This window comes from Panthera uncia, chromosome D1 (genome assembly GCF_023721935.1).
Source record: "Panthera uncia isolate 11264 chromosome D1, Puncia_PCG_1.0, whole genome shotgun sequence".
Taxonomy (NCBI): domain Eukaryota; kingdom Metazoa; phylum Chordata; class Mammalia; order Carnivora; family Felidae; genus Panthera; species Panthera uncia.
Window position 1 is genome coordinate 12,453,257 of NC_064808.1, and position 61,015 is coordinate 12,514,271.

At 40.0% G+C, this 61,015-nt stretch overlaps 1 protein-coding gene across 1 annotated transcript; it reads left to right on the forward strand.

Moving 5' to 3' along the window:
* Positions 1–27,507: 27,507 nt before the first annotated feature.
* LOC125933695 (fatty acid desaturase 2-like protein FADS2B) lies at positions 27,508–57,413 on the forward strand. The gene is made up of 12 exons (XM_049646790.1): positions 27,508–27,898; positions 36,459–36,569; positions 38,278–38,475; positions 39,968–40,069; positions 44,482–44,607; positions 47,406–47,466; positions 50,154–50,230; positions 50,425–50,522; positions 51,509–51,605; positions 53,897–53,976; positions 55,281–55,406; positions 56,838–57,413. The coding sequence occupies exons 1-12, from the start codon at positions 27,572–27,574 to the stop codon at positions 56,887–56,889; spliced, it is 1,455 nt and encodes a 484-aa protein (XP_049502747.1). The 5' UTR covers positions 27,508–27,571; the 3' UTR covers positions 56,890–57,413.
* Positions 57,414–61,015: the final 3,602 nt, after the last annotated feature.

Genomic DNA, 61,015 nt, shown 5'->3' on the forward strand with positions numbered 1-61,015 from the left:
TATATATATATATATATATATATCAAAAGTAACGAGATTAGAAAAGGCCAGAGAACACCACCAGAAACTCCAACCCTACAACTATCATAATGGCAATAAATTCATATGTTTCAGTACTCACTGTAAATGTCAATGGGCTCAGTGCTCCAGTCAAAAGACATAGGATAACAGAATGGATAAGAAAACAATATCCTTCGATATACTGTTTACAAGAGAACCACTTTAGACCTTAAGACACCTTCAGATTGAAAATAAGGGGATGGAGAACCATCTATCATGCTAATGGTCAACAAAAGAAAGCCAAAGTAGCCACACTTATATCAGACAATCTAGACTTTAAAATAAGGACTGTATCAAGGGATGCAGAAGGGCATTATATCATAATCAAGGGGTCTATCCACCAAGAAGACCTAACAATTGTAAACATTTATGTGCCAAATGTGAGAGCACCCAAATATATAAATCAATTAATCACAAACATAAAGAAACTCATTGATAGTAATACCTTAATAGTAGGAGACTTCAACATCCCACTCACAGCAATGGACAGATCATCTAATCAAAAAATCCACAAGGAAACAATGGCTTTGAATGACACACTGGACCAGATGGACTTAACAGATATATTCAGAACATTTCATCCTAAAGCAGCAGAATATACATTCTTCTCCAGTGCACATGGAACGTTCTCCAGAATAGACCATATACTGGGACACAAACCAGCCCTAAGTAAGTACAAAAAGATCGAGATCATACTGTGCATATTTTCAGACCACAACGCTATAAAACTCGAATCAACCACAAGAAAAAATTTGGAAAGGTAACAAATACTTAGAGACTGAAGAATATTGTACCAAAAATGAATGGGCTAACAAAGCAGTTAAAGAGGAAATTAAGAAGTATATGGAATTCAATGAAAATGATAAGACCACAACCCAAAACCCTTGGGACATAGCAAAGGTGGTCATAAGAGGAAAGTATATAGCAATCCAGGCCTTCCTAAAGAAGGAAGAAAGATCTCAGATACACAACCTAACCTCACACCTTAAGGAGCTGGGAAAAAGAACAGCAAATAAAGCCAGCAGAAGACAGGAAATAACAAAGATGAGAGCAAAAATTAATGCTATCAAAACCAAAAAAACAGTAGAACTGATCAGTGAAACCAGAAGCTTGTTCTTTGAAAGAATTAACAAAATTGATAAACCACTAGCCAGTTTGATAAAAAAGAAAAAGGAAAGGACTCAAATAAATAAAATCAAGAATGAAAGAGGAGAGATCACAACCAACACAACAGAAATAAAAACAATAATAAGAGAATATTATGAGAAATAATTAGCCAATAAAATGGGCAATCTGGAAGAAATGGACAAATTCCTAGAAACATATACACTACCAAAACTGAAACAGAAAGAAATAGAAAATTTGAACAGACACATAACCAGCAAGGAAATCGAATTAGTAATCAAAAATCTGCCAAAAAACAAGAGTCCAGGGCCAGATGGCTTTCTAGGGGAATTCTACCAAACATTTAAGGAAGAGTTAACACCTATTCTCTTGAAACTGTTCCAAAAAATAGAAATGGAAGGAAAACTTCCAAACTCTTTCTATGAAGCCAGCATTACCTTGATTCCAAAACCAGACAGAGACCCCACAATAAAAGAGAACTATAGACCAATTTCCCTGATGAACATGGATGCAAAAATCCCCAACAAGATATTAGCCAATCGGCTCCAACAATACATTAAAAAAATTATTCACCACGACCAAGTGGGATTTATACCTGGGATGCAGGGCTGGTCCAATGTCCGCAAAAACAATTAACATGATTCATCACATCGATAAAAGAAAGGACACGAATCATGTGATCCTCTCAATAGATGCAGAGAAAGCATTTGACAAAATACAGCATCCTTTCTTGATAATAACCCTCAAGAAAGTAGGGATATAAGGAACATAACTCGAGATCATAAAAGCCGTATGTGAATGACCCAATGCTAATATCATCCTCAATGGGGAAAAACTGAGAGCTTTTCCCCTGAGGTCAGGAAAGAGACAGGGATGTCCACTCTTGCCACTGTTATTCAACATAGTATTGTTGAATAGCTTCTGCAATCAGACAACAAAAAGAAATAAAAGGCATCCAAATTGGCCAGGAGGAGGTCAAACTTTCACTCTTCACAGATGACATGATACTCTATCTAAAACCCAAAAGATTCCACCAAAAAACTGCTAAAATTGATTCATGAATTCAGCAAGGTTTCAGGATATAAAATCAACACACAGAAATTGGTTGCATTCCTATACACCAACAATGAAGTGACAGAAGGAGAAATCAAGGAATTGATCCCATTTACAGTTGCACCAAAAACCATAAAATACCTAGGTATAAATAATAAACAAACAAACAAATGAACAAACAAACAAACAAACCAAAGAGATGAAAAATCTATACACTGAAAACTTTAGAAAGCTTATGAAAGAAGTTGAAGAAGACACAAAAAAATGGAAAAAGTTTCCATGCTCCTGGATAGGAAGAACAAATATCGTTAAAATGTTGATACTACCCAAAGCAATCTACATATTCAATGCAACCCCTATCAACGTAACACCAGCATTATTCACAGAGCTAGAACAAATAATCCTAAAATGTCAATGGAACCAGAAAAGACCCTGAATAGCCAAAGCGATTTTGAAAAAGTAAACCAAAGCAGGAGGCATCATAATCCCAGACTTCAAGCTATACCACAAAGCTATAATCATCAAGACAGTATGGTACTGGCACAAGAACAGACACTCACATCAATGGAACAGAATGGAGAACCCAGAAATGGACCCACAAATGTATGGGCAACTAATCTTTGACAAAGCTGGAAAGAATATCCAATGGAATAAAGACAGTCTCTTCAGCAAGTGGTGCTGGGAATACTGGACAGCGACATGCAGAAGAATGAACCTGGACCACTTTCTTACACCATCCACAAAAATAAACTCAAAATGGATGAAAGACCTCAATGTAAGACAGGAAGCCATTAAAATCCTCGAGGAGAAAGCAGGCAAAAACCTCTTTGATCTTGCCTGCAGCAACTTCTTACTCAACACGTCTCTGGAGGCAAGGGAAACAAAAGCAAAAATGAACTATTGGGACCTCATCAAAATAAAAAGCTTCTGCACAGCAAAGGAAACAATCAGCAAAACTAAAGGGAAACTGACAGAATGGGAGAAGATATTTGCAAACGACATATCAGATAAAGGGTTAGTATCCAAAAATCTATAAAGAACTTATCAATCTCAACACCCAAAAAACAAAGAATCTAGTGAAGAAATGGGCAAAAGACGTGAATAGACACTTCTCCGAGGAAGACATCCAGATGGCCAACTGACACATGAAAAAATGATCCACATCACTCATCATCAGGGAAATACAAATCAAAACCACAATGAGATACCACCTTATACCTGTCAGAATGGCTAACATTAACAACTCAGTCAACAACATATGTTGGCGAGGATGCAGAGAAAGAGGATTTCTTTTGCATTGTTGGTGGCAATACAAGAGAATAAGCCACTCTGGAAAACAGTATGGAGGTTCCTCAAAAAACTAAAAATAGAACTACTCTATGAACTAGCAATTGCACTACTAGGCATTTATCCACGGGATATAGGTGTGCTGTTTCAAAGGGACACCTGCACCCCATGTTTATAGCAGCACTATCCACAATAGCCAAAGTATGGAAAGAGCCCAAATGTCCATCGGTGGATGAATGGATAAAGAAAATATGGTATATATGTGTGTGTGTGTGTGTGTGTGTGTGTATACATATATATATATATATATATATAGGAGTATTACTCAGCAATCAAAAAGAATGAAATCTTGCCATTTGCAACTACGTGGATGGAACTGGAAGGTATTATGCTAAGTGAAATTAGTCAGAGAAAGACAAAAATCATAGGACTTCACTCATATGAGGACTTTAAGAGACAAAATAGATGAACATAAGGGAAAGGAAACAAAAATAATATAAAAACAGGAAGGCGGACAAAACAGAAGAGATTCATAAATATGCAGAACAAACTGAGGGTTCCTGGAGGGGTTGTGGGAGGGGGGATGTGCTAAATGGGTAAGGGGCACTAAGGAATCTACTCCTGAAATCATTGTTTCACTATATACTAACTAATTTGGATGTAAATTTAAAAAAATAGAAAAGAAAATTTAAAAAATGTAAAAATAAAAATAAGTGTCTTTTACATCTTTATTCTCTAAAAAAAATAACCTAGGAGTAAACATTTTAAAAATATAGAAATTATGTTTAGCGTAATGAAAACATGAAATATCAAAGTAATAGGATAAGATAAAGCTGCACTTACAGGAAATTTCTAGCACTCACCACCAACAGAGAACAAGATAAAATGTCTTCAATCAATGATTTGAGCTTTTACCTGAGTAAGTAGCTCAGGAAGCACAATGTGATAATTAGAATAATGCCTCCTCCTCAAAGCTTTCAGGTCCTGATCCCTGGAACCTGTAAATGTTTCTTGATTTGGTTAAGGAGGTTTCATGATATAATTAAAGTGAAGATCTGAGATAAAGTAGGACCTAAATGCAAGAAAGTGCTTTTATAAGAGAGATGTCGAAGAGGTCAGAAAGAGAAATAGAAGGAAGGCAATGAGAAGACAGAGGCAGAGATTAGAGAGGTGTGTTCCCTGGGCCAAGAAATTCTGGCAAAGCTGAAAGAAGCAAAAAATGAATTCTCACCTAGAGCCTCTGGGGAAAGTATGGCCCCGCTGCCATCTTGATTTGTGCCCACTGGTGGTAATGTGTTAGTGTAACCACAGTAAACTAGTACACAAAAGAAAAGAAACAGTAAAAATCAGAGTGGAAATCAATTAAGCAAAAGCAAAAAAAAACACTTTTGTAAAAGCAATGGAATCAAAACCAGGTTCCTTGAGAGACAAATAAAATTTATAACCTTGTCAAATTGATCAGAAAAAAAAAGAAACAAGTTGGGGCACCGGGTGGCTCAGTGGGTTAAGCGTCTGACTGTGGATTTAGATTCAGGTCACGATCTCACAGTCATGAGTTCAAGCCCTGAGTCTGGCTCTGCACTGGCAGTGCATTTAGGCTCAGGTTGTGATCTCACAGTTGTGAGTTCCAGCCCTGAGTCAGGGCTGTGAGCACAGAGCCTGCTTGAGATTATTTCTTTCTCTCTCTCTGCCTCTTTCCCACTCACCTGTGCATGTACACACACTCTCTCCCCTGCTCTCAAAATAAATAAATAAATATTAAAAAAAGAAAAGAAGCAAATTACCAGCAACAATAATTACAGAGGTGACAGCACCATAGTTTCTACCACAGGTGAAAGTGGCCTGCATTAAAAGTACACTCAGACTCCTGAGATGTTGCAAATGGCCTGGCTGTTGTTAAGGAACCCAGAAGATGCAAGACTGGAAGAACAGAGACAAAGAGCTCTGGGGGCGAAGCACACGGATAGAGCTATAAGTGTGTGTCCAGTGGATGCAGATCTTTGTGTCTTATATCAATGCCACAATATCACCTGTTGGAGATATCACTGACCAGGTAGACAGGATGTCAGCCAGTCTGTGTCCTCAGTCACCTCACTGCCAGCACAATGGACCCATGAACAGAGCAGCCGTGGTGGAGTGAAGGAGGCTATGCACAAACCCAGCAGCATGAGCCCTCCCTCAGCATGGCTGATGGAATAGCCTTGCTGGTACTGAGGCAGCTACTGCTGAATGTTCATCGTCACCGAAAGACTGATTCTGGGCCATTGATATGGTCCCATCCCTTGAGGAAACTAACCAGCCACCTGGAACTAAATTGATTATATCAGACCCCTTCTACATTGTAATAAGCAATAAATGTTTTGATCTTATTGGGATTAACACAAATTTGAAATAAAAATTTGCTCTCCAAGGATGCTTTCGCTATTATTAGCTGACAGGTCACAGAATGTCTACCTTATTGTCATGGGATGCTGGTAATGGCATCCCAGTGTAAGGGACACATTTATGATGATTGGGGAGAAAAAGCAAATGACCATGAAGCCAACGTGACCTCCCTTATGTCACATCATCCAGAAGTTACTGACTGACAGAACATTGGGATGTCCTCAGGAGTAATGCTCAGAAAACAGCTTAGAAATGATAACCTAGCATGGTTAGGACACTTTTTCCCAATGGTCTGTATACTCCAAACCAACAGTCATTACATGGTGTGCAGTGTCCCTGAGAGCTAGAATACCAACATTGATAGTGGAATCCAAAAGACGAAAGAAGTAGCCCCTATCTTAAACACAAAGACCCACTTGGGGAGTTTATGTTTCCTACTACTTCGAATTTAAGACTGATGGACCTTGCATTTCTTTGCTTGAGGCCATTCACTGCTACCTGCCTGGCAGGTCCAAAGCAATGGGGGAATTAACAACCCCAAGAGCTGCCTCCAGCCTGTGGCTGATAGGAGTTGGTATAGAAGTATCCCAGCCCCTGGTCACTCCGAGGGACCACCTCTGAGGTTTGTGTTCTGAACAGGCTTCCAGTGTGTCTTCAACTACTGCAAGCTCCAGATGCCCACCGTAGTAGCCTCTTTTTGGACAACCTCCTTTTTCTGTCTCAGTTCCTCACTCCTATACTGGTGCTTCCTTCACCTCCCAGATAAATTACTCAAACTCAAATCCCTGTTTCAGGTTCTGCTTCTAAGAAGCACACACTGGGAAACCAACCTGGCCTGAGACACAAGAAGATAAAAATAATAAAATATAGATGGTTACGAAGAAACAAAACATCTGTATTTTTTTCTTTGCTAGGGTATTTCTTACGTCTCTTTTCACAACCAAGAGGCAGGCGAACATCTTTTCCTTGACATTTAGGCTACAACTAAGCTTTGGTCTGTACATGTGCTTGCATGTGTACGTGTCTGTGTGATTTTAAGCTTTTTATAGCTGCCTTTTAAGTTGACATTATATTTTGGGTCGTTTTGCTTGTTTTAAATGAATACTTGGCATACAATATCCTATTAGTTTCAGGCGTATGTTATTGTGATTCTGTATTTGTATACATTACACAATAATTCTCACAATGAATCTAGCTGCAATGTGTCACCGTACGATATTACAATATTGGTATTACAATAGTATTGGCTATATTCCCTACATTGTACATTAATACCCATGGCTTATTTATTTTATTTCTGGAAGTTTGTACCTCTTAATCCTCTTGACCTATTTTACCCACCCTTCTTCTCTCTCTGGAGATCAACAATTTGTTTTCCGTGCCCATGAGTCTGTTTTTACTTTGCTTCGTTCGTTTTAGATTCCACATATAAGTGAAACCATATGGTATTTGGCTTCCCGTGTCTTCCTTATTCCATTTAGCATAATTCCCTCAAGGTCCATTCACGTTATTGTAAATGGCCAGACTTTATTGTTTTTTTTTTTTTTTTTATGGCTGAGTAATATTCCATGGTGTATATATGCCACATTTTATGTATCCATTCGTCTATTCTTAGACACTTTAGTTTGCCTCCATAGCACTGCTATTATAAATAGTGCTGTAATAGACACAGGAGTATAGATATCTTTTCAAGTTGGTATTTTCATTCTTTTTGGATGAATACCCAGAAATGCAATTGCTCTCTCTGCCCCTCTCTCTCTGCCCCTCCTCCACTTGCACTCTGTCTCTCTCTCTCTCTCAAAAATAAATAAATATTTAAAAACTCATTTTTAAAGTGACTAGATACTTGTGGGGAATTGATGTGCCTCTGGTGGCTTACAAAAGTTTCGATGGGACTTATGTCCAAGCTGCACAAAGCTGGGCTCGTAGTTATTCAGAGTGCCAATCCTTAGAAGGTCAGTTTACTGTCATCTCTGCCACGGAGTTTCCCCTGTGTCCAGATTGCTGTCATCTCCTGGGTACTTGACTCTTTGATATTCTAGCTTGACCCTTCTTACTGCAGACATCACAATGATACGTAATAAACCATATGACAAGTTACCATTCTGTACTAGATAGAAGTCCCCTTCAGGGCTGGGTCTATATTGGAATAGGCTCTGTATTCCTCTTCCTTATGCTGCCTAGTATAATTTTTTGTACAAAAAAACCCTCATTCATATATATATTCTCAGGTGCTACCTTAAATGCCTTATGGCATATTCGTGTCTGCAGAACCAGGAAGAAAAACGAAGGGTGGGCCATTGTAAACACTTCAGGAAGTCGGAAATCAAGTAATGTAAACATTAGTGTCCTAGCCTATGAAATGGTAATAATAACAGTATCTTCTCTATAGGATTACAACAATGGTATAATGAGGGAACTCATAAAAACTCACCACATTTCTGTCAAGTAGCAAGTTGTCAATAAACGTTAGCTATCATTATAACTAATTCATTAAGAAAAGAAGATGTAGAAAAACCAGAACTGGAAGCAATCTTTTAAAAAATATTTAGCATCATGTTCAAGGATATGTGTTCTTAAATCAGAACTTCCTAAGATCAACTCCCATCTCCATCACTTATCAAAAAGTTTGGTTGTTGGCTCTTTGTCAGTTTCTTCATTTGTAAGTGTATATAATTATTTGGCCTCAGTAACATAATACATATAAAGTATTTAATAAATATCATTTTATAAGCTCACTACACATTTGGGTTATTATGATCAATTGTTTGGTTGTTTTGCAAATGAGAAAACCACCATCCAAAGCAGTTGGGACTTGTTAAGGTCACAGAGCAAGTTAGTGTCATTGTTGGCACTAGAATCCAATTTTCCTGAATCCCACCCCAGTGGGAAACACACACACACACACACACACACACACACACACACACACTAAAAAGTCTGTTAAGATCTCAAAATAGGAAGTCATAAGTAGAATGAGTGTATATCCTCCGACCATATTAAGAATTCATGGGAGCAACCTTCTAATCCTGACCAATAACAAGAAAAGACCAAAAGGTGGCAGTATATTCATGTACAAAGAGGTTGGTTGTATTGATTATCAATCTCTTCCAATGCTTTTCCTCTCAATGCTCAAAATCACAGGAGAAAATCTAGACTTGACTATTAATGTCCTGTGCCCACCCACAATGTTTCCTTTGCTTGTGTAAGCTTCAGATATCTCTAATTATGAACTCAGCTTACCGATTCAGAACAGAATTTCCCACAGCAGTTTGCTCCTGAAATCCTTATTGTTAATCAATTGATTTGTTGAGTCAATAACAGGCTTTTTAAGAACTTAAGGAGCATCACTGCATCTAAGGTTTACTCATTAAATCATTCTAGTGTTTGCCAAGTAGAAAACATCACCTTACGTTTTACAGGCATTTCAAGGAGGTAACATAAAGATGCCTCACTGCTACCTCCACAGCCCCTCCCCTCTAAAAAATACAATATTTGAAATATTAGGTTTGCCCATTCTGAGAGTAAAACTATAAGTGAGTGGAAAATAATTGAGAATAAAAATGTACAAAGTTACTTTTGAAAGATCTGTCCTGAGACTGGGCAGAAATAAGATTCAATTACTTCCTTATCTAAAGATGGAGTGCATCCATTAGGAGAGAAGTTTGCCAGTAATGCAACCACAAGAAAAATAGAAAGCATAAAAGAAAGCATGAAGACAAGAAAGCATGAAAGGAAGGAAGGAAGGAAGGAAGGAAGGAAGGAAGGAAGGAAGGAATGCGGGCAGGCAAGCTCTAAAAACATAAGCTAAATGGGGAAGTTCCTATTCAAATGTATTACATGGAGTGTAAGGAACTCTAGAGTATCATTCTTACGGTAGCTTAGCCAGATGCCACTGAATATTTCAATTTTAGTCACAAATTCTTTACGCATTTCCATATCCATCAAGTTAGTTTCAAACTAGTATGTGGCACCCCACACACCCATATGTAGATATTCTCTGGGGAGCCTGAATAAATGAGGACCATGTGAGTTTCACTGTTTATGGAAACCAAATAGTTAATGGTGAAATCATAAACTTATATTCTACTTTTATCTGTCATTCTCTTGTGAGCTTTGGGGGCTTTTAGGTATCACTCGCCTGTGATGTTCTTTGGCACAAGTCAGAACTCAACCCAATACCCTTGAGACCAAGATTCTGTACTTGAAAACCTAACTAATCCTGGACTCGAAGACGTGTTTGAAGTCTATGGGCAACCTTTTAACTTCCTGTCATGACATTTCAAGTCCATGGATTTAACTTTCAAACATCAACAAATCGTCTTCAGTGAATATTCAGCTTACTTACATATATAGTCCTGTTTTTGTTCTCTGGGGAGATGGAAATAAGTGGTCACCTCGCTCCTTTATAGACTTAGTGATGGCTCTTGCTGTGCCATGTAGCCTATGCCCCAGCCGTGTGGGCAGCTGGACAGTTGGATGATATCAGAAAACATGCTAAAGTCCACTGGTGAAGTATATTTCAAAAAGGAGCGAATTTGCTGTAATGTTGTTTTAAGCGAAATAAATTGACAAATGGAAATCTGTAGCAATCGCACATCTGTTTTCTAATTCAAAGGTGACTTCTGAATCCTCCAGGCCATAGCTCATCTCTTCCATTTGCCACAGCGGTGAAAGGTGATTGATCTCCCTAATTTCACACAAAGTTCTGCCCTTCCTGGTCAAGGAATCTTGGGTGATTTGTTTATTCATGCTTATTTAGCTGACAGGCACTCTAGAGATCATAGACTCTAACTTCTTATTTTACAAAGAAGGAAATGAAGGTCTTGCACATGCAACATGACTCATGGTCACGCAACTATTCGGTGAGAGTTCCAGGCTCACTATAGAGGACACTGGTGCCATGCTAGAAATTCTCTCAATAAAAATAATATTGAGGTTTAATCCAGGGTAAGATTGATCCCAACTCAAACAAGTGAGTGTTCACTGACCTTTTCAGGTTCCAGAGTGCACTAATGGTCGCAGTAATCTACATGATACCATTTTAAGTTTCCATGAAGTCTTTGGGGCCCTATTTAAGAACATTTGCAAATACCTGATCGCTTGACCCCTACAGTCTGGCAATGTCTGACATGCCATGATTAGAATTGCATTACTGTAGCTTAAGCTTTTATCCAGCTATTACATTTGCATTTGCACCTATTGCATTGGCAATGCAAATGTACCTGGGAGAAACATCACCACTCACTCAGCCCTCAGTAACTCTTCAAAGTGAAATTACTCCTTTATCTCTATATTTGTTAATTCATTGGTGTCTTTGATCATGCATTTAATGAGTATCTACTGTTATAAGACACTGTGGTAGGAGCTCGTGGATTTCATGGAAATGAATAGACAGCATTGTTGTCTTCACAGATTTTTCAGTCCATCAGGGAAAAAGGGATCTAATAGGATGTGACATGTCACAGCAGTTTTGTGAAAACATACTCCTGCTACCGCAGAGGACAGAGAAATAATTTTATTTAAAGGGGATCAGGTAGGGGAGAATTAGGAAGGTTTCTTAGAGCAATCCACAGAAGGTCTTGATGGGGAATGTTAGAGAAAAATATGAGTGCATTCAGGGTCAAAGGGGATGGGGAAAAACAGTGTGAAGGGAAGAGGAGAGGAGAAAATCAAGTCTGTGGGTTACTCAAAAGCTGACTTTATCAATTGCCCATGTGCCTTTGTCCAGCTTAACCTAGCATTTGCTCTAGACATGAGCTGAAAATATATATATAGACTTTTTACTGATTCACATTCCCGAGTGAATACAAAACTAACACAAAGCATTAATTATGCAGGGTTGAATGGTTGGAATGACTCATGAGGCTCCAATATAGCAGGAAAAAGAAAGCACAGGCAAATATCAGAGAGGTCCAGACTTCCAGACACGGATCACAGGGTGCTTCCTCAAACAATCACATAGGATGCACTTTTATATCTGAATCATGAACTACTAAGATATGTGCAGGATACCTTGGGCTCAGGAGAGCCATGGTCTTCTCCAATGAGTGGGTTTCAACTCCTCTGGTTATGTAGCCAAAGTTGGGCTTCATGACCAAGAACAATAGAAGAAACCAAAGAATATAATAGATTCTAATTGCTAACCACCTACTTGATTTTTTTTAACGAACAAAGCCGACAAACCAGTACAGATTGCTTACTGTGTCTCTCTTAGATGTTAGCACGCGAATATTTAATTGCTTTCATTCTGATTTGGCCAAGAATCTGCACCTCAGCTCCAGTCATCCCTGGAAGTAAGTGTAAGATTCAATAGGTCAGCTGTTGTATGTATTTACACATATAATCTACACTTCCTCAAACCAGAAGGGGACAATTAAGGGTAAAGTGCTAATACAATGATAGGAAAAACATCTTTTGGCTGCATTTCTACCCCTCATCCCTCCATTCTCCCTATCCAAATATTTCCCTTCAGCACTTGTTGGGGCCCAGATGATGCCTGAAGTCTTCTTGGCCACTGGCTGCAATTGAGACTGGCACCTGCTCTCCCTCCTGGGGCCAGAATTAGTTTCCACTAAGTACATCCAATTAGTACATCCAACTTATGGCTGACCACTCCTGGATCTGTTGCTGAGGTGGTGGGTCCTCTCTCCAACCTCAGAAAGTATGCTGCTCTCAAGTACAAGAGAGAGAATCACTGCTTTCTCCCTGCCATACATAAACCATTTGATATTCTGCGATGAAAGTTAATCAAGTTAAGGCTGGATATTCTGGGCCCTGGCTGCTGATATACGGTTGGCCACATACAAACTCTAGAGCCACTGGTATAAATTGCCTTCCACTCAGATCGCAGGCATTCACATGGTGAACATGCCAGTGGTTGAAATGGAAAGGACTTTGAGTCAAGGTTAGAACTTCAGCAGATAGTGAAAACATTCACGATTCCATAGATGTCTCTGTCTGTGAAGTTTTGTTTGTGAGGGACTCTCCAAAGGGCTGTTGATGGACTCAAATCCACTAAAATTGATGCTTCTCCGAAAGACTGAGTCACTGTCCTAGAAATGGTGTTTATTAAGGTGGACAGCAACTAAGATTCAGATGATAAATTAACAATTCAAGTCCTAACTAAAAAACCACTATAACATGCCATTGTCCAACCACAAATAGAATAAATGCTTGGAAACTCATAAGTAAGCAGCTGAGTTTCTGACCGAGCAGTATGTCAGGACTTATTAAACAATGCTGGGAATTGTCCCTATGCCAAAAGCCAACTCATTTTTTTTCTGTTTTATTGAGAAATAGTTGACAGACATTGGTATACAAGTTTAAGGTGTGCAGTATAATGGTTTCATTTATGTATATTGTAAAATGATTAGCACAATAAGTTCAGCTAACATCCACCTTCTCACTTAGATAAATATAGAGAAAAGAAGGAAGATAGAAAGAAGAAAAGACCTTTTCTCCTTGTGATGAGACGCTTAGAATTTACTCTCTTAATGACTGTTCTATACATTGTATAGCAATGTTAGCTACAGGCACCATGCTGTTCAGAACCAACTGTTAATCGAATCTCAACTTAACTGGGGAACACAGGGAAGGAAATCTCATGCACAATAGGATGTAGAACTGAGGAATGAAATTCAAGGAGGTCCCTGGAAGGTGGAGATGAATAAATATCATTTGCACCCCACAGAAGCCTGAGTGCAGGCTAGAGACTTATGTCCCTGGTTCCCTTCCAGTGCAACATAGGCAGCCATAAAAGGGATGGTCAGACCACCTAGTGATTTACACCCACCCTCTGACTAACTGGGAACACCAGAGGTCATGGACCAAATCCCAATACTGCTGGGTTAGAGATGGATATCTCCTGGTTGCTTTGTTCAACCTTGTTACCTTTCCTATTCATGGCAAAGAGCCTGGTCGTGGACAGGAAGACTAAATTCTAATTCTAATGAATTTGCTCCTGAACAAGACTATTCCCCAGCCTGAAGATTTATGCGGGAAGGACTGAGATGCCTTTGGAGAGGTTCCACTCAACAGTAATTCCAGAATCAAGGATACATTTATATTTCAGGAAACATCTAGAAGAGCAAGCTAGATATTTGATACCACTCCACAGGGATGCACAGAGATTGATCATAGTGAGAACATCCTCTTATTTAGATTTAGAACCTTCTTTCCTCAGCTTCTCAACCCACCCACAGCATTTAGCCACAGCCTACTTAGTGCTGTGCCCTTTATTCTAACTCACTAAGAGGAAAGAAAGGTCAGAAGTGGTTTGAACAGACACTTGCAAGAAGAGGAGGCAGAGCGGAGAACCAACTCCCCTTTCCAAGGAGCTGGGACCAGGGAATCTAGATGTTAAGTGAACAGTTCATCACACAGAAGGCAATACTTGGACAGGAGACTACAGAAGGAGAGGAGAGATCAGACTTGGGATGGCAGAAATGAGAAGGAAAATTCTAAAGTAAAAACGAAATGGCTCCTGAAAGCTGTAAGTGCTGGAAAATGACAGGGCAGGACAGGGGAAGAATATTCACTTTAAATTTGAACTTGATAGGCTTTCAGTAAATGTTAAAAGCACCGTTCTTACCTTTGAAGAGCTGAAAAATAAAAATAGAAAAAAAGGAAAGAAGAAGAAAAGTGAGATCGTTCAGAAAAGCTGAATGAATGCCTATTAACACACAAAAAGGGTGTTAAAACAAAATTTTGTTAAAACAAATAGAAATGTTCTAACAGGGAGGCTGGCTCCTGGTGCCAGTACAGACCCTAAAGGACTGACATGAAACTCATCTTTACATCAGTATGAGAATAATGGACACTTCTAGAAATAAAAAAAACCCATTGTCATTTGGGGGTCTGAGACTATAAAGACCTATCATAAGTTTTATGGCCTGTGGAACACATATTCTCCAACAGGGATTGAGATCATCAGGCAGTCTAGCCCACCTTAGGATACACAACCCCTTTAATTTTCTTATATCATGAATTTTTATCAGACTCTTTCTGCCTAAGCAGAATCACTTAGCTAGTGAGGAAGACTAGACATCTGCTCGTATTTATGAAGCTTTGTTTTATCTTCATTGGGAACATGGTAACTCACTTACGGGGATGAACCTCTTTTAGGATGGAGATGGGTGTGACTTTTTAAAATGGTTCTGTCACGAAAGCCTGCTTTGGGGTGCCTGGGTGGCTCAGTCGGTTGAGCATCTGACTTCAGCTCAGGTCTTGATCTCACGGCTTGTGAGTTCGAGCCCTGCGTCGGGCTCTGTACTGACAGCTCAGAGCCTGGAGCCTGTTTCAGATTCTGTGTCTCCCCCTCTCTCTCTCCCACTCCCCTGCTCACCCTCTGTCTCTGTCTCTCAAAAATAAAACAAAACATTAAAAAAAAAAGAAAGCCTGCCTGCTTCTACTTTTGGAGATGGGAATGGAGAGGCTGAGAAAGTAATGGTTCTCAAGTAATAGGTCTGCTTGAGTGTAAAAGTGGAATATCAAATTTAGTGATAGCTTACATCTTCATATACCTTCTACACAACAGCAGGAGAACTTAACTGTCTCAGTGAAAAAAAATTACTCACCAAGTGAGAGACAAATTTGTGAAAGCTGAAAATGTGGTTTACTTGTCACACAAGGATAAACACAGGAAATAAATGCCTCTGGGTAGAAAAGTACTTCAGGTAAAAAAGTCAGGAACTCGCAAGTACACGTCCTTAAATTGTAAATGGTGAGGCTACTGTGAACATTCCCAATGTTTATCACTAAGCAATGGCTCCTGGGAACATTTTAAGAACCGGTTTTGCTTGTTTAATGTAAATTGAATAGAAGAAAGAGTATCAACTGACTTCCTTACCTATCAATTGTTTTTAAGTTTATTTTTTTTTGTCCTAGATTAAAAAGCCAAAGAGTCTCATTATGGAGGTTATGAACCAGGATAAATGTTCAACACAGAGCAAATATCTATATGAGATGAAAATGCTTTGGCACACAAAGATACCCAAGGAAAAATGAGCTTCTGGGTTTAAAGTGGGTTTAAAGACCAACTAACTCATCTTCTCTGGGACAATTATGGAGGTTTGGTTGTTCAGCTGGAATTGTTGTGCTCTGCTATGTTATTAAGTTTTTGTTTCTGGCTCACTCACTCCTTTGATGGACTCATTAATATATACCTATAACTCCCAAATTTATATGTCCAGTTGAGACCTCTCCCCAAACACAGACTCCAAACATCTACTCAACAAATACTCTTGGATTTTTTTGGCATTTCAAAATTGATACATTCAAAAATAAACTTCAGATTTTCCTCCCTTAACCTGATACACCCACAGCCTTCCACATCTTTTAAAAAAATTTTAGACTGTATTTAAAAATACATTATTTTTGAGACAGAGAGAGACAGAGTGCGAGTGGGGAAGGGGCAGAGAGAGAGGGAGACGCAGAATCCGAAGAAGGCTCCAGGCTCTGAGTTGTCAGCACAGAGCCCGATGCAGAACTGCCTTCCACATCCTAATGGTATTTCCATTTTTCTAGTTACTCAAGCCAAAAAATGTGGAAGTTATCTTGATTTTCCTCCTCCTCTTCTGCCCCACATCCAATCCATTCATCAATGCTATTTGCTCTACTACAAAATATATCCATATCCATTTTTTCATACTCTCTTCCTTGCTAACACTCTGGTCTAAATTATTAATAACTCTTTCACTGGAATGATTGGTACAGTCTCCTAACTGTTTTTTCTGCTTTCACCTTTCCCCCTCAGTAATGGAGTCAAATCTCAGCACAGCAACCAAATGATTCTTTAAGAAAAGAAGTCAGACCAGGTCACTCCTCTGCTCAAGACCTCAGAGGCTCCCATATCATCTAGAATAAAACCAAAAGCCCTTTCACTGATTATGGTCCTTTATTTTTCTTACCTGTTTACAATTCCTTTTCTCCTGACTCATGACTTTCCCGCCCACTCACCTCTTTCCTGTTCCTTCAACATATACCAGATACAGCATTACCTTCCACCTGGAACTCTATTTCCAGATATTCACATGGCTCACTTCACCTCCTTCAATTTTTCGTTCAAATTTCATTCATTCATGAGATGTTTCTTGACCAGATCAACTTCAACTCCACTCCCCACACTCCCTCTCTCCTCCTTCATTGCTTGGTCTGCAACAATCATCACCAGTTAAGGCACCATATATTTTACTTAGTTATTTTACTTATTGTCTGACACTCATTCTTGAATATAAGCTACGTGAAGGTGTGCATTTTTTCTGTCTTTTTTCTTCTCCTAACCTCCAACTCCCACTCCCTTGCTTTTTCTCTAGTACCTAGAATAGTGTCTGGCATACTGTAGATACTCAATAAATACTCATTCGTATTTTAATTGTCTTAAGTTCTCATACTACATTCACCCCATCTCTGAATTTGCAATAAGTTTCCCTGGGGTAGGTCAAGAGACTCTGAGGTTCATAAGTCTGGGTCAAAACTAGACGTTCCTTACTAGCCAATATCCAGGCATTATCCATCCAGGATCCAAAGGCCCTCATGGCTGACTAACTCAACTATATACAGAAACCACCTCACGCATATAGGCACATGCCGGGAAGTTGGGTGATGGGCACTAAGGTTTCAAGAGAGATATGAAATGGTAGGACGGTGGGTAGTGGGTGCTCTCATAGGCAGGAGTAGTTGGAGATCTAGTTTGCTTTGACACTGAGGGATATTGGCCCCATAAATGGACTCAATCAATAGGTATACCAGAACCTTCCCAGACTTTCTGCACCTCTTCTTATAACTGACACCATCATCGCCAAAAAGACGAGAGTGAGACCATGAAGACAAGTCCACAGTACCCTTCCCATGCAAGAGATAAGACAACTGGTGATCACCAGCTAATGAAGAAGCCAGCAGCCACTAGATGATGAGAAACAAGTAGGTTGGCAGGAAAGGTACTGTCGCCACCAGGATGCCAAGAGGACAAGTTCCCATAGGCGACTCCAAGAGACCCCTCCTATTTCAATCACCTTACAGTCTGCTGAGACCCCTTCCCTATACCTCTAGAGGTCAACTTGGAAAGAAGCAGGGAGATGAGGCGTCTGGAAGACAGGACCTTAAAAGATCGGTTCAGTTGTGTTTAACGGATTGATCTCAAGTGTAGTGGTCACTGCCACTCAGAGGCATGTTGAGTGCTACTTAAGATGGAGTCGGCTACAGAAAAAAATGTCAAAATACAGATTATTTGTACAACCGAGTACACTATAAATTGTTTCTTCCTTGCTACATTTGCCATTTACTTCCAACACCACAGTCTACATTTCTCAAAGGGATCCTGATGGGTCTTCTGTCTGGGTCCTCTCTCCCAGGCTAGTCTCTCCAATCCTGAGGCGGGCCTACCTAGGCCATCATGCACGCATGCATTCATTCATTCGTTTGTTCATTTTCTTTAAATCACTCCAATAAATGAAGGCATCTGAGACATAAGAAGAGTCAATTTAGAGAGAAAAGAGCTGGTGCCAGGCCTCAGAGCCATTAAGCGTTACCTGCTCTGTGACTTGGGCAGTACCTTAACTTCTCTGAGTCTGTTTCCTCATCTGTAAAATAAAGATAATATACCCAGCTTTTAACTACTGGCATTTGAATTAAATTCCAAAGTAAATATGAAAGAGATTGGCGCATTTCAAATATGAAAGAGATTGGCCCATTTCAAATATGAAAGAGATTGGCACATTTCAAATATGAAAGAGATTGGCGCATTTCAAATATGAAAGAGATTGGCGCATTTCAAATATGAAAGAGATTGGCGCATTTCAAATGCAGGACATTATTAGGAATACTAAAAGTACCATCACTTGGTTGCCCACTTATACTACTGCATGGTGCAAAGTTGAACAAGACACATGCCTTAGGTTCATCTGGCTTACCTTCTGTGTCTTGCTCTGGCTTGTTAGAAATCCATTGATTCATGCTGAGAAAGGCAGTTTAGACTGCAGCTTGGTTCCAATTTCTTACCCTGGAATGAGTTACTTGACTGCATACAATTCCCTGATCCCTGGGATATGACACAGATACGCACACACAAGCACAGAGGGACCAAAATGGCTCTGTCTCTCCAAATTCTCACCTTGGACATCTCTACAATTGTCTCAAGTGCAAAGGGAAATCTTTAGAGAGTCCCTTGCATAATGTTGGTAATATTGCATACACATCTTCCAGAGGGTTTTTTTTTTACCTAATTAATTCAGTCTGTATCCATGTAGTGAGAAATTGAAGTAACCGACCAAATAATGCACACCTGAAAATTTGCCATTGTGGGGCTCAGAATTATCCAGAGAAGCTGGTGACAGTGGGCAAAGTGGCTGGAAAATAACTTTTTCCATCTTACTTTGCTGAAACCACACACACATACACACACACACACACACACACACACACACACACACGCTTATATAATGGTATATTAACATATGCTGAGCAAGAAGAGGCTGTAAAACAACCAAAAGTGTTTATTTGGAGTTTAGGGCTTGCAATCTGGGAGATGCAGAGAGGCCAGAAATTGAAAGTGTGCTCTGAATTGCAAGCGGTGAGTGCAGGCTTAGAAAGGCAGAAACCACGAGGTTACATAAGTTGGTTTGAAGGAACTAAGATTGGTGCTGACAGGGTTAAAATGACTCTCTAAGACACGATTGGCCATTTAGTGTACAGATGTTGTATTATCTCTGTTTCAGTCCAAATTGGAAGGATGTGTTCCAGGAGGTGGTCGAGGTGCAGTTGACAAGCAGCAAATGACAAAATTCACAAACCCGTGGTTTTTCTAAAATGGAAGCAGGGGAAGTGGATCCGTCCTGCTTCCTCAATATCCTCCCCACCCTATTCTGAATGATGCTCCTAGTGATGCTTACTCCACTTTTGAAGCTTTTGTCACACATGATGTAATTATTGTATTTTAATTTCATATTAATTTTGTATTAATTTATTTTAATGATATTTAATTAATATTAATTTTTAATTATTATATTCACTGTAAATGAAGCATGAGGATAAGCCTCCCATAAGCCCCACCATGCTTGGGTGTGGGGTAGGTGAGTCCAAAGGAAAAAATATGTGAATTAGAATTCAACTTATACCACTGCACACATTTAATGTTTAAAGGTATAACTCCCTGTCACTCTAAATACCTATCTACAAAACCAGAAAACCATTTTTTTTAATATTTGCGCGCACACACACACACACACAACTCAGATTTTATTTATATATATATATATATATATATATATATATATATATATATGGGATTTTTCCCTCTCCTGCTTCCATCCCAAGGTTATATCAAGTTCAAAGATAGTACTTTTCTTAAGGAGGAAAAAATAAGAAAAACATACACTGAATTTTCTCTCTAGAGATATTGCAGAGGGAGATAATTAAGCTCCTTCTCTCTGAAAGTTACAACTCTAGGAGAAGGAGTTTCAGCCATTTGTGCTTTGATACTCTTAGTACAATCATCTCCATTTGCCCACAGGGGTACATTCCAAGACCCCCAGAGGATGCCTGAAACCAAGATAGTGCCAAATGCTGTATATACTCTGTTTTTTCCTATACTTAAGTACCAGTAATAAAGCTTAATCCATAAATTAGGTACAGTAAGAGGTTAGCAATAACTAAAAATAAGAACAATGATAGCAATAGACTGTAACAGAAGTTATGTGCTGTGGTGTCTCGCTTTCTGTCTCTCTCTTAACATATCTTATTGTACTCTACTTACCTTCTTCTTGTGATGATGTGAGATTATAAAATGTATACCTGATAAGATGAAGGGAGGTGAATGATGTAGGCATTGTGATGTGATGTTAAGCTACTACTGACCCTCTGAAAACATCAGAAAGGGGATCGTCTGATTCCTGACTATATTGACTGGGTAACTGGAAGTACAGAACATGAAGTTTCAGATAAGGGGGCGGGGGGACTTTAGTATTAGTAAGTTACTTACAGTCTACGGTGGCCTGGCCTGAACTTGAGCCCAGCAGGATGTCTACTGTTGTGTTGATTTCTCGGGATGGTGACAACAATAAAATAATGAGCATTTATTGCATACCAGTCGCTAACTGTTCTAAGCACTCCTCATGTATGAGCATGCGTAATCTTTACAACCACACTGGGAGTTAGACACTGTTATTATTCTCATTTTGTGGAGAAGGAAATTGAGGCATGATGTTTCAAAAGATATCCACAAGGAAAAGTGTGACAGTGGGAAAAATGAGAGAAGGAGGACACAGTCATTATAATCAAGTAACTTTTGCAAACATATCATTGTGTGAGCACATTCCTGGGGTCCCTTGCAGGTCCCTTGCAGGAAGAGCTTCCTGGCAAATTGGCCTCTACTGGAAGGACTCCTTGGGAACCTATTTAGGTAGAGGTTTAAATGATGAGAAAGAAGCAAATCATGTGAAAATATGGAGAAACTTGGGAAAAGATTGCCCTGGCTCAACTAAAGCAAAATCTCAAAGCACGAAGAAATTTGAGATGTCTAAGACATTGAGAGAAAGCCACCATGTATAGAATGTAACTTTATCTTTCTGGAAAACTCAGGATCATGAAAGCAAAAAGTAACTCAATGTGGAACTTCTGCCTGGAAACTCACGAGTCACTATGATGAGCTTAAAGAAATATGTGAGAAGATCTAATAATCTGCAATGTCACTAGAATTCTGATATGCCTCGTAGAGCCCCAGAGACTGGAGGCAGGGAAGCTTATACAGAGGCCAAGCAAGATTCAAGCTTCTCACCCCAGTCTTACCACTGCATGTTTCATATATCTGTTTAAAAAAAACTTTAATGTTTATTTATTTTTGAGAGAGGGTGTGGGGAATAGAGAGAGGGAGACACAGAATTCGAAGCAGGCTCCAGGGTCTGAGTTGTCAGCACAGAGCCCAACGTGGGGCATGAACCCATGAACTGTGAGATCATGACCTGAGCCAAAGTCAGATGCTTAACTGACTGAGCCACTGGGGCACCCCTCATATATCTGTTTTATGTCTTGGATTCCTCACAAGGACTTACTTGAACCAAGGGCTCTATCACTGGGAAGAGTTGAAAGCCTATAGAGCCCCAGCCTCACCCTTTGATCGGAAGGACACTGAAGCTCAGAAAGAGTATATGGCTGTCCCCAAGCCACAGTTAGATAGGGACAGACCATTGCAAGAATTCCAACCTCCTGGTTCCCATTCTGGGGCTCATTCCAGTAGTCCATAAGTCACCCATCTCTAATCTTCAGTAAGTTTATTTTTTTTCTTCAGATATTTGATGTTCTTTTTAAATGCAGTGTCGCCGGGTTTTCACCAACTAATATTTTGTACCCAGCTAATGAGACAAAGCAGAAATCTGGACTACCTGCTCAGGGTAATACATGCTGCATTTGACACAGTGTTAAGTTAAGAAAGGAAAAAGTGAATCTTTGCAGCTGTCAATTCTACCAACTGGAGCTGCTACAAGCAATATTATTTCTTGATATCTCTACAAGAGTCAAGGCATGGTGCATGTGGTTGTGACGAAAATGCTAGGAGATGCCAACCTCCTTCCCCCTCTACTCTCACCACTCTTAGTCGTTTTCAAATCCTTATTACATTTCACCTTAATCCATGGTGCAAACCATCAGTGTTTTCTCGGCCTCTGGTCTTTCCCCATTCCAGTCTGCTTTCTTCAGTCTTTCCCAATTCGTCATCTTTCAAATAAAGCTCTTACAAAAACATGCCTCTTCACACACAATCTGAGGTTCTCCTACAAATAAAATTGTAGAAATCCCAGGATCTCCAAGAATGTGTGGATTCAATTACTCAAGCTCAGTATTCAAAGCCTTTTGTGATCCAAACCTTTGCAATAATTCCTATTTTTTCTCCAAACCTGCTTTTTTTTCATGCTGTGACCCAGAAAGTTTGAGTGTTCTTCATTCCCACACTCTGCTCTTTATTTTTGCAAACGTAGATATTTGCTTATCACCTGTGCCCATGTGTTCTCCCTGAGAACTGCCATTGGAGAGCTTCTCAGTCTTTCATGGTTTAATTCTATGATATCTCCATTATGAAGGTTTCCTTTTTCATGGCAAACAAATAAGAATTCTTCCAACTTTGACTCCCCACAGTGGGTTTTATACCACTTTCATGGCAGTTGTAAGATGCTGTGTTATCGTTATTTGCAAAATTATTTTGTTCCCCTTATATATTGTAAGGGAAGAACTAATCTATTGATCTTGGCATCTCCTGTAGGGCCTCACACAATGCCAGGGGCACAGTGAGTGTTTGGCACCTGATTTGGTGAAAGGACAGGACTGGGAGATCCTCAGTATTCCATTCCTCCAGTTTGGGATTGACGCACAGACACTAGGTCAGAAATTGAAGAGAAATTCCTTTATGACATATTCAAAGGCTCTGCCCAAACAGAGGGTGAAACACAGAGGGTTACCAGGATGCAGCCTGACAACAAACAGACATCCAATAAAGTTAGTTATAGACAGATGACACTGTGAGAACATAGAAAGAGCTTCAGCTGGAGCCATTTGGAGCCATGTCCAAATCCTGGTCAAGTCACTTTCTAGCTCTGTGACTTTGAGCAGGTTCCTAACTATTCTGAATCTTTCCTGCAAAACCAGGCTAAGGGTCAGCTGTGCAGACTGCCTGAGAAATGGTAATTAACACTTTGGAACCTAATACTTCTGCCATAAAAAGTAACAAAACTACAAGAATCAGAAAATCAACTGCAGAGCTGAGTATTTATTACTGAAATCATTCCCCGCAGGCATGAAATAGCCATTTGCAGCAGCCAACACCTGTTAGAAACCCAAAGTTTGGGTCTTTGTCTTGTCATCTGAAGGGTTTTTTAAGCCTTCAGAAATCACCTTTCCTCCTTTTTTGCAGGCTTCCCATTTATCATCAGATCTAAAGATGATGCAGATGACACAAGACTGTGAACAGCACATCCAAAAAAAAAAAAAAAACACAACAGAAACAAAAACAAACAAAACAAAACAAAACAAAATGAACACACCTGGAATGAAAGACCTAAGGACACTTCTAATGAGAGTGGGAGAGAACAATCAGGGACAGCACTGAAATGAGTCCCAAGGCCTGGCACTGCCAATATGGGAAGGGAGCCAGGCGTTAACTGAGACTTGCCCCGTCCATCACAGAGAATATATGACAGAGGAGAATGTGAACATTTCTGAGTCTTTGTTATCCATCGAGCCACTCATTCACTCTGTCCTCAAGTACTGAGGACTAGGCTGTGCCAGGTTTGAAAAATGCAGGAATGAAAGTGGCTTGTCCCTCAAATAACTCACAAACTCATGGCGGAAATAGACAACAGTTCAGTCAAGACGCAACAAGAGCTACAATCACACTGTGCTGGAGGGACGGGGAGAGCACAGAGGGGATCCAGCTCTAGCAAGGTGGATCAGGAAAAACTAAAAGTGCTGCTTAACCCGAGTTTTGAAGCATTAACAGGAGTCTCCGGGTAGGCAGGGTGGCACGCGCCAGCATGCACAGTGTCCCCTTTGTGAGTCCACATATAGTCTAATGTAGGAGCACAGAAAATACAAAAGGGTAGCAGATGGTAAACCAGCGGTGGGCAGAGGTCACACGTTCACCCTTTCTTGTGGATCCTCCAAAAATGCCTAGTTAAATGTTTGCCACATATGTTCTCAGGAGAGGAGTGTCTATTATGAAATCTCATGTTATCTGTAGGCTTAATCTCCACATATGATAGAGCAGAATCGGAAGTGTGCTTCAACTATCATCACAGAAGAGCATTGAAGAAATTATCACACCAGGGAAATCAGATATGGTTTCTTTTTTTAAAAAATATTTTATAGTTTTATTAAAAACTAATTGACATACATCACTATATAGGTTTAAGGCAAATAGCATGATGATGTGATTTACATATATTGTGAAATGGTTACCACAATAGTTTCAACATCCGTCGGTAAGGCTTTTAAATACAGAGGACAAACTGAGGGTTGCTGGAGGGGAGATTCATCAGGGGATGGGCTAGATCAGTGATGGGTATTAAGGAGGGCACTTATTGGGGTGAGCGCTGGATGTTATGTATAAATGATGAATCACTACGTTCTACTACCGAAAAAGAAAAAAGAAGTTTTTCAGACATAGTTTCTTTTTATCTGAGAGCTGGAAGGAACCTCAGATACTATCCAATATAGTATTTCTTGGCATCCTCAAGTACTCTGTGAAGGATTCTGGTTTCATTTGGGTTATAAAAAATAATATGTGTATTAGGATAACCAACTTCTAGCAAATTCTGCTATGCAATTTTGGTGTTCAAGTGTTTTGTGTTTGTGGTCCTGAATATTTTGATACCAAATGATCAGCCAAAGTGATAGTTTTTGGCTTCTTATTCTTTGGGATCTCCAAATTCTCAAGTTTGAGAACAACTTTATCTGATAATGATCGGCCAAAGTGATAGTTTTGGGCTTCTTATTCTTTGGGATCTCCAAGTTCTCAAGTTTGAGAACAACTTTATCTGATGCAATCTCTCAATGTGAGGTGAGGAATTGGAGACCCAGAAAGGGAAAATGGCTTTGAAATGCATCCAGTTAATCAGTAATGGGGACTAGAAGCCCAGATGACTGGTTCAGCATTTGTTTTAACACAGGGCGGCCACCACCCCTCTGAACAGGCAGCCACAAGTCCCATGACCTTCAGGATCTCTAAATACACATCCAACTTCATAATTCACAGCAATGCAATTTACCTTTATGGCCAGAGAATCATCTTCTAGTTTATCTCAGACGAGGTCTGTGCCCCACCTCTCTGAGAAGCAAGCAGAAAAAGTCAACATAAATTACTCAAGCTTGGGATAATTAAAATTGTTTTTTTTTTAAATCCTCACTCTCTGAGTCTCTCATATGATGGAATTCATGACTTCACATATATACATGGGAGACTTCTTATGTTCTGATGAGATGATACCATGAAACTGCTGATCCTAAAGTAGGTATTGCTATTTTGTTTGTTGAAGCAGGTAGTAACCGCTTTCCTATTAGGACACTTTTAAAGCAGAGGAAACAATCAATTTTAGCTGTGCTTTACACATATTTGAACTTCATAAGTGTTCACTGAATGAATGGCAAATCGATGTTACCTCAAACACCCATTTAATAAAATATATAATCTAATTAGAACTGGGAGGTGAGTGAACTACTGGGTAGGGGGATTCGTGGAAACACAGGGCAAGGTTCATAAGTACCAGCTGTTCAGCAAAATTCTTTGGGGAACTTTGATGAAATCAGCTATGGTAGTCAAATAATCCTCCATCAGATATAAGACCTTCCAGGATCAAGGTAATTGGGACCAGATGTCCAGTTCCTTCATCCAGCTATTTCCTCTGCTTGGTGCCCTACTTGTTCAACCATTGAACAAATAATTATTAAATGCATACTGTGCTAGACCTACGGATACAATAGTAAACATGATACAAATCTCCATTTTCTCATGGAGCATGTGGTATCAGTCTTTGTAGTATTATGAGAATTCTATCCAGGAAAACTTCCGAAATTTATAACCTTGAAATTTTTTTCCTGGTATCTCCTTACTTTTTGCACTTGGTACAGACAAACGTTTTGGCTTCCCAGTCCAAATGATAGAAAGTAACCCTTGTTAATATCCTAAATTTACATCTCCTTGATTCAAGATATTAGACAATTCCAGAAGGAGATCTTGGTTCAGTTTAGGTTGGGTAGCTCTCCTGGATCAGCCTCTGTGGCCTGGAGGAGAGGGATGTGGTTGTTCCAATGGAAATACAGTGTATCCTTGAACAACACAGGTTTGAACTCTGTGGGTCCACTTATATCCATGTTTTTCTAACAAATGCAGTATAGTACTGTAAATACACTTTATCTTCCTTATGATTTTCTTAATTATTTGTTTTATTTAGCTTACTTTATTGTAAGAGTAAAGTATATGATACATGTAACATACACAATCTGTGTTAATGGACCTTTTATACTATCAATCAGGCTTCTTCAGTAGTAGGCTATTACTGGTTACGTTTTGGGAGAGTCCAAGTTTTATATGTGGATTTTTTGACTGTGTGTTGTTCAAGGGTCAACTATATCATTCAGACAGAGGTTGGGGCAATTCGATTACACAGAGATGATGGAAAGACAATTCAATACATTTCAACCACATGTGGAATTAACAAACCTAAATGTCTCTATCCACAGGCACGCCAGAGAGCTGGGGAACCCAACTCCATGGAGTGGCAGTGTAGGACAGCCCTGTGACCTGAGCCTTGCCCCACAGCCCTGGGGCAGGCCACAACTTTCAGACCAACTGTGATTAGTCCAAGCTCTTTACCAGGGGACATTTAATGATGAAAGAGGATGCTGCTAAGACATCAGCCAGCAGAGAGAAGGAAGGTGACCAAGCCTCTATCTGGGCAGAGAAAATCAGGACAGACAGAGAAGTGTGAGGCTGGGGATGAGCTCATTCTCAGGATGTGAAGAGATAACTAGGTTAAAAAGTTTTCTGTGCAGGCATCAGTAGTATTCTACTGCAGTATTGTACTGCAGTAGAATAAGAAGGAAGGCAAAGTGTCATTTTATGGTCTAATCAGACGCAAATATTAGAAATTTCAGGAGCCAACCTAGAAATCAGAGGGGTACAATGACGATGAAGCTTGAAGACAAGCATGCAGGTAATGGGGACCTTGTAGGAGAGGGTCAGCCATACCTGGGTGAGAAGTATCAAGCGAATGGGAAACCAGTAGCAAATGGGAGAGGAGAGATCTCTGTAAAGCAGGAGGCAAATGGAAAGTGTGGCGTGCCCAGAAAAAGTCTCAACATGTACAGCTGGCAGGAGATCCAGAAACACAATCAGAAGGCTGATCAGTGGCTGGTGATCAATCGCAAGGTCTACGATGTTACTGCCTGGGCCAACAAGCATCCAGGGGGGGGCCGAGTCCTCAACCACTATGCTGGGGAAGATGCCACGGTAAGGAACTCAAAGCTCTGCCTTCTCCCTTCTGACTGGTGGGTGGCTGGGACTTGGCTCTCTTTCCCAAAGCATTTTGAGTACGTGCTCAAACTCCACAATTGCTCATCTCCCAAACCAATTTTTCAGGATTCCTATCCTGCAAGAACCTGAAACCAAATAAGCTTCAAGGACGAGCTCCTATTTTGGGATGGGCTCAGATGCTGACAGTGGATACTGTTTGTGTATTTTGGATTTTGTTTTCTCTTGGTGTTGTGTTTTCAATTGGAGTCACTGTTTCCTTCCTGGTTTAGTATAGTTGACACACAACATTTCATTAGTTCAAGTGTACAATATAGTGATTCAACAACTCTATACACTAGGCTATGCTCACCACAAGTGTGGCTACCATCTGTCACTGTCTTTTAAGAAGAAAGTTACAAATGCATGAGTAAAATTTGGGAAAAATCACGTCTGTGCCCATCTAGAAATTTCTCAGACTCTTATAAATGGGGTGTGTAAAAGGAAGACAGCAATTCACATGATAGGCATCAAAATGTTAATAACAATAACACAAACCTACAATTATGGATAGTGCTTTTCTAACCCAAGTCACAGGATCAGCTCAGATGATGTGTTGGCAAAGATGCAGGCCTTCAACCACCTTGGAAATAACTGATAAACTCACTCAGCTTGAGACAGCTGAGCTGATGAATCTTTAATTTTCTGATGATGTTTATCTCTAAGAAGTTAGGGAAAAAAAACATGATTCCACATCCAACAAGGTGGAATTAATTAATAAAATAAAACCATCAGGACTTTAGGATAAAATACCCATGCCACCTTGGGATTCATATCTTAAGAATGAAAATCCTGAGCGTGGCCAGCCATGTACCCTAGACTTTATGTAAGTAAATCCAAAAATGTTTGGAGAAAAGATTCTTGCAAAGGAAGATGGTTCAGGAAGGATGGGAGGCTCCAGAGGAGTTCTGACAAATGTAATACCCCATAGCTACTCAGAATTCAGGGAGCCTGAGCTTGGCAACTGGATACATGAACGTGGGAAAGTTGTTGAAATGCTCGCAGCCTCTGCTTCATCATTTGTAAAATGGAAATGACCTTACCAATCTAACTGGTTTATGGTAAATGGGACTAATGCTTGTAAAGTGTTTAGCACAATGCCAAACACTTAATAAAGTTTCATTAAATTCTAACTATTATGATTTATCTCACTGGCATCCATAGCCTCAGAGGTGTGATTATTATTTCCTGCTTACCACCAGCTTAGAAATCTTGATTATATTTGGTGTCATCTGATTGGGAACAGAGGAGCCCATGGTGGAGAAGCATCATTCTCTCTAGTGAAGGAGGCCAGGACATAAAGGACCTACAATCAGAGACTTACTCTACAACCTAAGAGGTGTTTGCAGGTTGTGCCCTGAAAGGCAACTGTGGACCAAAGAAAGCATAGTCTCTGTTAGCTGGTCCTCAACCCATGACCACACCTGCCCAGTGAAGAGTACCATTCCTTTGTTTACATGGAAACTCTCCTTGAAGCTTCTACTTTCCTCATAAACGCTGAATAGTGATAGATCATTAATTTGCTCATTCATGTAGTCAGCTATTCTAAAACCCTTGTTAAGGGTCCAGCGTAATGATTAAGAGTACAGGTTTGGGAATGGAAAAGGGTTGGCTTGTATCTGAGCTCAACTACTTACTAAGAATGTCTTGAGGAGGTTGATGAAACTCTTGAAGCCTTGGCTTCCTCATCTAGAAATTAGGGATAATAATACCTTCATCTCGCTTGGCAGAGATTAAAAACTGAAAAAAAAAAATAGCAGTGCTTTTGTTTTGTTATTACTTAGTTCTGAGATGGGTTGTAATTTTCTCCAAAGAAAAGGCAAGACAAATAAATCCACAAAACAAAATGGGTACATAAGTTCCTGTTATTTCCCATATGAGTTGTCTGTTTTCAAACTATGTGATTTAAAACTAATGGCATGGTGGTAATAATTAGAGTCTAGGCCCAGTATTTTTACCTGAGAAGAGTTCACTGGGGAAAGTCAGAAACAACCTGTAAGTCCAAGAATAATTGATCATATAGTTATCAATATATCCATATGATGGGCTATTTTGCAATTATTAAAATAGGATTACAAAGCATTTGAGGATGAGACATGCTTATGAAACAATAGTTGGGCACAGTCTTCATGTAAGACAACAGTACGTTCTGGGTTCCATGAAAGGCATAAATGTAACCTTGTGATACATGTACATGAACAAAATATCTAGAACAAAGAAAACAAGTTCGTATCCTAGTGCTGTTCAACCCACTTATTATCTCTGAAGTCCCCACTCTAAGAAAGACCCTGAGAAGCTCATGTTCTTTCTCATGATGGCCAAAGGCCAATATGACAGGGAAAGGATAACCAAAACTTAGAGGAAATATAGAAAAGTTCATCCAGCTATTTGGAGGACTACCATGTGGAAGACAGGGGAGCTGTATGCAGTTCAAAAGAGTGGCATGCAGTCAGTGGAGGTGAGGTTAGGGCTGGAGGAAGAGAGGATTTTTCACAGAGGTGGAGTGAAAACAGGATTCACATCAGGAGGAAACACCCAGACAGAATGGGCATCCCAGCTTAACCACTTCTTTTGCTTAGCACAATATTGGCCCATGGTATGTGCTCAATTAGCGTCATTGACTATTATGGCATAAGGAGGACAGAATGTGAGAAAGGAGAGGTAGAGAAAGAGAAAAGAGAAAGGAGAGGGAGAGGAAGCCTCTTGAGAGCTGAGCCATGCCTTCCTCTTCTTTCTCCTCTTCCACTACACATAATAACACTTCCCTAGCACAGCATCCATCCCCATCGGCAACCACCAGGACAAAACCAACCCAGATTTCTAAGCATTAGTGAAAGCGAAAGTAGTAATCAGTACAAGTAGTTGCATCTTCTCTGGGTTGTCAACATTTCTTAAATTATCTGGTTCTCACCAGAACAATGATTCAAGTAGAAAATAGGTGGAGAAGTAGAGAGAGGGGGGTGCTGAGGCACTAAAGGTGAAGATGGGCCATGAGGACATGCTTTCTTTCAGAAAGGCCAGTCTGGCAGCTAAGTGATGGCTGTACTGAAGAACAGTCAGCCAAAATGAAGGAGGGAGCCCAGGGAACATGTTGAAAGTCCTAACAAGGCACTGACCACAGGAATGGAAAAGACGGGGTAGCTGCAAAGGATGTCTAAGAGACATAATTTATAAAATGTGATGAGTGACTGGTTGAGTAATCGTGGAGAAACAGTCTGTCTGACTTGTGCATATGTGACATAGTGAACTGGGTGACTATGTCCATGACAGAATAGGGAAGCCAGGAGGATGAGCAGGTTTGGGAGGGAGAGCAGAGAGAGAGAGAACTGGGGCTGGAGCTCAGCAGAAAGTATCACAGAAAAAAATCTCAGTATAGGGAAGAGCTTTCAAATAATGAAAGTTCTCAAACAATGAAATGAGTTGCAGTGGAAAAATAACCCTCTGCTTATTCCTGTGGGTGAAGGGGAATCTGGGTGACTTTAAGTGAACATTCTCCATTCCGAAAAGGCTTTCTCCCAGATAAAGGGCAAAGACAGCGTTTTCCTTACAAACTGACCTATTCATAATTCATGTACTACCCAAAATATGAGGGGATTTGTTCTAGCCTTTGCCTTGGAGCACATGATACCAGAGAAGAGTAAGCATAAGAGAAATTACTCAAAGATGTGGTAATGCATATGTGGTTGGGTGTTGACTAGTCTGGTGAGCTTTTGTGAGATGAGTAAATCAAAATCCATGTTCTAGTTACCTTGTTTTGTGACTGTGTGTATATATATTTCTCACTGGTGTTTTATTTCCAGAATTTCTTCCCCCAGACAAACTAAATATAATACAAAAAGTGCAATCACTTATTAATTTACTTATTTGGTCTGGCTTTCAAAACCAAATCTCTTAGCTACTAGGCTAAGATAAGATCCTCAATAAGGTTTTATAGAATGACTGAATAAATGAATGGAAGCATTAGTAAACCCGTTAGGCAGAGTGGGTGGCATTATTATCCTCATTTAGAAAAAAACCTGAGGCTTGAGAAATTAAGTAATTTCCCTAATATAAGGCAGCTTAGTCCTTTGCTACCCTGCACTGTGCCTTAGTGTGAATTAGGAAGGCACACTCCTTGGGTGGTTGCAGCACAAGATTCGGCAAACAGAACGTTTGCTGGATTTCAGCCCATACCTACCCTCTTGGATGGGTGCCTTTGTGTAGGGGACAACTTCTTGATAGTACTTAAGTTTGTAAATGCAGGGGTTTGTCTCAGGCCTGTGTCAAAATAACCCGTTTTGAAATGAATGTTGGTACAAATTTATGAATAGATTAAGGAGTAGAGATTATGGTTAAGAAGGGAGCCAAAAAGCTAACAGATGAAAATGGGAGATGCTGGGTAGGGAAGAGACATTGGTTCTTAAGACCTGTATCCTCTGAGCTCAACACTTTTGAATGCTCCCAACTTTTTCTTTGTTAGAGAAAGCTTATATTCATCTCTTCATTCCTCCTTTCCCTTACTCATCAGGCATCCACTGAGCCACATGCCATATTCCAGGCAAAACGAGACAGTAGGAATAATTTAATCAATAGTACATGGCTTTCATCTTCAATAACTCTAACATACGTTGGAACAAATTTATCCAAGAAGGTGAAAGACCTGCACCCTAGAAACTAAGACATTAATGAAAGAAATTGAGGAAGATACAAACAAATGGAAAGGCATTCTGTGCTCATGGGTTGGAAGATTTAATCTGTTAAAATGTCCATTCTACCTAAAACAATCCACAGGTTCAATGCATTCTCTATCAGAATTCCAATGGCATTTTTCATGAAAATAGATTAAATAATCCTAAAATTTGTATTGGAACCATAAATGACCCCAAATAGTCAAAGCAATCTTGAGAAATAACCCACCTGGATTCCCTGATATCAGAACATACTACAAAGCTACAGATGAATGTATAAAGAAAATGTGATGCCCATGCATGCGTGCACACACACACACACACACACACACACACACACACACCTGATAGAATACTATTCAGCCATAAAAAAGAACAAAATCCTGCCATTTGCAACAACCTGGATGTTCCCAGAAGGCATTATGCTAATTGAAATATGTCAGACAGAGGAAGAAAAATAGCATATGATTTCACTTATATGTGGAATCTAAGAAAGAAAACAAAATATCAAGCTCATAGATACAGAAAACCAATTGGTGGTTACCAGAGGCAGGAGGTACCGGGTGGGATAAAAGGGTGAAGGAGTTCAAAAGTGAAAACTTCCAGCTACAATAAATAAATCATGGGGGTTGTAATGTTTTGCATGGTGACTATAGTTAATAATACTGTATTGTGTATTTGAAAAGTGTTGAGAGATTAAATCTTACAAGTTATCATCACCAGAAAAAGAATTTGGTAACTATGTATGGGGGCAGATGTTAACCAGACTTATTGTGGTGGTTATTTTGCAATGCATGCAAATATCAAATCGTTCTTTTGTACACCTGAAGCCAATATAAGGCTATATGAATATTATACTAATTTTTAAAAAAGAAAAACACAAAGACCACTAGAGAAGGGGGCAGGTACACAGTTTCATTATAATATAATTTGAAAAGCTCTAGGGGCTACAGGAGCCACAGGAGATGGTAAATAACTTTCCTAAGTTAGGTGGAGGCATTATTTAATCTGAATCTTGAGGGGTGAGGAAGAGTATTTATAGAGAGAAAATGGAGGAAGGTAGTTAAGACAAAGGAAACAGTATGTGCCAAGCTTCAGAACAATAGATAGGCATGGAATGTTCATTGAATGGGAAGATGACTGGTGGACAAATGGCTCATGAAGGGTGATGGTGAAAGGTAAGCCTGGAGAGGCAGGTTGAAGCCAGAGGCAAAGCAATTCAGGGGATTAAAACCTAATATGGAGAGGTATCATTACTATATGCCCAGCAGATACATACAGATTTTTGCATCACCCCAAACTATCTGGCATCACTTCTCTCTTGAGAGGCCTTTCAGAAAAAGAATTATACATGTTAAGGATAGAATAAATTGTTACAGCTTCATGGCTTTAAAGTCACATAGACTTTAGTTCAAATCCTGGCTCTACTATTTACCTATTTGCTGTGGCATTTTGGACAAGACTTTCTCTCCTCAAAGACTTGGTATCTTTATCTTTATAGCACAAATGATGGAACCTCACAGATCTAAGGTGATGATTATGAGTTGGCCCATAGATTGTCTGGTACACAAGATACACTCAACAGAAGTTAGCACTATCCCGTCTCCCCTTCATTTTACCCCCTCTCCTTCCTTCAGCACGAATATACTCGCCCAAGTGTGTTGATATGATAACATAGCCTGTTTTTACAGGTGTTTCAAAAAGAGGATTTCACAACTTCCACAATATCCAGACTCTATTAGGAAATTCTTTTACATTGAATATTCTAAGACTATGTAAACTCCTTTGTTGTACTGCTCATCAGTACAATGAAAAGAGGTCCACATGGCAGGGCAAGGCTTACTATTCTGGAAAAACTCTGTTGGTCTTTAGGATCTGTTATTGCAGTGTTGCCTATGGATTTTGCTGTGAATCAAAAAACAAACAAACAAATTACCCCCCACCAAAACCAACCAACAAAACAAACAAACAAACAAACAAACGATGAACCCAGAAGAATGTTTTTGTTAGCACACTGCTCCAGGTTCTGAATGACTGCTCACAGTAAAATGAAATTTCAATGGCTTACCTTTCTTCTACCTTCTTATCTTGATCCACCGGAATGTTATCCATCCTATCTGCTCTTAAAGAACAGGTAGAATATTTTGCCAATATGGATCATTCTGAAATACTTAATAGCCTTCTTAATCACTGGATGGCTGTCTTCCTGGCTCAGGAAACTAAGTTTTAAAGTTGTAGAATGTGAAATTATATAGTATAGCATTTCCAAAGGGGTCAGAGTAAGTATGCAGAAGCAGAATGGAAAGTAGGGACTGGACTGGTTCTAGCAAATACAAAGCCCTTTTTATATCATTGAACCTAGAGACCATAAGGAGAAGTAAGTCTAAAAAGCTGATATTGCACCCTTCTAATTAATGTTATTCATTACATAAACACCTTCTTAGAAAGTAGGCTTCTACATAGTTCTTAGATGTATCTAAAGGTGCTTTGCACTTTGAACATGGAAGTTTCATTATATTCTCTAAAATAATTCAGAGTTCATTACACATTAAGCATTGGAGTATAGGAAGAAAATCTCTGAGGTGCTGTATTGAAGAGAATGTAGATAGTAAGTTCTTAGCACTAGAAGTATACATATAAGAAAGATGGCTAATATGCTGACTCGCTTAATCTCTAAAGTAACTTTATGAATTGGTTGGCTATTGTCATCACCCTTGTGTTAGAGAAAACAGAAGCACAGACAAGGTCGAGAGACTTGTCCACAGCTTCATAGCTCCACAGCTAGTAAGTAGAAACTAGAATTTAAATGAAGAAAGGCCACTCCAGGGTCCATTTTCCTAGTCAGTACTATGGGATACCAGCACTTTAGAGTCGTGGGTGTGGCTTCCATGTTTTCAACTTATGATGTTGATTGTATTCCCTCACTTTTAATAACTCCTGTACCCAAAGTCATATTAGCAGAAAGCCTAGAAAGTCCACCTCTTGGAGAATTTTCCTTCCCCAAAAATGGTTTAAATCCCTGGAAGGAAAGAGAATATCTTTTAGTTCCAAATATAAGGAGGATATAGGAACCACCACACTTCACATAGCCTCTACCCACAAGGTGCTGCTTAACATGGACCTGAGATGGGGAAAAGCAGTTGGTCATCTCTATGTGCCTGGCTGTCACAACCCTTGCAGAGACTGCCCTAGCACTGTTTAGAAAGAGTGATGAGACCCCTCCAGTGAAAAACTTTGTGAAAAGCGTGTACTTTAGACAGCTCAGACCTCAAGGGCTGTACTCCCTTTCTCTCCTGTGCATTAATCCTACACTATCAATGTCAACTTTAACCAGTTTTTTAAAAAAATAACTTAACTCAAATGTTTCATTCCTCTTGGCTTTGGCCAGGAACCAAGAGGGAGATTTGATGGGAGATGTGCTTTTCACAGCTAGTCATGGTTGCTGCATGTTTCTGTGTGGGCAACTTCCACCAAGCCTGATGTTGGACTTAAAGGATTCATCATCGCTTATTAACTCCAGCAAATTAATTCTTCTGGTGCTCAATAAAGTAAACAGCGATCCCTTCCAATGATCAGGAATATCCTGGCTGTGTTGGGCTTGCCTAATGAAGCAGTGCATCAAGCTGGGGGATCTCCAGCATGAAGCTTTCACAAAGTATCTCCAAGGGTAATTTTGATTGTTCAACTGGAGACATCAACCTGGGGTTAGAAGAAATCCTCTGTAATAGAGTCTGCTGATTCCCAAGATGGGCACAGGATAAGGTAAGGAAGGGGACTATTCTGTAGATAAGCATGTGTCTCCTAAGCCTCTATCAATTCTCTGTGATTTACAGGATGTCTTCAGAGCCATGCATCTGGACCTTGACATTGTAAAATTGTACCTTAAGCCGCTGCTCATCGGAGAGCTTGCCCCAGAAGAGCCTAGCCAGGAGAGACACAAAAGTGTGAGTGGGGTCTCAGGACTCAGAAACATGCGGAGGGATGAGGACAAAGGCCAGTTGAGCGATTCCTGACATATCCAAGAATTGATCATTTTCTGTGAGATGCCTGACATCATGGCTGGGTGAACCTGCTATACCATAGATGAGTAGCTTCTACATGTTACAAAATAATGTCATCCTCCTTAGACACTCAGAATTCGTAAACCTCTGTGTAAAAAGGAAAGAAATGTTTGGTCCTGTACCAAACAGAATTTCCATGTTTCCAAGTACCTCTTTTTTTGCCCAGATATATCTAGATACAATTTTTGTCCAGTGACTGATTATAAAAATGTTTGATGTCTGTGTCTTTTAAAGTGAGTTCCATGAGAGCAGGGAATATCTATCTATCTATCTATCTATCTATCTATCATCTATGTATCTATCTGTGTATCTATGTATCTATGTATCTATGTATCTATGTATCTATCTATCTATGTATCTATCTATCTATGTATCTATCTATCTATGTATCCAAGTATCTATCTATCTATATTGCTTATCTCTGTGTACTCAAGAACCCCCCCTGCACAGGATCAGACATATAGTACAGACTCCATAAATAGCTATTGGATGAAAGATGTGAATATATCATAACAGAAGCCTTTTCTACATTTGGTGAAACTATAGTCCAAGGAAAATAAATTGCTTTCTGAAAGTCCCATAGTTGGTGTATCAGAAAACTGGGATTCCAAGTCACTTATTTCTGGCCCCAGTCCAAATTAAAATTTTGCTTCTAGAATTATGTTCATAGCTTTTTCTTTTTATGCTACAAATTTCTCTCCTTTTGTGTATCTCCTTGAACAGTCTTGTTTTCTTTCTTATGCCCTGGTCGCTGTGTCAACTGTCCTGGTTTCAAACCCATTAGTCGTTAAGCTAAGAGATATTTCTTCCCATCTCTTGCACTGACTCTCCAGTTTGATTGGCAAGCTTGTAAACCAATACTAGCCTTGACCATGCACACACATGCACATATGCATGTCACACACACATAGGACCGGGAAACTTACCCTCCCACACATACACACAGACACACATACACATCAGCACACACACACTAATGCCACAAGAGATCCTGCCTTGTTCCTAGGGGCCCATCAAGCAGCTCACAGGAAAGTCTTCCTTTGAACCAATTTACATGAACTGCATTTTTCTATTTTTATCATCTTTAATGAAAGGGCCCTTTGCAAAACTGATCTGATGATGAGGTAGAAAATTCTGTGTAAAGTGTACCATTATGTATGGTAACACAAGTCCATATAGACCACACAGTTCCCTGAAGCATAATCGGTGATCAATCAATACCTGAAACAATACTGATGGTTTAAAAGACAACTGTTAGACACTACTCCCCTAACAACTGTTAGACAATAACTCCTAGACCTCCCCGCCAAACCCTACTGTTTCTGAGTTCCAAAACAGTTTGAGGACAGTTTACCAATCACTACCCATTTTTTCTCTTCTCCTGAAAAAAAAAATATTATCATAACCTTTTTAAAAGGTTTTGTTTGCTCATAGTTTTATGTTTTTAATTTTGCTCAATTAAATTTGTTAATAGCCTTAAATTTCTATTCATAAAAGTAAGGTATTAATAAAGTAATAAAAGAGATTATTAATTGTGTTCATTTGTGTTCCCTGAGGGAACTAATTCCTTCCTTGAACATTTATTTCTCAGTCCCAGCTGGTGGAAGATGTCCGAGAATTGCGGAGAACATTAGAGGCCATGAACATGTTCAAGGTCAACCCAGTGTTCTTCTTCCTTCACTTCGCCCAGATCTTGATTTTAGAAACTCTGGCTTGGCTAATAGTGTGGCATTTTGGCAGTGGCTGGCCTGTGACAATATTCATCTCCTTCCTTCTCACAATTTCCCAGGTAAGCACGTACCCTAAAATCAAGCAGTGGCTTTAGGGGACAATTCAGAATTGTCTCCTTCTCCCTTTAGACCTGCACCAGGTGCTTCCTGACACTTCCTGGCAAGCTACTAATCCACATCTGACACCAGCAAGTTACCACATCTTGCCAGGACCCAGTCTTTTGTCTGTAAAACGGGATAACAATCTTTATGTAAATATTCTCTACTAAACAAGTTAACGTGTAAAACACTTAGCACAATGACTAGCACATACGAAATATTTAATTTATGACAGATGCTCGTCTTTGCCCAATTGTATCCATACCAGTTCAGTAACTGAAGTCGTTTCTCAGCCATGTAACACTCACCTTTATCTTTTATTCATCTTCCAACCAATAAAAAGAGAGAAAGGCAAATCAAGAAACAGAATCTTAACTACGGAGAATGAACTGATGGTTACCAAAGGAGAGGGGGTGGGGGGATGTATGAAATAGGTGATGGGGATTAAGGAGTGAACTTGTCACGATGAGCACTGGGGGTTGTACGGAGGTGTCGAATCACTGTATTGTATATCTGAAGCCAGCATTACACTGTATGTTAACTAACTGGAATTTACATAAAAACTTAAAAACCTGAACTTATGGATTCCACCATAAATTGTAATCAAACTGGCACCAGCAGAGCATTGGATAAATCTTTGTTGAATGAAGCGTGAATCTCTGAACACGGCTTTCTGTGAGCACAACACTGTGGGGGGGACACGAAAGGAAATGCACCTGGTTCCTTCCCTGGGGAAAAGAGTCTTCCACTGGGGAGACCGATGTTCAAACTGGTAAACATTCTATGTGACAGAATGACATCGGTGCCAAAGAGAGGAACCAGCATATGCTGTTAAAGCAGAAAGAGGCATTTAATTCTCATGGGGATAACTGGGGAAGGTTTTATGGAAAATTAATGTCAAAGTTAATTCCAGAATTTATGATATTTATTTATTTTTTGTAAAGTCAACTTGCTTTATTCCTTGAAAAGCAATTCTTTTGGAAACTGGAAAGGAAACAAGTATTTGTTTGGTGCTTAACATAAGCCAAGCACTTTGGAGGTATTTAAGTTTGCCAACAGTCCATGAGTAAGGTATTATTATCCCTACCTATCAGATGAAGAGCTGAGGTTCAGAGCTACTGAGTAACCTGCCAAGATCTGTGCAACACATACATGGTAAAGAACAGTTGAGAACCCAAATCTGCCTGACTCCAAAGGCCATACTCTTTGTCCTCCTCACTGGAAGATTTGACAGTGGTAAGGAAAATGTTCTAGGCTGAAAGAACTCAGTTCACAAAGGCACACAAGTGGGAAAGAATGAAATGTGTGGGAAATAGAAAGTGAACTTGGCTTGGGGCCAGATGAGATCCCCCACCATTCTTCTCCAATGGGCTCCTGAATCTATGGGCGGGCTCATTGATTAATTTCTTCTTAACTCCTCAACCTCTCTAACAACAACTTAATCTCTTCTAGGTTCAGTGTTTTTTTCTGCAACATGACTTGGGACACACTTCTATATTTCCAAAGTCCAAGTGGAGCCGCTTGATGCAAAAAGTTGTGATGGGTCATCTCAAGGTACAGGATGTTCATGGAACATGATGGAATTCTCAAAACTCATTTCCTCAGACTATGGTTACCAAATTTGTGTGCTGATATGAGTAAAAAAAGTGTTTGTGCATAGATTTGCAAATAAATATAAATATAATAAAAATGTAGGTACTATATATATATATGACATTATAATATATATGTTAAAATTAGAATTTGGAATTTTTATGAGGGAAGGTTTATTTTTATTTAGTAAATTCCAACAGTTTTTTTTTCTTACACTAATAAAGTCTTTGGCCCAGTCCCTGGTACCCAATTAAGAAACCACCTTGGAGGAGAACAATTGTACCTTTATAAATGAAGAGGTGCTCTGTAAAATCATGAATGGGAATGTTTCTAGAAGGAATCTGAATATTTACTGCTGGGAAGCTACAGGAATCTAGCAAAGCCCGATTTGTCTTAGAAAGACAGGGCTATGAAGAAATAGGAAAGGATGCAGAAGAGATAATAATGAAGAGAAAGAGAAAAAGTGGACAAGACAGGTCAGATGGCACTGTTCAAGAGTCAAGGGCTGCAAATCCCAGAAGGCTGGAAACAGCAGTGATGATGATGGCAGCTGGCCTTGTATCCCTGCCCAAACTCCAGGAGAGCATATACTTTGTCCTATGTGCCACTATGCTGCAGCACCTAGCAGAGTGCTTGGCACATAGTAAGCCTTCAATAGCATTTGTTGAGTGGATGGATGGATTGATGGATGGATGGATGAACCAAGGTAACAGTACAGGACTGCTAAGAGTGGGTGCTAGATCTGACTCTGAAAAGGCCCCTTGTGTGATCTTGTCTGATATCTGACTCTCCATGTCCTTATCTCTAATATTAGGAGTTAAACTGGATGTCTGCTTTTCTAGGACATTCTAGGATTTAGTGACTATGTACACTGGCCCAGACAGGGGAGAAATGCCTCTGAGCCTTCCACGAAGCCAAATATTGCATTCAAGCCAGCTCATTTTAGAAAAAACTCATAGGCACTTTTGTTTTGTCTTAACACTGTTGTTTTATACTTAACTGGAAGATACTTAAAATCACCGTCTTATCTATCCTCTTTCCAGTCGAGCAAACAAAGTTTAAGTAGATTCAGTAACACTGAGTGGGATCTGGGTTCCTATTAGAATTATGTCTGTTACTCAAAATTGTTAGAATGAATAACATATTGTCATTTTATTTGATGTTTTATTTAACTGGGAAATTCCTGTAGGTGCACTGTTCTGCCCTCCATCCACTAGTGCTAAATTGACACTGTTTCTGTGTTCAATCAGAAATCTTTACCACAGAATAAAAGAAGGAAATCCCGCACAAAGAATTAGGTAATGGACCCTCCCAGTCTCCTTCCCCTGTTTTGAGGAAGTCAGAGGGAAAAGGAGACTCATGTGACCTGGAGATAATTGACAGTTGATCTGGTGTCAGTATATGTAATGTTTCAAGCTCTACCCTTGCTGGTGCTTTAAAAAAAATCATTGCTTTTCCATTGGTCCAAATTTGTACACTGCTCTTTCTCTATGAGTTGTGTTGCCAGAAACAAGTTTTGCACTAGTTGAAATGAACACAACCTTGATAACTCATGAACAGAGGAAGTAAATGGGAAATGCTCTAAAAGCTAATTGAGTGCACTGGGCCTTTTGCAGGCAAAACCAGCAATTTGTGAGCAAAATGAATACAGGTTTCAATCATCTGCAGCAGAGTAAACTACCTAGGGGAAGGAAAGTTGGGAAGGAGGGAGGTAACAAGGAAAATTGTAATAGAAGCAGCAACAACTTCATCTTCTACATACATTACAATTTTAAATTTCAAAACTTGATTTCATGCCAATTTACCCTCCCCCATGGAAAAGCATAAATATATATTGAGATTTTGTTGGAATATGCTTTCACTACCTGTGCTAGTAATGGTGTATGTCTGGTCTTTGCTTTTTTGTGTGTGTGTGCAGCAAAAGAGCCCTTCTGAAAGTACACTCTGAAATGTCTGCACACATTTTGGACTTCTGTGCAATGTTCAAATCAAAATAGACTCCCTGTAGCATATTTTTCGACATCCCCTCCCCAACACCCAGCATGCCCAGTTTGAAAACTATAAGAATCAAGTGTCATTATAGGGACAAAGAGATAGAATATTTGATATTAAGATCTGCCTTGAAAATCTGGCCTATCCTGCTTCCATGACTACATCCTAAAATAATTTTTTGGGGGGGGAGTGTCAAGTATGTTATTTCCTGTAACGTTTTTCTCATTCACTTCACAGATGAGGAAATTACCCAACGCCACATACACCCAGTAGCAGGGATTTGAATTCAGCCCCCAAATGGCTTCAGAACAATGTTTGGAATCCTTATAATGCACCAAGAAAGGACCTAACATGGAAATGAGGAATGACTTAGGGTGGTTCTTATATGGAATTTGGTACAGGGGCAACCTATTTGCATGTAGCTGATTATCTTCACTTTCAGCTGGATCACTATCCCTCACCTCCAGTAATTGTGGCTTCCAGACCGAGGGGTGAGGGTAGAGCCAGCTGCCTTATCACACCCATAATTACTCTGACATTACCAGTTTCCACAGATAGTCATTGACTGCAAGGATACAGTCAAAATGTTAGCTCACAAAGGATTAAACTAACAAAGTGAATCATTGTTTATCACAGTGCCCTTGTTTCTGTATTGCTCCTGTTGGGTTGTATGTTGCATAAGTGTGGGAGCTCCATTTTATCATGTCTAACTTTATACAGCAAATACTTGGCTCAATGTCTGATGCATGGGAGGTATTTCAAAATAAATAATGAACGGATAAACAGAGAGAAAGTGCACAATTGTAAGGGTGAGTGGGTGGTATGCAGCTTGGTAGGAGACGAGAAGAGTGCAATGGAGACCCCACAGGGGGAATAAAAATTGATGAGTACACCTTGAGTTTGACATATCATGAACCACCCACAAGGAAATGTTTGGAAAGTGATTTCCCTTTCATGCATGAGATTCAGGGAAGAGATGTGGGATGCAGGAAGAGAGATTCCACCATAAGGATGGTAGGGAGTGTTAGTGGTAAAAAGAGACTATCACTCCGGAGGGATGATAACACGAGGGTTTGCTAAGAGAGGACTCTGCAACAAGACTAGAAGGCAATGCTCACATGATTTTCAAACATTCCCTTCCCCCTCTACCATGGATGTATAGTGTCTAGATGAGTATAGCCCAACAGAAATATAATTCTAAGCCACATTAAAATGATATAAATCATTTTAAATTTTCTCATCGCCACATCTTAAAAGATAACTTTATTACCACATATATATTCAAAATATTATAATTTCTACATGTAATCAATATGAAAGTTGTTAATATGATATTTTACACTCCTTTTTTCATACCATGCCTCAAAATCCAATATTATACACATACAGCCATCTTAATTCGACTGGTCACACTTCAAGTGCTCAATAGCCAGCCTGTGGCTCATGGCTACCATATTGGACAGTGACGATGTAAAACATGTATAGGCCAGTTATTGAGATATATCAAATATGCAATAAAAAACAAATACTGCTTATTCTTATGTAATAATCTATGTAATAGGGGAAAGGAGAAGAAATTGAATATCTCAATATGCCAACATTTTACATACATCATCTCATGTCTCCCAAAACAACCCATGGAGGTAAATATCATTACTGCAGATGGAATAGAGCCTCAAAGAGGGTGAAATTTACCCAGACCACACAGCAGTATTTCTATATCCAGGGTATGAAGCCACATTGATGTGCTACCAAATCCTTGCTCTATTAAAACCTTTATACTGTCATTGAGAGAAAGAAAATCATAAGCAACCTAATCAGAGATGATTTGAACTTGGCATCAGTTAAAATATTTTTATTCTCATTTATATTTATATGAGATCATTGAAGCCTGAACACGCAAGAATCTGAGCCAAGCCCCCTACAACATCATTTGAGATCCATGATTCTTTGAAATACTGATTAAAGCAGGATTCCCAGGACCGTTTTTTTCCCGAGAGCTAATTAAAGTTTTAGAGTTGAATTTTCTTTATTTGTAAAATAAGAATACTAACTGCCCTTCCTACCTTCAGGATTTTTTTAATGAGGACCCCCACCCAAAGTAAAGGATGGAAAAACATTTCATTTTACCAGTTTTTGTGAATTTTCATGATCAGGAGTTGCATTAGCCTGAATTTGTGTTCCTGGATCCCATGATTATTTGATTGTAGGCTTTGAAAGGCTCTGTCCAATGAGCCATTCTGTGACCCAGCAGTCAGGGAACAAGTTCCAGAAGCTCAGATATCTTACTTTGACTTTGGAGATGCATGCAGAAAACTCTGAGAGCGAAGGACATCCCAGGAGAGAAATCTTGCAGCTAATGAACCCTCTCTTCTCCTCAGGGCCTGTCAACATGCTGGTGGAATCACCGACACTTCCAACATCATGTAAAAACAAACATCTACCCCAAAGACCCAGATATTAATACAGGCCCACTTTTCGTGAATGGATATTTGAAGCCTGCCCAGGTATGTTTAGAGCTGCTGCAAACATGAGAAATGTTCCCGGAAGTGGTTCCTGGAAATGTCTATGGTCTTGTCCTGGAAAGATCGAACTGAGGGTTCCCACTTCAAGCATGTTTTCAGAACACGTCTCCTTCTTTTATGTCCGGTATAGAGATGTGAAGTAACTGATTCTGGGGTTGTATGAATAGAAGAAGATGTGAAGCATGGGACTCTGTGACTTGAAAGGACATGTCGCCAACCTCCAACAGCAGGAAATATGATAACCCGTATCACTCTGCTTGAGCAATCCTGGTGATAGACAGATCCCTGCCCAGTGGCCCTCACTACTTGTAAGGCAACAAAAGTTAATGTTAGGTAGTGAAACCACATGACTGAGGTTGGCAATGACTTTCCAAAGTTGGACGAGGATGAGACATTCGCTCAGAAAAAAACATATCAGTACATCCAATAAGCACTAAATCACAAATATCTGAATAACTAGCTATCTCAACTAAGTCTAGCTCAGTGAGGAAAGGCTGTGCTGGTATTTTTAGTTCATGTTCATTTTGTTCATTTAAACATGAACCACAGCCCAAATGTTTTCTAAGACACTTAGAGATCTCACCTCTCATTTGGACTTGTTAAACAATAGAAAAGGGAGGGTAAAGTCAACTCCAGAATTTTTCAGTTATTGATTTTATTTAGCCTCAACTTAAAATCATCATGTAAAGGACTATTACCAATTTTTTTAAGGAGAAAGTCTTACTTCAACAAAGGAGGTATGAGGATAATCACAGAAAGATCTCCCCCCTCTAGGGAAATGGTAGATCCCGAGATTCCGGTGCTTAGGAAGAGGCTGCTATTTCCTAAAACAACTTAGGAGTTTTATTAAAAGTAAGAATAGCTCTGTCAGTTGCTGCCTGTGCTTTGTGCTACATAAACCAAAAGTTGTGCAACTTTTTGAAAATAAGCTTTCCCAGCTTTGGAAGACCCAATTTTCTTCTCCACTGAATTAGGAAACAATCCCTTGACTAGATTTTTAAAAGTCTCTGAGGGTGCCTGGGTGGCTCAGTCGGTTAAGCGTCTGACTTCCTCTCAGGTCATGATTTCATGGTTCCTGAGTTTGAACCCCCACATCAGGCTCACTGCTGTCAGCAGGGACCCTGCTTTGGATCCTCTTTCCTATTCTCTCTCTGCCCCTCCACTGCTTGTTCTGTCTCTCTCAAAATAAATAATCTTAAAAAAATCTCTGGCTGCCATCACAAATCAGTTGCTTTTGACAATGGCTCCACAAACAAATTGGACTTGCCTGATGTTTGTGGACTCCTACGCTCATCAACAAAAGTGTGATACTTTGATTTCTCTAATCATCCCCACAGAGTAAGAAGGGTTTGTCTTACTGAATTTTATGAAGCAGGCTGCCCCTCCCCAGAAGTACTTCCTTAAGGCTATGTTCAGTATACATGCTGCCTCTTCACAAATGGTGGAGGTCACCTCTCCAAGTTGTACAGTTGCTCGTCAACATCTCCCTAGACCCTAGGGCTCCATTTAATACAGTTGCAGAGCTACTACTGTCCGAGACATTGCTTGAAATTATTTAAACTCTAAAATTCAGTTGTTTTACATAAAAAATGGTTCTGATGAGCCCTGAACTTTTTCTTCATTCTCATTTTACTGTCATATTTCTACCATTTTCTTCAAACATTCTACTTTCCAGGTTCTGTGCTCATGTTCTGAAAGACTTAGAGTCCTCCTTTGGAGTGATACTCAAAATCAGTCCTCTGTTTAGGTGTGCCAGCTCCCAGGAATTTCCACCTGCTCTTTTCCCCATGTTTCCCACTACTTAAATGTCTGCAGATTTGAGAGTAACTGGAAATGGTTCTTATTACATCATCATTATGCTATTTATTTTTACCTATCATAGTAAGAGAAGAAAAGGTCAACCCTGCCATCCAAATACAAAAAGATATCTATATGTAGGAGGGAAGGTATCAGCAGAATGGGGGACAGCAGAAATCAAACACTTCCCATAGTATTGTGACCAAGTGAACATACCATAAAACTATAGAGCAGATGTAAATTTTGATTCATTCATTCTTTCTTTCAACTGAACATTAATTGTATGTTTACTAGGTACTGGAAGTTTAACCATTACCTCTATGCCTCCCCTCAGGGTGTTTGCTGTCCTTGTGCACTAAGCATACAATAAATTAACTAAGGAGACTCCTCTAGAAAGTGAATCAAATTACCAGCATTAAGATTTAGTAATATCATTGCACCTTATAAATAGTCCATCACAGTGTGAGATCCACAGTGAGAACACAAAGGAGAGAAGATGGGACAGATAAGAGGGGCCATGCCTCTATCTTCTACACATGACTATTTGACAAATATCTGTTGAATGAATGAATGGAGATGGAGACTGAGCTTCAGGCAGACTTCTAAACACCATAGTGAAGAGAAGCTAGGAAAACCTATCAGAAATATTCCCTTTTGATCACCACTCCACTCCATAGAAGGACAAAAAAATTTCAAAATGGCTACCATAGGAATTTTTTAAAAATCACAATCCCCGTAGTCAAATGCAAGAATTACCCACATTTAATTAAAGAAAAAAGATGCTGCAATATTTTCTCTTATTCCAGTTCTTGTTCTTCTAGTGCCTCAACTGTGACAGCCCACAAATTCTGACCATATGGCTCTTTCCATAGAGATTTTAAACACACACACACACACACACACACACACACAGAGCAATGTTCTTGAGTATTAACGACCACAAGCATTGTCTCTTATTTTAGTTTTATGCTCTCTCCTTTCAGAATGGCAAGAAGAAAATCAGTTACAACAACTATGAAAAGCAGCACCTGTGTTTCTACATGGGTGAGTCCTTGGAGCCACTTTCCTTATCATACTGTGTCCTTGAAGCAAGCTGTTGTCAAGCCAGACGGCACAACAGCAATGCTCTCACAGAGAGACCAGGCCATGTTTTATTGTGACTTGGAAAAGTAGCATGTCTTATTTCAGACTTCCTGGGGGCAAAAGTCTGAAAAGGAAAGCAAAAAAAGCAAATAGGTATTTAAAAAAATTTTTTTTAATATTTATTTATTTTTGATAGAGAAAGAGTGAGACAGAGTGTGAGTGGAGTGGGGCAGAGAGAGAGATGGAGACACAGAATCTGAAGCAGGCTTGAGACTGAGCTGTCAGCACAGAGCCTGATGCAGGGCCTGAACTCACAAACCATGAGATCATGACTTGAGCCCAAGTCGGAAGCTTCACTGACTGCACCACCCAGGCATCCTGCAAATAGGTACTTCTAATGTGCATCTAATGAGATAGTTCAAGAGGGATGAAGTCAGGATGCCAATCTAAGCCTTGCATCTGAGACTATCATAGGAAAACTAAACACCTGTCAAGAAGAAAAGAATAATGGTATTTTGATAGGGAGGAAAAATAGGAAAAGAATGCCAAAGCACTGACATTATGAAGCCAGAGAATATAGAAGCTCAGGAATAAAAGGCACCTGAGAGCTACTGTGTGAGAGGAAGCAGGTTGCTCCCATGGTCTACATACAGCTGCAGAATGTGTGTGTGTGTGTGTGTGTGTGTGTGTGTGTGTGTGTAAGGTAGTAATTAAAACTACCCAAACAACAAAATGTATTGATATCCTAATACAAACAGTCTAAATTATCATGATAAGTTTTTTTACAGAAAGCCAGTATTTGAACAATCAACTGTAAAAATATTTTAAAACACAAAGGAAACCTTCCATCATTCAAAGTATATTTTGTAACATAAAGGGTTTTTAATTTCTAAACTGGTATCATGTGTATCAAAAAGCTTTCAGGGTTCCTGGCTGGCTCAGTTGGCAGACCATGTGTCTCTTGATCTCGGGGTGGTGAGTTCGAGCCCCATGTTGGGTACAGAGATTATAAATAAATAAACCTAAAATTAAAAAGCTTTCAAGAGGAGCAATAATAACTGTTAAGACATGTGTTCAGTTTCTCAGTGGAAAGTACAGGGCATTTCTAACCAATCTTTGAGGTTCAGTAATCCTGCAAATGTTTAAATGCCCACTTCATAAACACAAGTCACATGGAGCACCTGGTTGGCTCAGTTGGTTAAGTACCCAACTCTTGATTTGGGCTTAGGTCGTGATCCCAGGGTCATGAGACTGAGCCCCAAGTTGAGCTCTGTACTGAGTGTGCGACTGCTTAAGGGTCTCTCTCCTTCTTTCTCTGCCCCTCCTCTACTCAGGTGCTCTCTAAAAATCAACAACAACAAAACCACAAGTCACTGGAAATCTTTTATGATATTTTCACCCAGTTTAAGAGAAAATCATATGTATGTACAAATATATATATAATATATATGCGTGTTCAGGCTTGAAAGAAATATATATAAACCTGAATATGTGTTCTGGCTTGAAAGAAAATAGGGAAGCTAAATAATTCTGACTATGATAAAATATCATAAGCAAAAATACTTTGCTCTTAACCAAAATCAAACCCATACCAACTCACAAAGAAAGTTTTTGTGGAACCCCAAGCTATGCTCGTCCTAAACATGCTTGCGCATTTGAGAAATGAGACAAAATTAGGGCAGGCCCCAAACATTTCCTTTAGATCAGTGGTTCTCAACCAAAAAAATACTGTCCTACTGGGACATAGACAAAAATGTCAGGTTATTGCCCCCCGTACAGAGGCTGGGAGATAGGGTCCTATCCTGATTTTACTACATTCAAAGGAATGACTCTCAGGTCTTTGATAAAGGCATTTATGGGTTGTAGAAGATCAATCACAAAGAGTCAGAGAAAGTATTTTACAATTGTAAGTTTTCTAACAGAAATAGTCTAAGCCTGAGGCCTGCAGTCAGCTTTGGCTAGAACAAACAGTAAATTCAGTTGACAATGTTGAACTTTCTCAGGCAGAACTGTAAGGGGGCTGGGGTCATCCCAGAGGCATGGCCTTGAACTGTTAAAAACTATGCTCATGTTTGTTGAAGTATCTCAGTGTGGAGGTTGGACCAAATCATTCATGCTAAGAGTTTGTAGAGTTTGAGAGTCAGAAACCCAGTGTTGAGACCTAGTGGAGAAAGAGGGCTCGACTAAAGTCAGGACTCCAACACACTGCTTTGTGCTCTAGACAGCCCCCCTGGTCCTGGAGAAGCAGGTAAATAACCATCCGGTCAGAAAGTGAGTACAGGTTCTGTGTTTCTGCCACCTTGACATATTGTGACAGGGCCCATTCCTAAAATTGTGATGATGATGGATTCCATGGACCTTGAGAAAGCTTGAAATTTTGCAGCAGAAGCTCTTCTGGGTTGCTCCATCAAGAATGATTCAAATCTTCAAAGCTTCCTCTTTCTTAGTCTCTTTGAGAGAGCTTGACCCAAAACCTGGTTCAGCCTCAGAGACTCAAAGAACTCCATGGAGTCCAGAAAGTGGTTGTGGATCTCCACTTTGCATCCCTTCTCAGGGGCAACATTCCAGGAGTAGCATGTTAAGGAGATAGATTTCTGCTTACTTACATCATCTTTTAGTCACCATCTTTTCTTTGTGTTCTTTTTCAGTTGGGCTCTTTCTCCTAATGCCTGTGTATGCCAACCTGATGTCCATGGAAATGATGTACCTCCAAAAGTATTGGGGGGTGAGTAACTTGACTCATCCTCTGAAGCTGGATCAGGTAGAAAAAGGGGTGGAAAATGCCTGGCTCCTTCTAGATGCAGCTTCCTTGAGCAATAAGGCATAAGATTTAGCCAGTATGAGAAGGGGCCCTAACCTGGGGAAAGGGAAATGAAATTGTGTCCAGGGCATTTAACTGTCAATTACTTTTCTCTGCAGGAGTTTGCCTGGGTCAGCAGCTTTTATATCCACTATTTTATCATGTTTGGCCCTTTTTATGGAATCTTCGGAACCATATTGCTCATATTTTTGGTCAAGTAAGAAAGCAAGAATATTCTTTTATTCCCATAACCTATATGATTCTCCTACATTCCTTATCTGAGATATTTGTGATTAGCAGAAGATTGGAACACCATGCCCAAGCTCCGTAGCTGAGACATTTCCATAAAAACGTTTTTTTTTTTTTAAGTTGAAATAGTTGAATAAGAAGAGTCGTTTGAAAAAAGAGTTTGCCCAATCTTGTCCTTTTCTTCCTACATACTTAATTCTCAATTGAAGAATTCCATCTGATCCCCAAGTTCTTTAGAATTGTAATCCAGTTGGACACCATAACCTCGCCAAGAATAATGGAAGGACAGTCTTTATGACTAGAGATTTCCCCAAAACTAAAATGGCTTCAGACTAAACAGCTCTCTTCAACTTCCCAATTTATTCCTCTCCCATTCTTTCACATTATTATCCTAACTCTTACATAATAATGCCATTGACAACTACTAGGCATCACAACTTTGATAAAGGATTTACCTGCATTATATTATTTGATGTAATCCTTGCACCTCCCTGTAATGTAGATAGCATCATTTTCATTTTTCTGCTAAGGGATCGAAACGTCAGAGAGTTAGTTAGGTCATTTGTCAAACTTACAGAGCAAGTAGGGGCCAGTGGCAGGGCCACACCAGAACTTGAGCCAAGTTCTACCTGATGGCAAAGCCGAGGCTGTCGATCACTTTGCATATGCCCTAGGTATCCTTTGATCCTTGCACCAATGCTACAGAAAACTTTGGGGTCACTGCACTCATACATCAGGCTGCAAGGCTGGTTTTGTGCCCAAAACCCAGGGTGTCATCTCTACACATAAAGGGCCTCCAAAGAGGAAAACAAGTGTCCTCCATTTTATTGGAACCTTTGATTCCCTTCCATTTCCTCCATTGCTCAGCCAGATCTTCCAGCAGTTATGCCAGCCCAGTGTTGGGAACTGAAACACCCCAAGAAGTCATCACTTTCTCCTTTTATTCCCTGAAAGGTTTCTCGAAAGTCCCTGGGTAGCATATGTTACCCAGATGAGCCATGTACCTATGAGAATAAGCAAAGAGGAGAACCGGGACTGGCTCAGTACTCAGGTAATGGTGGAGTTCCTGGGAAAAGGTCCTTCTGATTATACTGATTTAGAGTCTAGTTACCTCAGGTGATAATAATTTATGCTTATGAAATGCTTGCTAAGAGGCAGGCACTGCCCACTGCTTTGCGAGTGCTATGATTACTACCACTTTACAGATGGTAAAACTAAGGCATGAAGAAGTTGAGTACCTTATATGATATTGCCCAGCTAATAAGTGGTAGAAAGCAGGTTTTAAACCTGGGCAGTCTGATTTCAGAGCCTTTGCTCTAAACTAAGGGTCAGTAAACTACAGTCCAAGGGCCAAATGGAGCTCGTTGCCTGCTTTTGTAAATCAAATTTTATTGGAACACAGCCATGCTTGTACATTTACATATTATATATGACTGCTTTCATGCTATAAAAGAAAAACAGAGTAACTATGACAGAGAAGTAAAATATTTACTGTCTTGCACTTTATAGAAAACATTTGCTGACCTGTCTCCCACCCGACCCAGTCTTTCAAGTGAATCTGAGCTCTTAGAATCACAAAATGAATTTTACACCTAGATGGTCCCTGGAAGTCACTTCACATCATTTTATAGGTAGAAAGACCCAGAGAGGAGACATGGCATGCCCTTTGAGCATGCAGTTAATGATTAACAGAGTTATGATCAGTATAGAATCCCCTTGACTCCTAAGCCTTCCAGTGGTTAGGCCATGACTATACCACTTCCTTCTCCAAGCTCATTCCCAAATTCAGTGGACCTTGCATTAAAGCAGAGTATTGGTTCTAAAACTTTTTGGTCATGGACCACCTTACACTCTGCAAAGTTATACTCGTACAAGTTTTTGAGGACCTCAATGAGCTTTTTTTTTTTAATGTGGGTTATAGCCATTGATATTTACTATATTTGAAACTAAAACTGAGAATTTTTAAAAGTTTATGTATTAATTAACTTTAAAACAACAAGAATAAAGCCAGTACATTTTAAACATCAAACTGATGATGCCATTCTAGGTTTAGAGTCCTCTGGAAAAAAAAAATCTACTGCACAAGCATCAGAAATTGGAAATGAAAAATGCAAATGTTGTATTAAAGGTATTCTGGGAGTAGTTTTGACTTTGCAGATCTCCTGAAAGGTTCTTAGAGAACCCTGGGGTGCTCTGAAGTACACTCTGAGAAACGCTGACATAGAACAACCACAAAAATGACATTCAAAATAGCGACAACCCCAACCTTAGAAAGGCAGCGAATAAAATGGCAATCATAAAGATTCTTAATCTTGGAAGCCTAGAGAAGCCTATGAACTCCTTCTCAGGATAATGGTTTTAAATGTGTAAATAAAATACATTAGATTTCAAAGGAAACTACTTCTACTGAAATGCATTTCTATTCTCAGAACCCATGGTCGAACAATTAACTGCCTTACTTCTCACTTAGAAGTCCTTCAAATGTACTGTATGGAAATGGTATTCTAATCTCTACAGTCTCTACCCAAATCCTACAATCCCACTTCCCATTTGCCAGTCATCGTTCGTGACACCTTAGCTTTCTGTATCCAAGGGCTGATGGTGACTTAGCCCCTCAAATCCCACATACTTCTTCATATCTATTGCATTGCATAAACTTCTTAGCAATATGTCTTATCATCTTTTTATTTATTTTTTGAAAAAAAATTTTAAACGCTTTATTTTTTGAGAGACAGAGAGAGACAGAGTATGAGCAGGGGAGGGGCAGAGAGGAGGCAAAGAATCTGAAGCAGGCTCCAGGCCCCGAGCTGTCATCAAGAGCCCAATGCAGGGCTTGAATTCACGAACACGAGATCATGACCTGAGCTGAAGTTAGACGCTCAACCGACTGAACCACCCAGGGGCCCCTCTTATCACTTTTTTTAAATTATAAAGCTATAATTAAAAGCCTATATAAATCATAAGCTCCTTGAGACCTGACACTGTGCTTTTTTTTTTTTTTTTAATGTTTATTTATTTTTTCAGACAGAGAGAGAAACAGTGTGGGTTGGGGGGAGGGACAAAGAGTGAATACCAAGCAGGCTTCTCACTGTCAGTGCAGAGCTTGACCAGGGGTTTAAACTCATGAACCGCGAGATCATGACCTGAGCTGAAATCAAGAGTTGCACACTTAATGCGCTGAGCCACCAGGGGCCCCACTGTGTATCTTTCTTATCCTTCAAAGTTTCTTACAGAAAATAGATACTTGTTGACTAATTGACTTAAAGAGAATAAATAAAGGTTTCATTTGTTTAATCTGACACATGGGCTTATTTACATCTAATGTAAGCTTTTTCTTTGCAGGTCTTGGCCACCTGTAATGTTGAACAGTCCTTTTTCAATGACTGGTTCACTGGGCATCTGAACTTCCAGATTGAGCACCAGTGAGTGATAGAAACAGTCCATGATAAAAGGCAAAGGCTGTCACTTATAAAAGTCCCCCACCCTCCATACAGTCCAGAACAGAGCCCTAGACTAGGGATTTCAGAGGGAAAAAATGAATCAGAATTCTCTAAATTCTATTAACTTCAAAGGTAAGAAAGTGAAGAAAGAAAAGCAGAAGGCGTAATAATTGAGTAAATGGAGGGAAATCTTGGAAAAATAACAATGACTCAGTTCGTAGATTCCCAAGGACTTAGGAATTGGTGGTTGTTTTCTTTGCATGTGGTTTGTTGGCAAAACCCAAGAAAAATCATGATACTTGTGTAACAAAGTTATGTTGAAATTAATTTTTATTTTTAATATCAACCTGTATCTATATCTTTAGAGCCAAGGTTACAAAACAATCAACTGAAATCCAGTTTCTGTTGCAATTTCCAAATGATATTTGAAATACTTTACCAATAGGTAGTTAGATGCACATGTACCAAAGGAGAAAACGATAGTACTTTGAAAGTCAATCTCGGCAGAATATTCAAGGAAGAGACTTTCCTATTCATCTTTCCTCTTCATCTAAGCTGTATCTGTGATAGAGAAGGAAAAAGTTCTTATACGTATTCATGGGATTTTCTCATCCTTTCTCTCATGGTATTCCTTTAAAATCTCGGCAAAGCAAGAAAGCTTATTATTCATATGTTATCAAAGTAAAGTTTAAAACCTAAAAAGCCTTGAATAAAACCCATCTCTCCTCCCTTCTTATTCCTATCTTAGAACTTTCCCCCATATACCTTGACTAAAACTTACTGAATACTCACTTATTTATTGTACAGGAGTTAGAAGTATCCACAGAGAGAGACAGAGACAGAATTGGTGGGGGGGTATCTCCAGCTCACTAGGCAATTAATTGTTAAGTAATCTCTACACTCAATGTGGGGCTTGAACTTACAACCCTGAAATCAAGAGTTCCATGCTCTACTGACTGAGTCAGCTAGGCACCCCTCCAGCTCTCTAGATAATTCAGAATGGTAGAAAATCTTATACTTTCATATGACCTGGTCAAATTAACATATTTGATAGAGGTAATTCTCTTAGGTCTTCCCAAACATTAGCCACCCACAGGGCTTACAGAGGGTTGAGAGATAAGATTGGAGTGTTCTGGCAACAGATTTTGAGCTTTCTGGAACAGAAGTATTGTACAACGTCAAGGTCTGCATTGCAAATAGAGTTTTATCCAATAATAGGGGAACAAAAACTCCTTCAAGTCGCTCCTTTGATCTAAGTTTTGTATCTCCTGTACCTGTTTCCCTAGTCTGTTTCCCACAATGCCACGCCATAATTATCACAAGGTGGCACCCTTGGTGAGGTCGCTGTGTGCCAAGCATGGATTGCAGTATGTGAACAAGCCCCTGTTGAAAGCATTTGGAGATATCACCAGGTAATTACAGAGTCTCTCAGCTCATAGCTCTCATTTCCCCCTCACTGCTTGTCTCCACACTATTCACTGGCTTGTGAATCACTTACCCATAAGCTATTTATTAAGGGACATCTGTATGCCCAGCATGGACATGAGACCCTTCAGGGAACATCAACAATGCAATGTTAAAAAATAATTTTTACCATTTACCTACTGCCTTGTGGGCACTTCTTAGTGAAAATGCCTTGTTACCCTACTACTAAGTATCAAGCTTCTTAAAACCAGGGCCGCATGTTATTTGACTCTGTATCCCCTACAGAATCTTGACCTGCTTTAGAATTTATGTGCTGGGAGGGACTCTCAAATCATGGTCCAGAGTTGCAAACTACAGGCACTGCCTACAGGGTCCAGGGACATAACTGTATGGATCAGGGAGGGGTGACTGACCAAGAGCAGAGAAACCCACCAGAACTGAAAGTCAGTACTCATCTTGGTGCATTCAAAGCTCCACAGAGAACATTAACAGCCTATGATCAGACTTTAGTAAGTTTCCCTGTCTTTTGGAATTAGGAAAAAAATTGCCAGTGTCTTGAATGAAGCCAACTAGGCCAGGCCTGGCCTGATCTGACCCTTAGATGGTGCTCCAGTTACATACTCTTCACCATGCCCATCTTACTTTTCTGCCCTCCAGAGATCTGGCCCTTCTTCAGTTGCTACAGAACTCCCTGTCCCTTGCCATCTCCTGTCCTTTGTCCCCTTATCTTCTGCCTAGAATGTTCTTCCAGTCCATGGCCTCCCCTCATAAAACCTTGTCGATTTCCATCCCTTCTCCAAGGCTCATAAATGCCTTTTCCTCATCTTGGTCTTTCCTCAACCCCAGGACTCAACCTGTCACCTGCTTTTGCAGGTGCTCTAGCACAAGCCTCTCTTCACTTGTGAGCTTTATCACAATCATGAACAAATAACATCGTGGGTAATAAATTATTTAATACGTGTCTCCCAAGCTAGACGAGGAACTCCACATAGGTGGGACTTATGTTGCTCCTACTCACTGCTGTATTCCCAGAGCCTAGAAAAACACCTTTCACATTGTAAAATATGATGAGTGTGTAACAGGATGGGTTGGTATAGAGGTATATGCTTTATCTTACAGAGATTCAGAGAAGCTTTTTTTTAATGCTAGGGAAAAGGACTGTTGATAGTCTGGGGTACAAAAAAGAATAAAATGAAAGAAAAACTGAACCCCCTCCCTAAAGGAAATGTGAAATCATCTGCTAACATGCAATGCAGTGTATTTGTTTCCCTCCACTGGGCAACAGAAAAGACATCTTTCAGCCATAACTGAAAATGACAACATTTCCCTGAGCCAAGTAAAAGAGTGCATGGTCCATGGCGCATCTCCATTTACATTAAAGTCTCATCTACTGATGATTTTGTTTACCTCTCCCACAGGGCCTTGAAGAAATCTGCAGCCCTCTGGATGGATGCTTACTATGAAACATGAAGCAGAGCATCAACCTTGACACACATGTAGCTGTGTCTCTGAAGGGGGTTAATGAATGTGCAAGAGCTCTTTCCTGCTCACCTGCTGGTGCCATGGGCATACCTGCGGTGCCAGGAGTGTGAATCCCAAGGGCACATGATAACCCCCTCCCTGAAGGTTTTCTCTGCAATTGCAAAGCAATGGAAACACAAGATGGTTAGGGTACCAAAAGGGAAATGGGAGCCAATTTTCTTTATTTCTTCTATAGAATCTTGAACTTAGTCCTACTAATAGACCTAATCAGATCATCTCCATCACTGGGGCATATGCAAGGGAACCAGGCAAAAGTCTTACTGAGAAACTGGGTATAAGAAGAAGTGGGACAAAAGAGAGACCTCTGATGGACACTTGGGAAAACAGCACGGTTGCCCTTAGAAGAGAATGGTGTATTTAAGAAATTTCTGTTGACCATACAAATTTTTGCTTATTCCTTACTTAAATGTGTGAGCCTCTTTTTTCTCTAAAAATTAAACATAATTAACATTAAAGTCTCCTTAAATGTTTCAATCTTCACTTTGGATTTTTCTTATTGTAATGGCATATGTGTAATTATGGTGTGTATGTATTTTTCTTCCAACTTATAAAATCTCTTAAGGAGCTCCCTACATCCAGGCCCAATGCCCACTGACACAGGAGTTAAGCTTCCATATTTTAGCATTACTGGCCTTCTGCTAAAGCGTAAACTGGTCCTGAGTATAAGACTGATTTGCCTAATTCCTACCCACAAGAGCGGAAATACTGTGCCTTGCTATTGAGTAACTCTGATGAAGGAAAGAGATTTGTTTTCTGTAATGTAGGCCCCAGGCTGTGTCAAGGCATTTTCCAAGCTTAGCACCGAGTTACGCATTTCTTAAGATAAGAGAGTTTCAATGCTAGAAGGATGAGTGGACACTCTCAAGACCATACTGATGTCTGGCTTTGGTGCTTTTGCTCATCTGTTCATGGGGTCATGTTGGAGCTCACCCTAGCTGTGAGGAGGGAAAGCAAACAGTATAAACTTCCATCTGCAGCTCCAGGCAAGTCAGCATTAGGGATTTATCTGTTGTCTGAAATGCTACCAGGAAGCATTTCATTCCCTTACTCCAAACCCTGCAAAATACTCTTTTTCTTTGTTCTTAATTAAATCCCCAGGTTCAGGAGCACAGATCCTGTGGCAGAAGTGAGTGTTATGACTTGAAAGAAGCCACTGGTGCTGAAGCAGAGGGAGCAGACGCCAGAGAGGTACAAGATGGGGCAATGAAGGACAGTATGTGAAGTGACTCACAGGTCCAGGGGAGTTAACCATGTATGTCAAAGCCAGGAAAGCAAGAACTGGTTGGGGAGGGGGGGGGGGAGGAGGAGCATTGAAATGGTAATAATATTGAACAGGGAAGTTAAGCAGAGGATAGAAAGGAAGAAAGGCTTTATTGGTTTTATGATTCTTTATAATATAAGCCCTAATGGATATGGCCATAACCCATATTCCACCTACTGGTGGATCTATAAGTGATTTCTCCTGCCGGAAATCAGGGCTGCAAGTGGGTGTAGGGGACAGTGGTTGTTTTCTCTGCCTCATCTGGTTCAACCCCCAGAGGTGCTCAAGTCCTGTTTCTCCTCCTGGTCACTAGAAATAGCAAGTTGACTTCTCCCTGGACAGACTCAGTAACTCAAAGGCATCCCTCTCTGTGTTGAGACCAGACCACTTGGCAGTTGCCTGAATGGAGTTGGTTACTGTGGGACTGAACACATCTGGGAGATTTTGACACATTTTGTAGGGAAAACATGTGAAATTAGTTCAAGCAAGTTGCTAGGTAAGAATAAAAATTTATGGTGGGTAAACTTTAACCTGCTTAAGGCGTCCCAAGTCAGCATAGTAGTCATTTTCATGAACTATCTCAACTGATTTCTCTCCCTCACCCTGTGCTGACAGGTATTTGCACTTGGTGAGGAATGTGACTACATTTTATTACCTGTTCAACAAGCCTCCTGGAGAAGGAGAACCAAGGCCTGTCACGTTCACAGCTTCCCACAACACTGAGCACTGAGGGAGAATCTAGATGGTCAGTCCTCAGGGTATTTCATTTCTGTCGTCTCTGCTCTATGGCCGCTTGAATGAAGGTGGCTTGCCGGGCCAGACTTCTGCGTCTTTAAACTAAATGACTCCTGAGAATTGAGTTACAGCCTTACCTGAAACTGTTCAATGGGTTTTCATGGCTCTTGGAATAAAGAGCCAACCCTCAGATGGCCAACAGACTTTGCCTACATCGGCCCCTCCCCATTGCCCTCCCCTACCTTGTACCAGACTGGCCCTTGTTTCCTCTGCTTCGGCCCCAGTGGCTTCTTCCAGTCATGACACTTCCTCTGCTACAGCGTCTTTGCCTCTAAGCCCAGTGTCTGAACCCCTCTGTCACCCTCCCTGCCCTCACTTCTTCTCTCCTGGTTACCTGCCACTCACCTGCTGATCTCAGGGCAGCCTCCACACTAAAGGCCTATTGTAAATCAAGACCTATTGTTATACACTCTGTAGCAATTACTACAGGTAAAATTGTACATTCGTTTGTGTGATTCATTAATTTGTTTGTCTTCTACCCCAGCCTGCAATATCCATGAGAGTAGGGAGTGTCTGATCTGTTGGAGACTCATAACAAAGATGTGTGGAAGGAAGGGAGGGAGGGAGGAAGAGAGGGAGGGAAAGGAGGAAGACAAGTATGTGAATGTAATTCTTTCTAATTTGATAGAAAGGAAAAAAAATGTCATATATATGAAAAGCATTTCTATATTCTAACTCTGAATTATTAAAATTATCATCAAAACATAAGAACATCTACTAAGCAGTAAGTACTGAGCTACCCCCTTTGTGGACATTATTCCATTTAATCTTCATAATAGCCCCTTGGGGCAAGTCCTATAATTAATCTCACTTTATAGATGAAAAACTTGGGGCTTAGGCAGGCCAAACAACTTGCCTGATGTTATAGATGGGACATGGCTGGAGTAGTTTCAGACCCAGCGATGTCTGACTCCATAGTCAACCTTCATTAATTTCCAAGTCAAGGAATTCAAAGCAAAGGGGAATTAAGTGACATTAGTAGATACCAACAGTGGGCATTTCTGGAATAATTTCAATCACTTGCCAGGAGGTGATGGAATAAGCATTAAGATAGTTATCTTTTCACCTCAGCAGGAACAGGTGCCCCGGGGAAGGGAAGGCCAGAGTTGCATATGACAGGCACAGCACCAACTCAGAAAGGATTCCTGGTAAGGTGCCTGGGTGGCTCAGTCGGTTAAGCATCCAACTTTGGCTCAGGTCATGATGTCACAGTTTGTGAGTCTGAGCCCCACATCGGGCTCTGTGCTGACAGCTCAGAGTCTGGAACCTGCTGTGTCTCCCTCTCTCTATGCCCCTCCCCTGCTTGCACTCTCTCTCGCTCTCTCTCTCTCTCTCAAAAATAAATAAACATTGAAGGAAGAAAGTAAAATATACAGAGAGAAAAAGAAACGAAGGAAGGAAGGAAGGAAGGAAGGAAGGAAGGAAGGAAGGTTCCTATTGACTCACTTCTACTCACCAGTCCTAAAAGAGTATCCTGCTCATAAAAAATTTCACTCGGGAGTGGGCAAGCTGAGATGTAAACTTTCAGAAATGATAGACACTGCATCAGCTGTAGAGGAACAGGATGAAGAAACGGATTTGAGATTTTGTGGTGATTTAACATGAATTCAGCCAAGGGAAAATTCATCTTCCCTGTGGCTGTCTTCATATGGTCTTCCCTGAAACCCTATTTCCTCAAAAGCACCATTCTTCTTGGTAAAATGAGGCAGTGAGAACTTGCACGCACTGTCAGTTGGGCATTAGGTAAGGGTGACTGGAATAGAAGTCAGAACCCAGACCCTAATTTCAGCTCCTTAACACCCTACAGTGAAATTGGCCAGGTCATTTATACCCTCCTACCTCAATCTGTGTAACAGGTGTGCCTAGTATTAGCTGGCCCGTCCATATCATAGCGTGACTGGGACAAAGGAGTAAGGCAAACGGAATAGTTTCATAAGCTGAGAACACCCATTCTGATGCTTATTATTGCTATTATGTTATAATGAGGTTCCTCCAATC

What these genes read in the sequence shown, in the direction of transcription:
- LOC125933695 (XM_049646790.1), top strand. Translation starts at nt 27,572, where the DNA reads ATGACGATGAAGCTTGAAGACAAGCATGCAGGTAATGGGGACCTTGTA. An exon ending in GGGACTGGCTCAGTACTCAG is followed by an intron (nt 51,606 to 53,896) that starts GTAATGGTGGAG and finishes TTTTCTTTGCAG; the next exon opens with GTCTTGGCCACCTGTAATGT. An exon ending in AACTTCCAGATTGAGCACCA is followed by an intron (nt 53,977 to 55,280) that starts GTGAGTGATAGA and finishes CTGTTTCCCTAG; the next exon opens with TCTGTTTCCCACAATGCCAC.